The 71,263-nt window shown below is 44.4% G+C and overlaps 2 protein-coding genes across 9 annotated transcripts; both read left to right on the forward strand.

Moving 5' to 3' along the window:
- The first annotated feature begins 15,827 nt into the window (after nt 1–15,827).
- Nucleotides 15,828–40,261, forward strand: USPL1 (ubiquitin specific peptidase like 1). Of its 7 annotated transcripts, XR_014227475.1 has the most exons (11): nt 15,828–15,961; nt 21,565–21,731; nt 22,301–22,429; nt 23,577–24,228; nt 26,445–26,531; nt 26,952–27,081; nt 28,351–28,476; nt 29,149–29,309; nt 30,513–32,363; nt 34,174–34,396; nt 37,823–37,842. XR_014227475.1 is itself a non-coding variant. In XM_082304723.1 (10 exons), the coding sequence occupies exons 2-10, from the start codon at nt 21,633–21,635 to the stop codon at nt 37,977–37,979; spliced, it is 3,438 nt and encodes a 1,145-aa protein (XP_082160849.1). In that variant the 5' UTR covers nt 15,828–15,961; nt 21,565–21,632; the 3' UTR covers nt 37,980–40,260. The 7 variants fall into 7 exon arrangements, 6 of the variants coding, with proteins under 6 accessions (XP_082160849.1, XP_082160851.1, XP_082160854.1 ...); XM_082304723.1 differs by lacking the exon at nt 34,174–34,396 and having other exon boundaries at nt 30,513–32,409; nt 37,823–40,260; XM_082304725.1 differs by lacking the exon at nt 34,174–34,396 and having other exon boundaries at nt 30,513–32,409; nt 37,828–37,977.
- Nucleotides 40,262–40,744: 483 nt separating this feature from the next.
- ALOX5AP (arachidonate 5-lipoxygenase activating protein) lies at nt 40,745–53,775 on the forward strand. 2 transcript variants are annotated; one of them, XM_082304730.1, is made up of 6 exons: nt 40,745–40,819; nt 44,520–44,641; nt 49,838–49,937; nt 51,147–51,217; nt 52,177–52,258; nt 52,902–53,775. In XM_082304730.1, exons 2-6 carry the CDS (start codon nt 44,572–44,574, stop codon nt 53,062–53,064), a joined length of 486 nt encoding a protein of 161 aa, XP_082160856.1. In that variant the 5' UTR covers nt 40,745–40,819; nt 44,520–44,571; the 3' UTR covers nt 53,065–53,775. The 2 variants fall into 2 exon arrangements, with proteins under 2 accessions (XP_082160856.1, XP_082160855.1); XM_082304729.1 differs by having other exon boundaries at nt 40,796–40,833.
- Nucleotides 53,776–71,263: the final 17,488 nt, after the last annotated feature.

Raw genomic sequence — 71,263 nt, forward strand, 5'->3', positions numbered from 1 at the left:
CCTAAGTATCTCATTGATGTTAATGGTTCATTGAAGTTAAATATTTTTAAAAGGCAATACATGTATTTTTTGATTTCTTGTCATCTTTTTTCTTAAAATAGTCTCCGTTTTTATTCTTGATCTCAAAATACTGATCTTCTACAGTATCTTTCTGTTTTTGAAGAAGGCAAGGAAGTAAGTCTATAATTGAAATCGTGTAAGTCTGAAAAAAAAAAAAATCCCCAAAGCTTTAATGTTTTCTCTTTGAAACACTATCATGCAGAAGAAAAACTTCTTGCTTTTTAAATAGGAAAATTTCTTGCTCTTTTCCTACCGATTACAGAACTATTTTCCACCTTCCCCCCAAAAGAAAGAGAGTGAAAGAGGACCCTGGGTGATAGACTAGGACAGATTACTGGAGATGGCCATAACAGTTCCCGTTCCCATTGCATACTCTGTTCCTCTCCAAGTTTTCTGCCTCCACTACTGAGGCAGCAGTACCTGCTGCACCACTGTACATTCCAAGAGCAGAAATAAAAGTAAAGCAGCACTAGTTCCGGGTGACTTTAAGTCTCCAGGTTACAAACTGCATTGGGCTGTTGCACACAAAGAACTGAGTTACCCTTTCCCTGGAGAAAGTGGGGACCAGCTGGAGCAGGAAACAAACCAAGTTAATCCCATGATCTGAACAGAGCCCCTAACACTTACTCCAATATAGAAGCTGTTACTTCTAAATTATGCATGCATTACACCAAAAGACATCTCTGTCTTTGCAAAATGGAAATTGCAGTAGCTGAACTAGCTAAACACTCATAGCAACATGGCGGAAAATAAGATAGAAGTGTGGCTGGGAATAGAACTAGACATTCATGTTACGTGCTGGTAAGGAAGTCCTCTTTAGAAGCAGTACTGCTGAAATGTTAGATAACTATATAATGCTCAAACTGTAACTAACAAATCCTCTCACAAATATAGACATATCTATTTTAAATGCAAATGTTAAGTGGAAAATATTTATAGTTTAAGTTGAACCCTTTGCTACTTAATTATCATAATTAAAAAAAAAAAAGAAACCTTTAAGTTCCTCCTCCAAAGAAGTTATTTACCTGAACTGTAGCTTGGGAGTCCCCAGTAGTCAGTCTGTTCTGAGATTCTCATCCCACTGAATGTCAAAGACCTAGTATTTCAAGGATGGGATTTCAAAATCACTTAGTGATGACTTAACTTTGTCTCACTAAAGATAAACCAACCTTTATTCCCACTCAGGTCAGCTCATTGATTTCAGGGAAAACACATTTAGAAAGCAGAGCTGAATACTTTCAGAAATTCCACCCATGAGATAAAAAGGAAAAACAACAAACAGAAACTGACACAAACCATTTGAGACTTCTTGATGCATGATAAATCAAGTATTTTTATATATTTGTGTGTATTACAAGTCATTGAAATTACTTGTGACTGCTCACTGAAATAATATAATCTCAAATACCTTACCTTCTTACTCTTCAGATACAGGACTCCATTTATTCTTTGAGGAAGACCCAATTTTGTCCATGTACAGGAGGTTGTGCTAGGAACAATATTAGTTCTGCTGAAAGATTCAGAAGAAAAATACACTCACAGCTCTCAATATCCGTATTATAGACATCATAAGCATTATTATTGAATAATACTGAACTTGCTTTATGTTTTACTCTTGTCCCATGTTGGCTTCTGTGGAACTGTGTTCAATAACAGTTTATCTTCATGTACTGCCAGAACCCATTCTAACCAACAGGAAAACCTATTAAACTTAAGAATATTGTTCTTTAAATATAATAAAAATAAAGTCAGATGCATCAACCCCTCAGTTTTTATAATTCTGTAGCATTTATAAAAAAGCATTTTGAAATTGGTCTCTGGTGGACATTATTCATTGCATTCGTAGTGCAAAATAAAACCAGAAAAATTAAGAAGTATCACCAGAATGAATTCTCTTTTGTGATTTCATTTAAATGCATTTCAACTTTTAGAACTTCACTGAAGCAACAGCCTCATTTTCACTGGTGCTGTCCCTGTTTGGAGTACCCTACTAACAGTTTAAAAGCTTTTCTTAACTAGTTTATAATTTTTAATTATCCATTAAGTTTATAAAGCATTTATTTTAAACAGTATCTTCACATTTTCACCAAGTATAAGGAGAGCAAAGCAAAGGCTTACACTAAAAAAAGTACTGTTCTTTCTACATCACTGAACTTCATAAGCATCAGTACTGTACCAGGATGACATTGATATAAAGTTAGGCATGTGCACAAAAACATGCAGAACGCGAGCCTCTGTTTCTGGACCCAAAAGATACAATAGTATTAAATTTTAAAAATCTAGTACTTTTCATTCTCTAGTATTTTTAGCATGACAAATGGTATTGTTAAGGCTTCTCAGATCATATATGCATTTATAAAGATACACTTTTATATATGGAAGTGATCCAGTAATTTAACAACAAAGCAGACAGGTATCACAAAAAGGTTATAGATTTGTGTGCACCATTGAAAAGGCTGACAAACTGTACTCTGCCTTCCTGGTAAGAAGCAGTTTGGTTGGTTGTTTTTTCAAATTATCACTTGTTTGACTGCTGGTTGGAACACCAAACCCACAGCCAGTGACAGAACCCCCACAGTTTGCAATGAGAACACAGGAAAATAAATTCAAGTACCTGTTTAAATATTTGTAATTGTTTTATTATTCTACTGCTAACACTTCTTATTGAATGTACATTGCATACAGTTCCCATGCAGAATACAACTATAAACCAACTTCTGCTGTGAAGTCATTATTATGTTATAAAAATAACTGGATGTCTAGAAAAAATAAACACAAGATACAGTAACCATTCGTCTAAAATTAAATCCTGAGCCAGTATTACCATGCCAAGATTTTAGAAAGAAATTCTGACTGGCTGAAAATTCAAAAGCTGATTTTTTTCCAATAGAAAATTTGAAGATATTCCAAGTTGTGAAAACCTGACCATGACTTCCTTCTTTCCCCTGAATGACTTGAGACTTAATAATTAACACTTACATCCAAAACAACAACTCTGGCTGAGCAAAATATTGAACTCAGAAAATAAAGAAACACATAAGAAAACTTTGAAAAAGAATTTGTGGCAAGAGGGAATTGCGTCATTACGATCATCATAACCTCCATCCTCAACAGCTACTCCAGAGATAATAAATTATGCTAAAATAATTTTCCAGACAACAATTCGCCTTCACGCATCTCGTGTGTATGTGTGCTACTGCATGTGCCTTTTTATTTCAAGATACTTTACGTGTCAAATGACAACACAAAGGCTGACAGGCTCTGACATGACACTGCATGTATGCTAATTTAAATTAAATGCCAGCCTACCCAAAACCAAATGAGTAAAATTCAAACGATAACAAAGAAAAAGCGCTTACCTGAACTTCACAAAGCACCTCTTAGCTGCATTGGTACTATTTCCCAAATGAAGACTCTTCCTTGCAAATAAGTGAGCTTTCTTCAGATCATTATTCTGTGGCACAGGCTCCTCCAAATGGCAGAATGAATGTATTGCCATTATTGAAAATTTACAGATAATCTGAAGAAATTGTACTGAAAGCAAGAAATACAGAGACTTTATTTTGTGTAAACTTACTGAAAAGACTTTACTTAGTTTTCAAGAACTTGTTATTTATCAATAGCATTTAAAAACACACAGAGGACTTGTGTACACACTGATTGATAAAGTAATGTGGACAGTTGGACAGTTCGTTTGAGCAGAAATGCCCAGGTAAAGAACTTCCATTTAATGCTACTGTGGAGCACCATTTCAATAAATTTTAGGGCTGTTTCTTTTACAGTGGGCACACTGCAAAGAAGTTTTCACCAGGGCATCTATAATGATACATATATTTTTGAAGAACATTTACTTGGAATTTAGAATTATCTTCAAGTAGTTCAAGTTATTCCTTCCACTGTGAATTATTTTGTAACTGCAAATACCAAATGACCTCTACCATTATCATGCTGATACATCCAGCCTTAGAAGATGGCCCTCAAGTTCCTCATAACTTTCTCTGATTTTACAGAATGTATATAGTATTTTACTTTGGGTGCTTATTTGAGGACAAGATTAATCACTTCTAAGACAGATTCTAGAGGCATAATTTCATGAACATGTATTTTGGTAAGAGTGCCAATTCAAACGGAGATGACCCTCCTGCTGCTTATCCTCATCCTTGCGCCACAGCCTCATTTGTGCAGATGTATCTGCTGGTGGAGCCACTCACTGTATCATACTGAGGAACTAGCTTGGGCTAAACGTTGCTGCTTGTCATAGACTCCTCTTGAAGTCAGGATCAATTTTCTGATCCAAGTCACTGCATGATAACAGAAATGACTGTGCTAATACAACAGGAGGGAAAATGAAGAAACAAGGGCACATAGCTAATTGCAGCTACAAATGCCAGCACTTCAGAAACTACTGTTGTCACCTAAGTGTAAATTACAAGGTAGATCACAGCTTTGCCACTGAAAACAGTATAGGGCATTCCTGGACTGCTTTACTTTTCATTTCCATCTCTGCATCACAGCTCACCATCCCCACAATTGCAGCAAGAATCAGCACTTGTAGGGCCACACCAAAATTGTTCTGGTTACAGTTTCCTGCCAGAGGCCATACATTGTAAATTTAAGAAGGTGGGATGAACTACACGTGGCACACGAGTATACGAATATATATGTGGGTGCGTCTCTCTCTTTTCCACTAACAACAGAACCAACTTAGATCATTGTTTAGACAACAAAAGATGGAAGAGATTAATGCTGTTTAATGTGTCTACCTAGGTTATGCCTGACCCTTTCTAACTTTTGGATCTGCTACCTGATTTCAAACAGTTTTGTCAAAGAGGAAGATTCAAAAGTCATTTACAGTTTAATAAGAATTCAGAGATTTCAGACTTCGAAGTACTGGGCAGGTGGATAGAGAAGACCGACCCACAAACTGCCCAAACTGAAGGAGAGGCTGCAGCATATGCCCACGTTATTAGAAAACACACACATATGTAAGAGACACACCTTATCAATACCCCAGCTGCAGCTGGTACTTTTCATTATCTCGAAGATAAAACTGCATAGGAAACTAGGTGCTGTTAGATCTTGTGCTCACAGAACTACTTGACTATCCATTTAGGATTCAAATCTACTTATGTGGCATTAAAATATGAGTCCTTGGTCTGCAAATTCCAGATCTGCTCCTTGTGTTCAGTTTAAAAGTACAGTACATTCAACACTTGATAGCTTCCGGTCTTCTGGCACAGCATCTCTAACGAGACGCGTTCTTCTTAGCAGATCAGCCACTTCATCCTTTAGAACCACCGAATGAATGAATCACATCGAGTCCTGACTTAGGAGTCTTTAGCACTTTATTCTAGCATTCAGTCTTTTGATTCTCTAATCCGATAATCAGATAATGTCTCATCAACATCATTTGAAAAGAATAAAATGTCCACAACATCTTTGTGGTGAAGAGTAGCATAAAGAAATCACTCTGCTCCTTCCTAGCGCCTCTTATTCCTTTTAATTGCTTTCTATACTCCCTAAAAGTCTGGGAGACTTGTCAAGTCCTTAACATGTTACTTGCTATGCTAACAGCCTTTTTTTTTTTTTTTTTTTTTTAATAAAAGCATACAAATAACCAAGTACTTCCCTGAAATATGCTGCTACCAATAAGTCACAACTATATTCTGTTCCTGTGGGTAATTCACATATTTGGAAGGGTTAAAATGTCACATAAAACCATTTCTGGTCACATGCATGTGACAGTGATTGGCCTTTTACAGCTGGCGATTTTGAGATTTCCTCCCTCATCACCACCTTTTTTCTTAAAAGTAAGTAATTAACAATACTAAATGAGAACATTTAAAGAGGTATCAATAGGTACAAATTTCGTCCAAACACAGGAAGGAAATCCATATGAATTCCCCATACATCTTAATGAGAAGGATCATACTACTATTAATCAAAATACTATTTCTTAAATAATGGTAAAGACTGTTCATCTTAATATTCATTTAACACATGTTTATTAAACTCAACCAGTTGTGTCTCAACACCTACATATATTCAGAATCTACATAGTATATTCTAACAGTGGGGGTTTTGTTGTTGTTTTTTTTTTAGGGTGGTGGTGTGTTTTGTTTTTTGTTTTTTAAATATAAGAATGCCCTCTCACATTCTGAGTCCTTGCTTTGTAAAGTTTTTAGGGCCTCAAGCCTTTGTTAGACTGCTAACCTGCACTGATGGCTTTGTTACCGTAGTCTCACTGCTAGTGGTACCTGAAATAGGCAGAGTAAGCTTAAGGCCATTCACACAGCTCAACTGCACATAAAGCATCAAATATTCAGGCACTCTACTCTGGACTAGTCCCAGAACTGGAACCGAGTCAACTGTATGCTAGGAAGGAATTCCTATACAAGGAATTCAATCTGATATAAAACTGTATACAAGGAATTCAATGCAATGGACAAAAAGGCGTGGGTATATTTCTCCTACTGTTTTAAATCTTAAACTTGGGTCAAATTTGCAACTCCATGCTACAATATGATGCGATAGGTAAAATAATTGCAATGATTTGCTAGGGCTTAGCTTATTCAATTAATATGTTTTTTATGAATGAAATATCTATTTGCATAATACAAGGGTGATAATCATAAAATCACTCTAGTTGGAACAGACCTCAGAGGTCATCTAGTTCAACCTCCTGCTCAAAGCAGCATTAATATGTGAATACTCATTAATGATACAGGTCACACTCTTAACCTTGCAGACCAGTAATCGCATGTAATCCTTAATCAAATGCACTCAACTGCCTTTGATAGGATTACTTATCTGCAGAAGGGTTTGTGGGACTAGATACTTGCCATACGTTATTCCTAAGCATGGCACATTACAGTACTTCCCAGCTACCCCTGTAACCACTATCACACTTTCATTTCACTTTAAACATCTTTTAAGCAGGTAGTGTTTTGAGAGCAGTTTTGGAAGTGGGCCTGTTGTACATGAGTAGATTTTGGTATACGAGAATAGAATGGAGTGAAGTGGAGGGTGATAAACCAGTAAGCGAGGCAGGAAGCACAGAGTTGGGTCCTGGTTTCAGGTGTTTCACAGGTTGATGAACGTAAGATAGAGGTCCTGCTCTGAGAGATACCTATAAAACCAGGGAAATTAACACCATTGATACCAACAGTCTTTTAATCATCAATGCCAGTGACCGAACTTCAGCAAAGTTTGGGAACCTCTGCTTTAGTAGTGTGGTTTTATTTTGTTCCTCCAGTTTTGCTCTGATAAGGATCTCCATTTTGGCATTGTATTCAAGTTTACACCTTTTCTTTCATGCATCAAGAAGTGATTTAATATGGTACAGCACTGCTAAGAAAAAAAAAAAATCATTGAAACAATCCAAACGTAAAAAGAAAAAAAAATTGAAAAGTTTTACAAAACCATGATTACCCAACAACACAAGGTGAATTACAAAAGAGATTTGCCTTATATTAATTCAGTAATGTCCCTCTGTTCTGAAGCATGAAATACAGTAACAGTTTATCTATGCTGTGTGGCGATACATGAACTCTGCCACACTAACTAAATGGAAAAGAAAAACTCATCTTCTAATTAATGATTTTATTTAAACATTTATTACCTGCTATTGTAAATAACTTCAGATATTAATAGAACTTAATTAAAATTATTTATTTAATACAACTGAAAGAGAACATAATATTTTTATTTACTTTGTTCATTTATTAGGATTTCATGGCCATTTTTGTTTACTGTGGACACTTCACTGTAAACGATAAAAATGGTTTAATTGGTAACAACAGCAACACGAAATAAACAGCAGCAGGATATATAGAAAGAAAGAAATTGACTTGAGCAGCTTTGATAACCTTGCTTTTAGGCCTATCTGAAAGGCATTTTTAAACACCAGTATTTTAAAAAAATACACTGAAAACCTTTTAAATTCAAGATGTTATTTACATTCCTTCCCCAAGCATTCATTAATCGCCACAGGCATACACTAGGTTGCATAGAGGGCAACCTATCCCTATTGGACCTGATATACTGCCTCTTAAAGTACAGGGTACTCCAAGAATTTCACTCTTAATTATCCACAAAAAGAGTGAAATTTAGACCTCTCAACAAACTTTCCTGCCAGTATATAAGTGGCAGAAGTTAGGTCACATGATGGTGCACATGCATCAACCACACAATCATGAAAAGGACATGGTTGAAAGGTGCAGGTAGGAAGCAGCAAGAGACAGGAATCAAGGAGGCAATTCTAAAGCCAAAAATGAGAGATCAGACAGATCCCCAAACAGACAGAATATCTTCACCAGCAAAGTTTCCACCTCAGATATCTTTATTTTATAGTTTTGTTAAGAAACATTTAATATTTTTCTGATTAACAAAGCTGAATAATTGATTCTACTAAATATTTAAGTTCTCTTTTAGTACCAAACTATATTGCTTTTGCGTTTTAGAAAGTAAAATTTTACCAAAGAATACTTGTTTGCAACAAAACTAACTGCATTTCCATGTCTGTGGAATCTTGTATAGTATTTGGCACTCTAGTTGAGACAGGAAGCTCAATACCTGACTACCAAGTAACAAGTCACTGTCCTGGCACCTGGCATCAAGGAGATGCTCTCATGGTATCTTACAGATACGCCCAAACCTTGCTAGGTGCTGCTGCCACATAAAAAGCAGATGGTTGGGTCTGAGTTTTGGCCAAGGTGCAAAACTGCTTTCCTGATGAGAAAAAGACATGTCAGTTATACTGTACTGTATACAGAGAACGACATCTGTATACAGATGACATGACATGAGCACATCTCAAAAATTTCTGCATTAACACACCACAGGTATACGAAAATTACCAGTGTGGCTAGTTAACAACATTTCTGATATAACAAAAAAGCACTATCAGACTGAAAAGGACAATTATAGCCATTTCTTTCTGTTCTAAAGGCAAAGGTAGAAATGATGCTTTATGTAGAACATTACTGAACATTATCACAGCTTTGGAACATATTACTTCTAATTTTAAAGTATAAAGAAAGGTTGAGAGATTGACAGGGAAGAGGATATACAATTAGATGCATTTAACAGGCCAGTAGGTTGCAACACATGAGAATGAGAGGGATGATAAATTTACATCAGCAAACAAGAAGGTAGTAATATTTTGTTTCAGCTAGAAGTTGAACTATTGATATTGTAGGCTCCAGGGGAAAAAAAAGTAATAGTTTTTTTGCCACTACCATCATCCCCCCTGTCCACTCCCCACATCCCCACCAACAAAGGACCTAAGAATTATAGAAAAATGCTCTACAAACAGTTTGGGGATTTTTTTTTAACATTTATTTATTTATTTGGAGAAGGATAATGGTTTCCAGGCCCAAAATGTTCACTTTTTAAGGGTGAAGAACCACATGTATTCTTACAGCAACCAGCATAACAAACTCAATCATGATGTGGCCTTTCAGCACCACCACAAAATAAAACCTGATGTATAAAAATATTGATGTCCTACACTTCATAAAGACAAATTGTTTTCTTTGATTAACCCTACCTAAGGAATGAATTCATACCATCAGCTTTACTAGCTGTTTCACAAATACACATTAACAGCAAGCCTGATACTATGTTTTCAGACATTAAAAAAAACACCAAAGGGTAATTCAAAAACAGGAAAGATTTTGCAAAGGCTTTAGGTTCACACAGAATTAGTCCCACCAAGTTTAACAAACTAGATGCATGCAATTCTATGAAAAATCAGGGAAGCACGCACTATGTCGGCAATGGAAGAAAGATGAGACGGGACAGGTATTTTTAAACTCTTCAGAATACGCATTAGTCTTTCTTTGCATTTATACAGCACTTGTTAGAGATGCCAGCAACTGGAGCCTCTGCTCATGCACAGCGTCAGTGGCTATAACAGCACTAGCATCCTTACACAGGATATTTTCCTAAATGGGATTGTAGAAAGCAGAAAAATCCAAGACTAAATAAGAAAAGGACCACAAGATAATGGCAATAAAATTTAGCTTAAGTATCTCTAAGTACTGGAGGGAAAAGTCTCTAATGGATAGGTAACAACATGTCAGTATAAGTTTGACTAGGTACGTGAGAATGGATAATCTGTCACTTTTAAACTTTTCACAAAATATATCATTGCTCCTTCTTCTGTCTCAGTATGGCTCACCATCTTACAAACACAGAATCAGTTTTCTTGAGACTCCTTCCTTTTGAAAGCACCAGAAACTGGAATACATGAAAAATGTCTTGAGGCATGTGTAACAAGAACTGGTTAATTTCTTGGACAGAGAGTGTGTTACTTAATATTCTTTGTTCTGCTAACATCTGAAGACTGTTCTGCAGGCAAGATATTTAGAAACTTTTTCCAAGAGTCACAAGGGTTCAACTTTAATATGTTTGATTACCACTTATTTTCAAGAAAAAAAAAAACAGCCAGCCTTCAAAGTTACTTCGAAAACAGAATGAAACAATTAGATCCTTTTTTAACGAGTCATGTGTTACATCAAATATTGAATACTTGCACAGATATAATTTGGAGTTGATTTCGCTTTTATAAATACACATAAAAGAGAAACAGCACATTTTACATCATCCCAATTTTCGTAAGTCCTGTATAACACTGCTGAAAATAAAAACCTAAGGAATCACCTTACCGATAAAATGTCTTTGAATTCTGCCATAAGTCAATCACTTAAAACTATAATCACAACTAAGAAAAAAAAAAAAACTCCTTAGAAATCTCAGACTTTCATACAGAAGAACAGAAAGTCAGTATAAAGGCCAAAGAAAAAGGGGAGTCAAATATAACCTGCCTTTGAAGAACAACATCAATTAAAAGAAAAACAAACCAACAGTATGAGACCAGAAACAAACATATCATGTTTGGGCATCAAATATTATCCATGATTCATTCACTTAATTTCAAAAACACTTTGTTTGCTCTAATCCTTTTTATTTTGTATGTCATTTAACCAATACATCTCCAAACTTCCACATCAGTTTTCAAAGTCCTTACCATCATAATCAAGCTAGCCAAGATCTTTGCCGTTACAGAGACATGAATTTTGTTTGACTGTTGTTATATTATCTCATGCTGGGTCCCATCCAATTTCTTCCATCAACATTAAAATGTATTTTCCATTTACACTGATTTGCACTATGGGTAGCAATGCAATACCATGATGCCACAGGAATGTAACCTAACTATTGGAAGAATCCTAAGGACAGAAGCGCACAATGCAGCAACCGTGATCATACCAAACATCACCCATCTTTACACAGGTTTCTGAAGCTACATTTCATCACTGATAATGTCCCACTAGAAATATTCCTGAAAACAATTCATTTCTGAAAATCCAAAAGCTACTAAGTTTTGGCTATTGTTCCCTACTAGAATGGAGTCAGAAGTCTACAGGCTGTAGGACAGTGAGGTAAAATAACTCAAAAGAATAGAATGAGAATTAAGAAAAAGTATTTTGAAGGCCAGCTGCAATTCCCAAATGGAAATCTTTGCAATGATTTCCGAGAACACTGCATCAGGCCTAAAGTGTTCAGTTTCTCTCTTTGCTACAGAGCAAAGATGATGCCCCTGTTAAGGATGACAAAATAAGAGCCACTCTTAAGACCCAAGGGGGAAAAAAAAAAAGTCTACCTTTAACTCAGAGCAATGAATAGATTTCTCCTGCTTCGGCAAGGCTGCAGACACCATAGTAGGGAAACAATGTAGCATTTATTTTCAAAAGTATAGGAGGGGAAGGAAAAAAGTCATAAAAAAAATCTTGTAAGAGGTTTTACTCCAGAAAAAAAGGATTTAAACAAGTAGTGGTTGACAAAAAAGAACCTGGCCTCATGTTTTAGCTACTGATTTTATAACCTCTATCTCAAAAAAGATCTCCCTCTGTCTAGTTAAAACACTATGCTGCAATAGCCAAAGGATATTACATGTACACATTAAAACCAGTAATGTTAGTATTTTGTGGACTTAAAAGTAATGATGAAATGCAAGAAAGTTTACAGTCACAGTAATCTTGACTGTATATACACAAAAATTATCAAAATTGAGATTATTTTGACTGTAAGCTTCCTTGTGGTATATAATTAACAACAGAACATTAATAACGCATTTAAGCATTAAACAGAAAAAGAGGTATACATCTAATTAATTACTGTCATCTTACATTTCCAAAAAGGCACTTTGCAAGTTTAAATTTTAATATTCTTTTATCAGGTTTTGGAAAAAAGAAGGAGGAAAGCCAAGCAAACATAAAATCTGGGAAACAAAACCTTCAGAGCAAAACTTTTCAGTTGGTACCTCCCACTCCATATTCAGTTTCTCAGGGACCATCATGCAGTGACAATCTGGTTCAAAGCAAGCAGCCAACGGGTGTGTAATTTGCATGTGAAAATATTTTTAGAAGACACACATGAATAGCATATGTTCTCGCCCTGAGTACAATCTTCTAAATATATGCCCTGAATATTATTTCCCCAACATTCGTAATTATTTTTCAGATAATGATTCCTGGTACAGATATGTTAGTCTCTGAAAACAACATATATATCAAGCCTTAAACAACGCTCATTTTAGAGTTCACCTTGGGGGCTGGGGGGCTCTATACTATTAGTTTTTCTCCTCTGTATCTGAACACACTAACAGAAAAAGAAAAGGGGTTTTTTCCTGTTAAACTACATGCTCACTGTACACACCAAGAGGCTTCAGTCATGGAAAGCACCCATTCCAGATATGCCTTTTAGAAATATTATAGTAAATTAAAATTAATTAATACTTAAACTGTTTTAAAGTCTTTACTGCCAACGTAATCACAAAGTTGGCAAATTATGCTTGAAAACAGAGTGCAGCAAGGGGATACTCTGATTCAGAAAGTTAAATCAGATATGTATGTTCACTTGCCTGAACCAAAGCAGCTTCAAAAATTGTATCAGAAAACCCTTCTACTCTTCCTATCTTAAGAAAAAACAGTTTAAAAAGGTAAAGACGGAAGTCAATAAAACCAGAAATAAGCCATGTGCTCATACATTGTTGGTTAAATCTAAACCAAATCTAGTCGAACGGACAGAACATGCCGGAGAAAACAATGTTTGAGCAGATAGCAGTCTAAGTAGATCCCAAAGTCATTACCAGTCCACATCTGGGACACCCAAACCAATTCCTGGTGACTCTGGAGTTTGCATCATGTAGTAATTATTACTTTAGGACTCTCTTGTTCAGGCCAAACGAAGTTCTATTGTGAGATGGAAAACCTCCGTTTCTTTTCTTTGCCAACATACAAACTCTGTTCATCAAGCACATGGAAAAACTCAGGTCTGGATTCCTTCTTCAGACCAAGCTTTCTTTTATTCAACTTGAATGTCAGGCAGAAAAAAAGGAGGGATACCAGTAAATTATACTGTGGTACTTCACAGTGTACAGAAAATACTTGAAATCATAGAATGGTTTGGGTTGGAAGGGACCTTTAAAGGCCATCTAGTCCAAACGCCCTACAATGAGCAGGGACATCTTCAACCAGATCACATTGCCCAGAGCCCCGTCCAACCTGACCTTGAATGTTTCCAAGGATGGGGCATCTGCCACCTCTCTCGGCAACCCGTTCCAGTGTTTCACTACCCTCATTGTAAAAAATTTCTTCCTTACATCTTGTCTGAATCTACCCTCTTTTAGTGTAAAACCATTACCCCTTGTCTTATTGCTACTGGCCCTGCTAAAAAGTTTGTCCCCAAATATAAGTTAACTTACAGAAAAAGCTGGGGGAGGGGAGGAAGGGGGGAGACAAAACAGAAAATGGAGGTATTAGGTAGTTTTAGAAGTCTTAGCAGCAACAAGTCATGAAACTGGAACGAACTGGAATCTGTACTGGAGCTTTTTCAAAGTCAGTCCATGCTAACAAGCAGCAAAAACATCTACTTAATAATTCCAGAGCACAAACACACACACACACAAGCAAACACTTTTTACCACATCAGCTGTTAGGCGGTATACACATGAAACAAAAGCTTAGGCTTGGTGGAAGCCCAAAACAAAACAACGAACCCTAGTCACCCCTGGGAAAAGTAAAAACTTGAACTACAATGAAAACAAGCTACAAATTTATTATTGAAATTAATAAACAGAGCATATATTAATTTTCATACATGCAAACACTGTATTTTAACCATAAATATTACTAGGGGTAAAAACAGAATAGTCAGAGAGTCCTAAAATGCCACGAGGGACATCATTGCATACATACAACTACCTAATGAAACTACTTAACAACATTATTCAGTGGATTGCGTTATTTGACAGTCAAATAGAGCAACTGAAAAAGGGATGAAATACACAAACTGCTTTGGATGCCTATGCAGAAACACCAGTCTTGATGGCTGTAGAGCCAGTCAGTTCTTTCTCCTACTCAACATACCCAAAAGTGCTTTACACTCCTGATGAAAGTACACAGAAAAAAAACATTCTCCACAATGAAAGCACTAATGAATCAAAACACCAGATCAATCTAAAAAAAGTACTCCTCACAAAATTATTACCAAATTTCATTACAATCTTTCTCTAGTCAGGCAAACAACTTCCTCCAATAGAACAAAATACCCTCAAACATTAATTCAAACTTCAAAATATTGCTGTACAAATGAAAGGAATAACCACAGCAAAAAGCTAGATTACGGATGTTACAAGAGATTATTTCACGATGTAAATCATATGATTTATGCTAAACGCTTTTTAAAAACTCAACCAAGAGTAAGGTGCCAGCAAAGCAGCGGCAGGCAATAAGAGAGAAGGCATTTTTCATGCTATCACTAGAACAATTTCCTGACTCATTCCATCCTCCAGCCCCAGGGACCAGGCTGGCTTGGTCCACGCTGACAGCCTTCCTGATGTAACCGAAGCAGAGCATTGACCTAAATGCCGTTGCTATTGAGCTCCTTACAGCTCGCGCTCGAGGAAAAGGGGCCAATATGGTTTGAAAAGCTAGCACCAAATACTCGAGTTATTTCAGCCTGAGACTGCTAGTGCAGAAATGCTCGTTGAGACTGAGAGCCACACATCACCTCAACCTCTTGAGACCAAAACCTTCAAAAACGACGGCAAGGCAAACTCTAGGCTGTTTAAGAGAAGAGATTTTCAACCGGGAGCTCGCACATCACCGCAGCACGTCGGTAGAAGCAGAACTGGCAGAACCAGCGTCTCGGTACTAGGAAAGAAAGCCAAGACCCGAGGTACCGGACCTCGGACGAGGTTCACACCCTGGGCGTGATTTTAAGCAGGTGCTCAGTGAATTGTAGATTAATCCTCAACTCCCTGCCCCAAGCAACGTGCAAAGGCATCGCCAGCAGCGACGCGGCGTTACCGGGGCGGGCACTGCGGGGCAGGGGGGCCGCAGGCCTACGGCAGGCAGGGCTGCCGCCTCCCGTCAGTCAGCTGCAACGGGCCCGGCTGCCGCGCTTCGCCCCTCCGGCTGGCGGGGGAGCAGGTGCGGGCCCCCCCTCCTTGCTCGGGCGCCGGGGGACGCGGCGGAGGGGAGCGGTGCTCCGCTTGCTCCTCGTAGGCCCGGCCCCCACGGAGGCGAGCGGGCCACGGCCCGGATCGTTCCCTCCCACCGCTCCGCCTGAGGGAGCGAGGAGGAAGGGCAGAGGGGAGGGGAGAATACCTCAGGCGCTGCTCACACTGCCGCCGCGCAGCCCCGCTCCCGCCCGCCGGCGGCTCCGCCTCCGCTGCCTGCCGGGAGCGGGGCGGGGCGGGCTGGCATGGCGGCGGGGAGGCGCCGGAAACTGCGCAGCAGCCGGGCAGGGGGCGGCGGGGGTTGCGCTTGACGCCGCCGGCCGCTCCGAGGCAACGGCGGGCGAGTAACGGCCGGTGGACGAGTAACGGCCGGTGAGTGCGTGAGTAACGGCCGGCGCCCAGCGGCCGCGCGGCGGGGGCCGCGCCTGCGCCCGCTAAGCGCACGTGCGGCGGGGGCGGGCCGCGCGGGAAGGCCGCTGAGGGGAGGCGGCCGGTGGGCGAGCGGGCGAGCTGGGGTCTGGGGCTGCCTGTGCTTGGCAGGGCGCCGGGGAGCGCCGCGCCGGGGGCCGGGAGCGGCGGCAGCCAGCAGGTGAGAGCGGGGCCCGGCCGTGCCGCGTGTCCCCGCCGCGGGGACGGGCGGGCCCGGCGCGCTGCGGGCGATGCCGAGCCCTGCGGCAGGCTCCGGGGGGGTGGCTGTGGTGGGCTGTGGCGGAGCGGCTGCCTTGCGGGTTTCTAAATGCCGACTGAGTATTTCATGTCAGTAGCCGTGTGGTGAAGGCGTGCGTTCTCTCTGCTCGGGTAACGCTGGGTGAAAGCACTCTTTAATGAAAGATGCACTTGGTGAGGTGCTAGTGCATGTGTGTATATACGTATATTCCCCTTGCGCAGTTTTCTTATGTTCTAACAATTAGCTCTATAAACACTTTTTGCTTCCACAGTCTTTCCGTAGCCTCTGGATCACTCTGGATGTAGATTAAAAATCAAGGAGGCTGTTCAACCATGGGTTTATCTGAAACAGTTGAGCACTTTTTGGTGTTGAAGGAAGGGCAGCAACCAGCACGCTGGGCCAGCACAGCCCTGGCAGCTGGTTAGCTGGCATCCCACCCCTGTGCCCCCACTCCCACTGCCTTGGGTCAGAGGCTGAGGACCTGCCTACACTAAGTCCCTTCCTGAAATCTTGCATCTCTTGGCTGCAGCTATAATAAACTGCGCTAGTTCAGGCTGTATTTTTCCCCACACTAACTCACATTTTTTTCAGAAGGACTGAATGATTTTTCAACAAAACTCAGTCCCTGTCCCTTGTCATACACCCATCAGAGTATTTAATATGAGGAGGTTAAAATGGAGTCTGATTGTAGAAGAAACTTTTAGAACAGTGGAGTAACAATCTTGCATACTAGTTTATTTGGCAACTTCATCAGTTTTATCATTATTTGCTTTAGTCTGTGTTAGGCTTCTTGCAGGAAAGAAATATGTGTTTGCTTCCACGTAAGGGAGATTTGCAGTTCTGCCCAGCACTTTACAGGCTGCGCTGTAGGGAGAGTTACTTTGTGACAGCAACAATGTCTTGGTACCCTTGCACTACATTTTGTGGCCAAAATTATAATTTTTTTTTTAATAAAAATAGTTTTGAATATTTATAGTTATGACCTCAGATAAAGAAGAAACTTAATACTCTGGTTTCTTCTTGTATAAAGAATGGATAGGTAACAAATAACACAATGGAGATTTTTCTGAGGTTTTTTTTCTTAGACTTTTGTTTGTTTCTTTTCATCTTTTCAATATCCCCTTGATGAAGGAAAGAAGACTTGTAAGGTGATTTACAGGAAGGTCATTTTCAAGTGTTCCTTTAGCATTTAAACAAAGAGGAGATGTTCTTTTCACTGTAAGGTAATCAGTGTTTTGTCACCTGCTTACTACAGTTTGTAACTGGTTTTTATGTGTAAGGTAGTGTTTCACAAGGTACCACTCACTGTTACGAAAAAGTCCAGGTCCCTTTTACCGTAGAATTATGCAGCGGTTTAGGTTGGAAGGGATGCTTAAAGATCACCTAGTCCAATCCCCCTGCATTGGGCAGGGACATCCTCAACTCAATGAGGTTGCTCAGAACCCCGTCCAACCTGACCTTGAACGTTTGCAGTGATAAGGCGTCTATCACCTCTCTGGGCAACCTGTCCCAGTGTCTCGCCACCCACATTGTAAAGAATTTCTTCCTTACATCCAATCTAAATCTATCCTCTTTAAATTTAAAACCGTTGCACCTTGTCCTGTCACTACAGGCCCTGCTAAAAAGTTTGTCCCCATCTTTCTTATAAGACCCCTTTAAGTACTGAAAGGCTGCAATAAGGTCTCCCCAGAGCCTTCTCTTCTCCAGGCTGAACAACCGCAGCTCTTTCAGCCTTTCTTCACAGGAGAGGTGCTCCATCCCTCTGATCACTTCTGTGGCCCTCCTCTGGACCCGCTCCAACAGGTCCATGTCTTTCCTGTGCTGAGGACCCCAGAACTGGATGCAGCACTCCAGGTGGGGTCTCACCAGAGCAGAGTAGAGGGGCAGAATCACCTCCCTCGACCTGCTGGCCACGCTGCTTTTGATGCAGCCCAGGATACGGTTGGCTTTCTGGGCTGCGAGCGCATGTTGCTGGCTCATGTCCAGCTTTTCATCTGTCAGTACCCCCAAGTCCTTCTTGGCAGGGCTGCTCTCAATCCCTTCATCCCCCAGCCTGTATTGACAGTGGGGGTCGCCCCAACCCAGGTGCAGGACCTTCTACTTGGTCTTATTGAACCTCATGAGGTTCGTACGGGCCCATCTTTAGCCTGTCACGGTCCCTCTGGATGGCATCCTGTCCCTCAGGTGTGTCAACCGCACCACACAGCTTGGTGTCATCTGCAAACTCACTGAGGGTGCACTCAATCCCACTGTCTGTGTCATTGGTGAAGATATTAAACAGTACTGGTCCCAATATAGGCCCTGAGGGGCACCAGTCATTACTGGTTTCTACTTGGGACATTGAGCTGTTGACTGCAACTCTTTGGATGCGACCATCCAGCCAATTCCTTAGCCATCTAACAGTCCATCCATCAAACCCATATTTCATTTTTTTCTGTCTTCTGCCCTGTCAGCTCTGTAGCTTATTGGACCTTTTCGTAGGCCAATTTAACTCACCAGCGTACCAGAAAAACTTGTGCTTTACTGAGTTTTCCTCTGTTTTGTGAGTTCGGTTAGCTTGTGAAAAGTCTGGCAAGGATGTGAGCTGTCGGGGAAGGTGGGGGGGAGAAAGAAGAGGAGAGAGACCTCCCTATTCTGCAGCAGCAAGCCGTTAGATCAACTCATCTACTCAAGGAAGCATAACCATAGCCTTAATAATTATAGCAGGTCCATAGCATAGTCTGCATTACATTTTTCAAGTATCTAGGATAAAAGAAGGAAAGTAGCATAAATGGTTTAAAACATGACCCAGTAAGCTTGAAAGCTCCTTCCTGTGTACTTTCCCATCTATAATACAGATATTACACATTGCTACAATGGGTTTTTTCAGTACTTGATACAGCAGTCAGTCTTTTAACTGGCTGTTTTTCTTGGCAGCTGTTGATCTGATGCCAAATTTTTGTACATTATGCAAAGATCACTAATAACTTGCTGTAACGTTACAAATACTGAAATGTACAGGCAGGCTGCTTGGTACCACTGCGTATCTAGTAGTGGCAGATCCATTTTATTTGCTTGTTGTGTTTATGTCTTTGAAATCAAAGGACAATTAATAGTTTTCTTTTAATGTTTATGTATTTGTAAGTGCATTAAAAGTCTTGGACTCCAGTACTATAGTACTATTGCTGGGTGATTATAGTCGGGGGAGGTATTGTACATCTCAGAACAGTATTTAAGCTTTAAAAAGAAGAGCAGAAGTAACAGAGAACATAATTGAAAAAAATACTCGCTTTCATTTTGAGAGGCATGACAGGGAAAACAGAGACTTGCAAAGAAATAAATATGTTTTATAAAACCAAGGCATGCTTAAAAAGGAATAACCTGCAGGTTGTTAGTGTTAGTAACCTTTTTGAGTGTGTTGTATTTATGTGGTGAGAAATTGCCTAGAGTTCCAGTCACGTGAGCTATGTATTTTATTTACTCTGGAGAGCTGAGACTGCGTCAGGCCAAGGAATTGCCTAGAAGTCCCCTGAACTAGAGACATTTTCTTATTAGCTGTAGCGTGGAGAGTGAAGTTGTTATGTGTTTTAGTGTGGTTGATATCTGCACACCTTGTAATAGTATAAAAAAAAAATCAAGTTCCTGGCTAGACTTAATACATGATAATAGAGTTGAGTCACAGTGTGATAGTGCTGTTGCCACTGTGGGAAAAATTGGAGAGCTTGCCTTTCCTTTATAGCCCAGCAAACTGGTATACTTTGAGATAATTCATTAATTTTTACCTTGAGTGAGCCCGGGACCATGCTGTTTCTTGTACACGTTCCAACTCTACTTTGAAAACTAAACATGCTCTCTAAGGCGCGTGGTTTGATATTTTTATGTTCTTACCTTCCGTTAGAACCATTAGTTTTATAAGTCAGGGTATACTGTCTTACCATGCTGCAGCCTGGGAATTCTGAAAAGTGCTGCTGACCACATTGGAAGTGTCAATAGGACACACCGTCATCTCATTTTGACCCTCTCTTAAGTTGCCACTGGGGACTGATTTGAAATGAGTTGTTACATTTTCCTACTGCGCTTTTCCCTCCCCCCCCCCCCCCGCTTTGTTGGTTTTTAGCATTCTGTCCGGTTCTGTAGGGTATCTCCTTGCCCAGTTATTATAAATGGTTTTGGGTTGAACTGGTATTTACACAGGTCTCCAAGAATGTCTTGGGAAATTTCTTTTTTTGAAAGGAACTGTAATCTGAGTTAGTGCTGTAGCGTAAGAAAGGGTTGAAAGGACATCATGGTGTGGGAGAGGATGTTATTCAGTGGAGGTAATGAAAAGGGAACAGTCATGGCTGAAGGAAAGATACTACATTGATGACTCTGCAATTCAACTTACCTTAATTTCTTCCTGCACCTTAAAGAGAGATGTATTTATTCTGGTTAGTTCCATTTGAAGTCAGCAGGAGCAGAATTGGGTTCCTGTAGTTCTAAACATCTGTGTTTTTCTGGCTGATTCAGGGTGTAGCTAGCCTCAGTGCCAGTGAAGGAATGGACTAAAGGAGCTGCCTTCTGATATGTACTTGGTTCACACTGAAGTTGTCCTCCACCAACGTGTGTGTGTGATATGAGAGAAAGGCAAAATTTGGCCCTGAATTTGAGAAATCATTTGAAATAGAATATTCTATGTCACTTGTAAAATATACAATAGAGTTACGTAGCAGTGATACTGTGGAAGAGCTTTAGTTTGCTAGGAAGTCTATAACATTGTTAAAATAACATTAGGAGAAGTTTCCAAAAAGTGGCAGTAGCAGCAGGATGCCCTTCTGTAGTTAAAAATTGTTATGTTTGCAGGGTAAGCTTTTAATGGTTTATTATGCACTAAATTCACTGTTTTGAAAGATGCAACAGTGGGGTTTTTTTTGGTTGGTTGGGTTTTTTCATGTTCCTCAGCAGGCATCTATAACTGTATGGGATCTTATTGTAGTCGTTTTTAAAGAAGTTCGTTCTTTCTGAGGGTTAGATGCAGTAAGCTGAGATGCCCAGGCAAGACATCTACATTTCTGCAAAGTATAGTACACTTGGAAAATATGTGAGACCTTGTAGAGTGCAGAGAACAAAAAAGCTTGCAAATTCAGGGCCTAAAGCTGTTACGTCTATTATGTGACTTAATTTAAAGTTTTGAGTTCATAACCTGCACTAGAAAAAAAGTATTTTCGGTTAAGAAAATACTCTTCTGAATTCATTCTCACAGAAAATACAGGCTGCATTATTGTTGGTATATTTTTTCCCAAAAAATAATCTAATTTTTCTTTAATTGTTTTATTCACTTCTTATTTTTCAGGAGTCTTTGAAAAACCCTTAGTGGTCATGACATTGTTACAAGTGACATAAATTAGCCAGTGGCTCAGAATGATGGATACCCAGAAGACTACAAATGGTTTGCAAGTGATTGGAGAAGGGACTGGTATAGGGAAATCGACACTCCACATGGTGGGGTATTTGGGAAAAGTCAGTTGAAACTTGTTTTACATGTGTGCAAAGTTCATATTTTTCTCTGCTTTGAGAGATTTTTAATTGGTCTTAATTTTACAAAAAAAAAATTCTCAAAATTATTTTCCACGGAAATCTATAACAATGGCGAAAGATTATTCTAAGTAAATCTGTGCCTATGATTTTTTTATTGGCACTATTTTTTCAACTGTTTGCATTCTTATGAAAATTGATTTGTCTTTCAAAGATCTGAGCTTGTGTTCCCTGGCAATAAGTGTCCTTTGGTTTAGTTCAAGTGGAATGAAATGTTGCATAATTGTGTTGTTAAAGATATCTTATTAAGTATTTGAATATTTAAATCAAAAGATTAATTTATTTAGAACACTCTACCATACAAATATATATCTTACAAATATTTTAAAAACCCAATGTAGTTTACTTTTTTATATTGTATTGGGTATTATATTTAGAAGTTGCACATTGGTTTTCTATCTTGGAATGTATGTATGTCTTACCTTGGGATAATATATGAAATACATAAGTTTAAGCTGCTTTTTCTTTTTTTTTTTTTTTTTTTTTGTTTTTAGAACTGTAATCCTGTGGAAACAACTGCACATGAGTATTGTCCAGTCTGCAAAGAGAAGGGCCAGATCCAGGTTTTACGGACTTACCGCATTAATTTTCAAGAGTCCATTTTTCTTTGTGAAAATCCTCAGGTATTACACTAATTAACAGTTTTGTTTCGTTGCATAGAGGCCTTTGCCTTCAGCAGTTACACCTCTTTAAGTTCAAGATTTTGTTGGTGGTAAGCAGACTGTTGAAATAGGACCTCTTTGAGTCCATATGCAGGATGATGTTTGCCTGTATATAGACAGAAACCTGCGTGCATGCAGTGTTTAGGCACAGCTAGCTACCCTACGGAATTAAAAAGAGTAGATTAAAATGAATAAAGGAGAGTTTTGCATACGTAACAAGGGAACACAAGTGGCACTAAATAAATCTTCATACGAATCGGAATACAAGGCGAAAATTTGATGATCCATGTAACTAACACACGACTCTTGCAGATGTGAGTCTCCCATTTTCCCTTCTCTAAGTCTAGGTAATGCAAATAGGTTTGTAATTATAATTACAATGTTTTTCTATTTTTTTTTTTTCCCCTTTTAAGTTTAACCTTAGCTGGATTTCTGTGCTGCTTAATATTTGAGTCGTGATTTTGCTGCCTCTCCCTTCTCCACTGCTTGTGTATGTGGGGAGGGTATAGCAATCCCATATGGACCAGTGCTCTTAAATTAGTAGAGACTAGACTAGATATGGGTCTCTGAGTTGCTTTTCCCATCCCTTCTCACTTTTAAATAATCATAGTATTGTTCTGGAGATTGGTAATAGCGGATTTGACTATATTCTGATTGCAGAATAGCTGTATATGTAAGACGCTACCAATACCCGGTGTAATGCATCGGGCTAGCCTGAAATATACCCTGCCAGTTTTGGCACCAGTAGTCTCTCAGGCACGAGATGATAATGCCAAATCTGTACTCTAAAGGAATGGATTTAGCAGAATAAGAGGACTCTCCTTAGCAAAATTAGATTGTTTTCAGGGGTTGGAAGCATTTACTGGAAAAGTAGTGTTGATTATCACTACTGATATATTTACTTCACAATTGCTTTTAAGACAGTGGCTGGATAAAACACCTTTCCTGTCATACATATGTTGAATTTATGTATTGATTTCATTAAAATATCACTTTACCCAAGTCCTACATTCCATTTTAAGAGTATGGTTTGTACTTTTGTTAGCTCTTGTTCACCTGAAATTGCTTTGCAGATTTCACTGTAACTTTCTTTCTTTCTTTCCTTTAGTGTATCTACCCACTTGGTTATAAACCATTGGACAGCATAATTACTTCTGCTGATTCAGAAAATCATCAAGTTCCATCTGCTCATAAAAAAAGGAAATTGTGTGATATCAGTGACTTTTCGCCTGTTGAATCACATCCAAAAAAAGCAAGAACTAATAATGTGGTAAATGTTGAGCACACTATTAATAGAGACCCTGTTGTGAAATGCCAGCAGAATAGCTTATGTATTCCCAAGTCAAGCCTACACGATGTGTTACAAAATGACCAGCAAAAAACTAATAACAATGAGGAGTCCTGCATCCAGAAGGTGGATTTTGAACCAACCACCAACAGCTCTCAAGAAAGTCCTCCTAAGACTTCTAGTCCCAGAACACAACTCGTGCCAAATTCTGAACTTTGCTCAACAACATCTGAAATTTTGCTCGAAGATGATAAAGGTTCCAGCAATAACACAGATTTATGTCTTCAGTGGAGAAACATGCATAATCTTTGTTGGTTAGACTGTATTTTGTCAGCACTGGTACACTTAGAAACATTAAAATTTGCTCTAGCAAAAGAATATAATGATGGAAAATGCTTACTCCAGAAACTCTTAACAAAATATAATCAAGCAACTGTGCTTCTGAATACCTGTAAAAGGAGTAAAGTAAAAGGTGAGTAAATTTAGCTGCTGTTTCTTCATATTCAGACTGATCTGATCCGCTACAAATATGCGGAATTTGGTACAGTGCATTTAAATATGCCTCCGTTCTATGTCAAGATCACAAAAGCATGAGTTACAAGTCATTACCATGAATTTGCAGAGTGGTGTGCTTTATCTAGTAGAATCCCAGTAACCTCTGAAATTGTTTTTCTTGAGGCAAACGTGCACACTTTGAAAGCATCAAACACTAAACATCTCTCGAATTTTTTTGTCATATCCCACATAGAGAATTTGTGAATTGTTTATGTAATTGAGACTTATTTTGTTTCCTTCCCCTCTGTTGGTTAACATATTAGGATGGTGTTCTAATCTTAATCTTCAAAATAATTTCTGTTGTGGTTTATATCGTTGTATAAATGGGCAGTTGCCTTGTCACACCAAAAATAGTAAAACCGGGAATGTACATTCTCTTCTGGCTCCAGCTGCGCTCATTGAAGGAATGCTTCCCCTGAGGTCTGCAAACTGTGTTGTGGATGATAGCGTTTCCTAACCTGTTTCAGTCAAAATTAGTCAAACACGTTACCCTGGCTCACGTTGTCTGGAAAGGGTTAGTGAGTACTCACGTGTGCAGTTAACAGGTTTGAGGACTGTAACCTCCAAGCACAGGGGCAGTGATGGGCAGCTGGGGGCAGCGCAGCAGGAGTCAGAGGATGATGTGTTACTGTCATCTACTAGTACGGCCTTTGGTCATTTTCTGTACTGTGGATTCAGTTTAAGACTCTTAAACTAAGATCTGGTTGTTTTAGTCCTCTTGAACCAACTCATTGGTGTCATACATCTGAACTTCTAAGAGATCATCTGTTAGAGAATTAATACAGATCTCTGGTTAGCCAGTACCTTTCATGATTTTTTTTTTTTTTTTTCCGTAGACATTGCAGGAAAAGTGTGTGTTTGAATATATAGACTGTAGTCCCAGAACAGCATTAGATAACTTGAAGAATATCATATCTTTCATGGGAAAAATAATAGGTGCATCAAAAATGGTTTCGTCTACCTTGTGGCAGAGAAAACATACTATTTTATGGGGGGGAGGTGGGGGGAGGGTGGAATCAAAAAAGATTCTGAAGTAGTTCATATACTCTGCTTGCCAGAAAGTCAGGCTGCTTGATTTCAGGTTTTCAGCTATTAGCTGGAAGCCCTCTACCATCACAGAACCTGTCTGAGATGTGTTTTGTTCCCTTCTGTGGTGCTGTGTTTGCAAAGCAGCTCTGGTGTGCAAGAGCCCTTAAATGGGCATGTTAGGTGTTGGAATATAGTGTCGTTTGAGATAACTTAAACCTTTTCATTTCCAGGAATTGCTGCAAAACAAATTAGTTTATTTGGACAACAGCGGAAAGGGAATTGGTTGAAGAGTGTTGTTGTGGAGAATAGATGTAGTATTTATTCTGCCCTTTGGTGTAGTTTTTCAGCGTCTTTTATATACAGTTGTTTTTAAAAAACAATCAAAAGCAATAGAGCTGCAAGAAACATCTTTTTACCTTTTTTATATACATAGATTTTATAAGTAATAAATAGTTTCAACAGCTGTTCTAAATCCTTCCTTTAATTTGTGGAGGTTATGATCATGATTGTGTAGTAGAAGTTATGTTCTTGGTTGTGCTTAAAGAATGTGTTTGTGAATAAACCATGTAACTTGTAAATTTAGAATACATACTAAGATATATAAAGCACACTTTTAAAAAAATATTTTTACTGTTTTAAGGGCTGACTTAGGAAATTAGTATTTAATTGGGAACAAGACATTTAAATGTTTTATTACCAATTCTATAACATCATTAGAAAGCATGTAAGCAAATTTTTGCGCTTTTGGTCTTAAAAATCTACTATTAATCTCTGAATTGCTAGAGTTTGTAATGTCTGGTTACGTTATCCTTAAATGTCGTGACTAGCTATTGGTACACACTCTTAGCCATAGTTTAAGTCAGGTCAAGTAATTTCTAGTTAGCAGACTGCAGTAAAATGTGTATAACTTCTGCAAATTCTTCTCTAATTTTCAAATCAGTTAATACCAAGCATTGGCTATTTTACCAACAGTTTTAGGCAAGTATGGGTCAATATGAAAGGCATCAGTTTGCAGAGAATGAGTGCATGTTAAGGGTACGTATGCATGTGAAAGGGTGAGGGTGTTACACAAATACATGAAGGAATATGTATTTTTTTCTTTAGATGTTCTTCCAAAAGCAGAATCTCATCTCAATGAAATCAGAAACAGAATGTTTACACAGCTTCAGCCTCAGCTTAAGTGTGAATTGGGTAAGTAATTAGTGCAACATCTCAGTATTTACTTTCAGGAAACTCTAAGTGTAAAGCTTTGTGTGTTAGTACATAAAAATACATATGTATGTATGCATACAAGACAGCTTGCAAATACATTTGTGTTTATGGGTGACATACACATACTTTACAGTGTGATCAGCTGTTTTGTCCGTTGACTGGTTTTGAAGTTTTAGAGAGCATATTCTCATCTTTGTAACTGTGCTGTGGTCATGAAATTGTCATTGATAACAATGTAATAACATGGAGCAATCCCTTTGCTGTGAGGATTAGAAATACAGCCTTTAAGGGATAACTGGAATTAAAATCATAGCAGTAAGCGTATCATCTTCCTTTTTGAAGTACTGAAAACTGATTTCAAATATTCAGTGACTCTCTTTTTCTGCCCCATCTTTGAAGGTAAGAAGGAGAGTCCAGTGTTTGCACTCCCTCTACTCTTACAACAGGATCAACAAGCTGAGAAACTATTCTTGCATTCATTTTCATGGAAGTTTGAATGTGTATGTTGTGGCTACAAATACCAGGATCGGTGAGATTTTTGTTTAAGTAGCTTCTATATAATTGTTCTATCTTACCTTTTTAAATCTGCATGTAAGAGTTGATTTTTCTTTGTATCTCCAGGTTTTGTACAGCTTAAGCTTCTTGGTGAAGTTTTACATGATCCACTTTTTTAGGCTACTGTTTGAAAATAGTTTACTGCTGTTTAATGTCTTAGGAAACAACGTTATCACTTTAATTAAGAAAGAAATAATAAATAACTATGTGAGTCCCTGGCCATGCTCACTCTGATATTTTGCTGAGACTATACAGATTCTTGTACTTCTAAAGAATATATGCCTGGTACACTTTTGCTATTGAAGAATATCTGTAATATTCATTTAGATTACAAAGAATGGGAGATTCACTCACATAATTTATCTGTTTTAAAACAGTATTACAGGGAAGTAATGTCTTGAGAATTGATTTAGTTCTGTGTAGCTGCAGGTACCAGCTAGTCATTCAGGCTCCTTTTAGAGTCAGCAGAAAAAGAGACACCTTCAGAAGACAGCTCGTTTTACTTGAAAAATACCTGTTTCTCTCCACTCTGTTAAGTTTAGACAATAAAATTCTCGATCCCCAAGAGAGATGAGATGAATGCTGTCTTACACTGCCAGCTAATGTGTAGTCCTGGTTAATACAATGTGTTCAAGAGTTGTTGTTATATACTGTGGTTTTTTTTTTTTTTAAAGTTGAAAAATCTAGGTTAAGTTGAATATAAAGGAAGTCCTTTCTGTGGCTAATGAATGAATAAACTATGTTATTTCACTTTAATATCCCATACATTGTATTTTTATACAATATAACCTCAGTGTAATCTCAGCTCTGAATGTACTGTTTTTTGAAAACAAAACCTTGTATAACATGGATTCTGAGGTAATTTGTTACCGCTTCCTTCTCTCCTTGAGATTCTGTATTAGCTAGTAAATTGTGCGGGTCCTGGTACAAGCTCTGTCTTGTTGGAAAGGAAACAGAGATAACATGCTAAGGGAGAAAGAGCAAATAATGTGAAACTGAAGGCCACAGAGCTGCTGAGAACAAATGGTGACTGATACTGTTTGGCAGAAATGAATTCAGTGCTGACTTGGATGTGATGCAGTCACAGTGAAATTCACACAAATGGCATGAATATGAATAGAATTTGGCTTTGTCATGACATTTTTGTAACTTTTTACTCCTGGTAAAGTGTGTATATTTATTGTTTTCTGATCAGCAACTCAACTTACTCCTTTTTTTTTTTTGTGTGTGTGTGTGTGTCCAGATTTAGGAAAACACTAACAACATTCACAAATATAATCCCTGATTGGCATCCACTTAACGCTATTCATGTTGGACCATGTAATAACTGTAGTGATAGATCTCAAAGAAGACAGATGATTTTGGAAAAGTAAGTTTGAATATGTGAACTTGAAAATAAAATACATAAAATCCTGACACTTCATTTATTGAACGTATCACTTGCAAAACCAAACTATTATCTTGGGTTTACAGAGATTCTACTCTTCAAAATCTGATAAATGCTCGCTTTTTAAGATTTTCAGATCATTCTTAAATGCCGAAATAGCAAATAGTGTTTAATAAACATGAAACATAGAGCAGTGTTTAGCATGCTGACCAGCACCTGTGTTTGAGCCAGGTCATAAATACTTACTACCAAGTAGTAAATATAGACAACTGATAGCCAGTGTCAGCCTTTCCACTACTCCTGCTGTTGGTAAATAAAACTGTTGTCTGATCATGTTTACTAGTTTGGCTTGGGAATTGTGTCCTTTCCTACTGTGGTTATGGCACAGTTGTCTCTTGTTTTTCTCACCTTTTCCCCACTCCCAAAATCCCTTATGTGGTGGTGTTTTTTTCCCCTCATATATAACAAAATGAAATATCCAGTTGAGATATCCTTATCCCTTGACTACCGTGCACTCTGAAGAGTCCTGTGTGGAAGTAGAATAGCAAGGGGAGGACTACATACTGTTTGAGATGCCTTACTTGTGATTTTTCATGAGGAACTTTTGCCACTATTTTGTTGTAATAAACTGGTTCTTTATTGTTTCTTTATTAGAGTACCCTCAATATTAATGTTACATTTCGTAGAAGGCTTGCCACATAACAACCTGAAGAACTATTCATTTCGGTTTGAAGAAGACACCTACCAAATAACCTCTATTGTTCAGTATCAAACAGATAAGAAGCACTTCATAACCTGGTCTTTGAATCCTGACGGTAAGAACCATTATAATACTTCATGAGTCTACATGAAATACTGTTTGTTGGGTTACTGCAATAGTCTCGACAGTCCACATATAATAACAAGGATTTCTTTTGTCCATATTCTAAACTGCATATTAAAATTCTGTGAATAATTGTGGGAACTTTGTTGTTCAGAGTGAAGGTTTCAGTTTGGTTTAGCTGATTTGTTCAGTAGTGTTATGTTCTACACAGCACTCACTGACAAAAGTTATTTGGGTAGAGTTGTTTCCTTTCGTAACTTTCTATGAAGTTAAAAAATAGAGTCTCAGCATGGCTGTGGGACAAATGGTATTGGTTATTTGAAGCCAGTTATTAATCCATTCTTGGCTGGAAGTGAGGGAACCTATGCAACTATCGGCATTAGTGAAGTTTCTTTTCATTTCTGAACTTTACTACACCTGAGGGGTGGAAGGCACAAATCCATGTTAGAAGCATTACTAATGGTATGGTTGTACCATTGGCGGGAGCTCCGTATTTAGAGAAGGTGAGAAGTAGGTATTTTGATTCTCATGCTTCTGTAGGGAGAATGGAGTGCACTCTTATCAAGTGTTCTGACAACATGAAAGTTGTCTAAATCATACTGCCAGAGTTTAAGAAGAAATAGGAAGAGGAAGCAGCTGGGAAATACCTAATTAGGAACATCCTATACATCATATATATCTATTTTTAAATTCTTGAAGCTGTAAAATATTTGCAAATGATCTATGAACAATTTGCAGATGATGAGGCGGTTTATTAAAATGAGCAGTTTCTCTTAAACCCCATGCATCCCACCCAGGCAATGAAAAGGCAGAGAAACTTAATTTGAGAGGTGGTTCTTCCCTCAGACCTGTGCGGGTATTTTCAGACAAGATGTCAGCATTATTAGCTCAGACAAAAACAAAACAAAACAACAACCCCCCCCCCAAAAAAAAAAACCAACTTAGCTTTGTTTTCTGGCTGACCTACTCTGACCTGTAATAATACTGCTGCAGATTCTGCTTGTGCGTGATCTTTTTACAGTGGAAACCTCCCAGTTTTCTCAGATGTAATAAACAATGGAGGAAAACAAAAAAGCCTTTATTTTCTGCCTGTCAGGGGAATGGGTTAATAAAAATATTTGACAAGTGTCTGAAGATAGTGACTTCAATTTTAAAAGTCTCTGAGTTTCTACACTGGTTGCTATTTGTTTTTCAGGAACTTGGCTTGAATGTGATGATTTAAAGGGTCCATACTGCAAGAGACATAAAAGATTTGAAGTTCCTCCTTCAGAGATTCATATTGTTATCTGGGAAAAGAAAACATCCCATGTGCCAGAAGAACCAAATTCACAGTTCCAGAGTAAAAATATTGAAGATTTTCTTCTTGATAATGTACAGTCAAATTCCACAGTGTTGCATTGTGGTTTTGATAGCACTGTAGACAAAATACCTGCAGAACATCACAAAGAGGATTCTGTGAGAACTCCAGATAAGAAACAGCAGCAGGTAGCTGAGGATGAAAGTAGTGTTCATCATGGTTTAGAAAATCTGGCACAAGATGATCTTGTAACACTGATGCTTGAAGAAATTCAAACTCACTCAGAAGGTAAATCGCTGTCGAATGGACAGATGGTGGGAAATAACCTTGTTGTTGGAATGGGCACACAACAGAGGGAATTAGCTTTTTCACCTAACGCTCCACATACAGGAGAGTTTGCTGGAACTAGCCTAGCTATGAACAAATGCATGTTATATGAAAATTCCAGCATTTGCTTGCCTCTGGAAGAGTTGAACCCAGCAAATATTACTCCTTCTGTGCCCAAAAAACACAACCCTGACCCATCTGACTCATCTCTTGCTCAAAGAACAGATGACAGAACTAATTTACCTAACGGAGAACATGGATTAAATTCAGAACTACAGCTAAACAAGAAGTTGTCACCAGTGGAGAATATTATGCAAAAATCACCTGACTTGAAAGATGCCAACAAAATCGTAGTTAATTCTCAGGTTGCCAATTCTGCTGCTGCCAATAATTCCTTTCAGCCGTCACGCAAAGACCAAAAAAGAGGATTTGTAGGAAGCTGGGTAAAGAAATTATTAAGCAAGAATACTTCTTTTATGCCTTCAAGTGCCTCAGCTCTCAAAAATGAGAGAAGTTGCAAAACTCCTTCAATGCAAAAAATAAGTGAAGTGCGGTTGCCAGTTAAGGGAGCAAGTAACTTTGGTGGATTTCAAAGCAGAGGTACAAACAAAACAACTGAGACCCCGAAGTCAGTGGTTCCTCAGAGTAATAATACTCATCCTTTATCAAATTTCAAAGGATTTTCTCAAAGCACTCGTCTTCCAACAGCAAGTCATACCACTATTGAAGGTCTAACTTGGAGTAAGTCAGGAAGTACGTTGGGTACCTCAGGTAAAGCGACTCAGTTCCGTTCACCTAGCTGTAACTCTGGGAAGGCAGAAGAGTCAGATAGTGACAAAACAAGAAAACTTCGCCTAAAACTGTTAAAAAAACTTAATGCTAAAAAGAAAAAGTTGGCTTCGCTAGATAGGCTAGCAGTGGAACAGATGAAACGTGAAAAACCTGTGAGTGGAGATGTACGCACCCCATCACAGATTGAATCTCACAATGACAGCGAATTATTGCAGAGCTTTTTAAAGGAACTGCAGTATCAGATTGATGTCGCAGATAATGAATCTGAATTCAATGCGAACTCTGTATCAGGGTGCACTAGCCATAATAACAGTGATGAAATACTGGCAGAATTACTGTCCCCTACTTCAACTGTTGCTTCCTTAGAGACTCCAAAAAGTGAAGATGAATGTATGTATATGGAAATGGTGGATAGCAGTGTTGCAACAACAGCGTCTGATGAGAAGACCAGTGAGCCCCATGCAGCAGTGACAAGCGAGGACCACAGTTATTACAGTCCTGTAAAGGACAGTAATTCAGAACATCATACGATAAGTAAGCCCAGTGTGAAGAAACTTGCTTTTGAAAGTCCTACAAGGGAAGATATCCTTGAAGACCTTTTCTCCATCTCAGCACCAAGCTCAATGGCAGGTGACATAGATTTACCTCATTTTGATGAAACTCTGTTTGGAACTTGGTAAATATTCGGTTTCTTGGTTTTAAGTATTTTTCAATATTATGTATATTTTGAAACAAAGCACTATTAAATTATGTTTTCTAACTAATTTAATTGCACACTGGCTGTACTTGAACAATTTACATTTGCAGTATTTTTTTTCTTAAAATTTTATTGTAGCAGACAAATAAGGTTTTAATGCATTTTATTTTTCTGAGAAGCAGTTATTTTAGCTGTCAGATATGATGATGATTTTTAATTAAAAGCTCCTGTGAATCTTAATTTTTGCTGCTTTTAATATGGAAAACTTATCCATATTCTACGGAGTTTGAGAAATAATAAACTTCAGTAGTCTTGATGATGTACTGGTGTAAGAAATATTATTTAGGTAGTAGTGGTTTATTTTACAGGATCACCCAACTCCTTAAGTCTTTTTGTCTGAAATTTAAAAAAAAAAAAAAGTACCTTCTGTAATCAGGGATGTTTGCATCCTTTGATACAAAGATCATTTGCAACACTAAACTCAAGGCTGGTATTCTGTTAGGAACTCTACTCTTTTCAGAATTACTGTTCAATGAGTATACCGTTCAGTATTACGGTTCAACTGATGTATATGCCCCTTGGATCTAAGGAAGGATGGATACATGGTAGAAATTTTCCTATTTAAAGTTATGGCACGTACTGAGTTTTCATCCTGGGTAACTGAAAATATAATCTGGCAGAATATTCTTCTGAGCCAGGTTATTTTTTAAGTAAAATTAATAAGATTTGGGCCAGAGTTTGCAGCACTGAGAAAGAATATCAGATGTAACTTTTAGTTATTCATAACTGCAAATTCACTAATAAAAGAATTAAAGTTAACTGTAAGTTAGCACCCATCTCTCTTGTCACTAGGAGTTTTTCATGGCTCGAGCAGTGTACCTCAGTCCGTATGTGAGAGTGCCAAGGAGAGGCAAGGTCAATAGGAAGAAAGTAATGAAAAGGTGGCAGGACAGCAGCGAGTAAGCAGAGGGATTCACATCTTGGTGTTTCTGGATTTGTATAGCTTTCGTTTTGCTAGATGGGAATCTTTTTTAAATTCATAGACACAGAGCTGAGGGTATTATATGCTAAATTAGATTAGCTGTACAATTTTCTTGTACTCTGAAATAACAAGGATTTTATCAGCAAGTCTTTGTTTCAGCTGTTTTTAGAGGTACTCTGCATTTTTTCATTGTTTTAGATCCCAAGTTCAAAACGCAAGTCCTCCGTCTTACTCTTCCAATAGGTGCAGTTGAACATAATTGTTATTACAAGGCATAGCTACAGATTTAAGTGGTCTTGAATTGCTTGAACCAGGTTCAAAAACTGTTTGTAAAACTGTCAGTGGCACTGAACTCACCTTGCCAAGCTATTTCTGTTGCAATTATGTGTGTGTTTATCAAACTGGCACTTCAGTCAATGAATGGTTTCATTCTTGAAATATAAGTCTTTGTAAAGATCTTGAGCTCCTTCTTTGTTTTAAATGTTGTAATTGGTAACGTTACAATAGAAAACAAGTCAATGGATTCTGAATGTAAAGTGCCAGTGTACTGCTGGTGAAATGTTGGCCTGTTTGTGAATTCCCTTATTAAAAAAAAAAAAAAATGCTGACCAAAATTAGAGTTTATCGGTGAATAAAATAGGTGCTTCTACAAGACTTGAGGGGGGTGATAGGACTTTCCTGTGGAGTTTTCCAACCGGTGGTTTCTATATACGCAAACCACTAAAAAGCAGTGTCTTGCTACCCCTGACTGCTCATTGCAGCGGTTTCCCCGAGCTGTGGGGAGCTGCCTGCCAGCGTCGATACCACCTGTGGCCGACTGGATTGCAGCTGCCCGCAGCTGTGAAGCGGGAACTCCTTCACCACGGGCTCGGGACGTGACGCAGACCCAGGGGTGAGTGAAGCAGCGAGCCTGGGGTTGGCGTGATGCAAGAATGCGTAGGGCAACATGAGGAACAGACTCCAGCGGATGAGAAAGTCCTGGTGGTAAGGATTATAATAAAGTTAATAGTAGAGAAGGGTATGGGGGCGCGCCTGCTGCGCATGTATGCCTAGACAGAAGCAAGAATCTCTGGCTGCCACTGGCAGCATTTCTGCAAACCAATGTTCGGAGTCCTCGGTCTGCAGCTGCGTGAGATACAGTATGGGTACACAAATGTATAGAAGCTCCAAGAGCAAGTAAATAGCGCTTGAGATTGAAGTAAGCATGCAACTAAATCTGTTAGTGCTGCAAGTTCTTTGCTGCCTTTTTTCTGAAATAGTTAACTAAAAGATTTGTCTGTTTCCATAAACGTTTTACTGCCTCTGATCCCGTGCAAGTGAGAATTCAGCTGAGATTGAATGAAAACCCTGTGACCAAAGAAACCGTTTGGAATTTGGTGGTTACTGGACTTTTTGTTTTGAGACTAATTTTAAAATGCAGGCTGGGTGATCAGCTTTATACTTGCCATGAAGAGAATGCGAAGTATTAGTTTTCTGTCCATTAGAAATACTCTAGGTGGGCATAGAGCAAATAGGGTTAGTGAGCAGAAGTCAGTCACTGTATTTTGGAGGTTTGTCAGTGTTATAGGGTAAACTTCCAAAAGTCTAATGGCTTTGTGCACTTTGATGGGGGTTGTATCTCATGTTTCTTCACCTCTTGCATCAGACGATCTCGTCAGTCTGTGTCCTGTGGTTTGGGAAAGGCGCCATTGTGGCACTTGCAGATTTACAGCTCTGGAGTTGAGAGCCAGCTCTGTGGTGGCAGTAGCACTCTGGTTCAGGTCTTGCTCCTTCATGACGTGTTCAAACACTTGTTATTTAAAAAGAAAGGGCCGCCGTCTCTCATCCTGCCTACAATAAACCAGCCCGTCTGCAAAGGAGCTGCCTGGATGGATTTTCAGCCATATACCTGCTAGAGCACTGTTGTAGAAATTCGTTGTGGTGCTGATTACAAATCCGATTTTGATCTTGATGTTTTTCATGGCTGGCTATTGCCATTTATTCTTCTTCCAGCATTGGTTTTCCCTTGAAATAATTATTCCCTTCCTGACAATGTATCAATGAGAGCGATTATGTCTTGCCTGTGTTCCTTTTGCAAAGCTAAACAGCTGCTGTTCTCCATCTGAGCTGCTTCGTGCTCACAGCAAAGCACGTTACCTTCTGAGCAGATTACGCAGCTCTAAGCGTGCGCTGTGCTTTAAAGTCCACCAGGATTCGGTCTCGGAGTGGAAGAGCTTACAGTCTAAGTATAGATCTAAGAGAGCAAGCGGACAGAGCGAGAGAGAGAACAAGGTTAACAGGATTATAAGGCTGGTGAAGTTTGCGGCGTGCTTCGTTTTGCACCGCTGAGCACAGACACAGCCTGGTTGTTTGCGAGGGAGCTGCTGAAGCTGCGCGGCGCAGCAGAACGTGGTGGAGCCGTGGGCCGCTCTTTTATGCAAATGGCTATCTAACGGGGCTTGTATAATGCCCAAGACAGGGTTTGGGCTAGCTGTAATCCTGTCCCCAAATTTCCAGTTTAGAAATAGGGCAGGTAGGCTGCATGTTAAAATAAGCCGCGAGCTGTAGGGGTTGGCAATGCTCTGGGAAACCCGCCCCAGAAGTACCTGGCGAGGAGGCCTCTCCCCGTCCCTCTGCAGGAAAACGAGCTGTGGTCCTGGCGACGGGTCCTGTCGCAGAACCTCTCGGTGCGAACGCCAGAGATGGGGAGCCCAAGAGTGGGAGAGCCCCAACTTATTTTACATCCCTCTGTTAGTGGACTGTGTTTTCAGCCTCTTCAGCTTAGAGAGAGGGTGGCCCATAAATTTTATGTATGAAATATGTATTTGAGCCTTTAAGCAGTGTTTTACAGTTCTTCCGTACTGTAACTCTACCTTCTGTGTAAATTGTTTTATTTTTCTGTGTCTATTTTCACTGTCTTGCTCTTTCCGTTGCTGTAGCAGAGGAAGAGATGTAAGTAACGGGGGAAGCTGTGGGAAAGAAGTTGTGCATTTGAATTTTCTAAGATAGCATTTCAAACTATTTCAGTGAGTATCCATCTCTTTTTTTTTTTTTTTTTTTTTTTTTCCCCCCTCTCCTTCCCTCCATCTTCAAGCCTCGCTTTGCCATGGGAAGATGAGCTTTTTAAATGCTTTGTGCCACAGCACCGTGAAAGTTGCCACTAACTGGCATTATCTCCAGCCAAAACTTCAGCGGTTCTTGGGCTCACTGACCAAACGTCTTCTACAGCTGCCGCCGTTCGGGGGCGAGCAGCGGCAAACGCTGTCATTTGGGGGTGGAATCATACGATTTTTGAAGTCTTTGTCCAAAGTTTTTTTTTCCAAAGTTTTCTGATGATGTTCAGACCGTTTCAGCCGAGACGTGGTTCTCCTCCTTTGGGTCATCCTTTCAGGCAGGCGAGGGAAAAGTCCGCTTGCCAAACGGGAAGCGTGTGCAGGGGAACGAACCAAGTCTTCAACATAAAGCACCCAGCCCTGCCCTTGCGCTTCCCCTCCCGGCCTCGCTGCCGTGCAAAACCCGGGCGCAGGGGCGGGTCGCCGCCTCCCGCTCCCCAGCCAGGCCGCGGGGGATGTCCCCCACGCCGCGCGTGGGCGGGTTTTAAAGGAGGAATCGGGAAAAGTGACGTCCGCGGTGACACAGGGAAGGGAAAGGGAAAAAAAAGAGAAAAACTCGTGTTTCCGCCCGGTTTCGAACCGGGGACCTTTCGCGTGTTAGGCGAACGTGATAACCACTACACTACGGAAACTGCCGCTGACGAGAGCTCCTCCTGCCGCCCCTCTTGAGCAGGCAGACGGAGCGCGGCGGCGCGGCGCCGCACGGCACTCCCGATCGGAGGCACCACGGGGTCGGGGGGGTGCTCCCGGCGGCGGGAGAGGCCCGGGAGCCCAAAGCGGGTCTCGGGCTGCTCCCAGCGGCAAAAGGCGGCGCAGGCTGGGCCCAGCCGCCGCGAAACCGGCCCCGCGGGGGAGGAAAAGAACCGTAGCACCGCAAAAGGCCGCGCTCCGTCCCTGGGTGGGCTCGAACCACCAACCTTTCGGTTAACAGCCGAACGCGCTAACCGATTGCGCCACAGAGACGCGCTGTCAATGAGCGCTGCCGAGCCGCCCCTGATCCCCGCGGCGGCCGGGGGAGGCGCGGGCTCCGCCCGCACCCGGGGCGCCCCGGTCGCCCCCGCCGCCGAGCGGGGAGCAGCTCCCGGGGGGGGGGAGCTTCCCTCCGCGCTGCTGCCGCGTCCCTGCAGCGCCTGCGGCTGGCGGTGGTGGCTTGGCCTTTGTAATTACCGGCTCTGGTGCGGGTTCGCTTTTTTAATCTGAAGAATAGGCCTTCCCCTTTTTTCCCTGTTGTTTCTGCGGCCTTTCCCATAGGTGCAAGGGAGAGGGAAACAGCAGACAAGCAGAAAAAAACAGGGTTTAAAGTTATGTCTGTTTGCAGGACAGCTGTGAGTGGGAGCCTGACAGCTTCTTTCAGAGACAAACCGGTCGGCAAGCAAAAGCTCTGTGAGAATATGCCAAGGACGAGGAAGCCAAAAACGATCATCGGCCTATTATTAATACATGGCCAAAGTATCCAACGTCTTTTCTTCCTGTAATTTCAGTAGTAAAAGGATTAGTTGTGGCCAGAGACTTGAGGAACAGAAGACAAAATTCATCCCACACCATTTAAAGACCTGTGATAATTATTTGCAAGAGTTAATGGAAAGTGGAAGCACTGACAGAAATGAGTGAGGGCAAAAGAAACATCTCAAAGGGGAGCAGAGGGGAAACTGCTGCCCAGGCAGCCTCACTTCAGCTCTAAAAAAAATCTATAAAATGAATTATTAAACAATCAATTTGCAGCCACCTAAAAGGTAATAAGGTGATAACGACGGCTAACGTGAGTCCTGAAAACCAAATCATGCTAAAGTAGTGTAATTTGCCTTCAGGAAGCCCAGGTCCCAGAGACTGAGGGGAAAAGCTGGAGCAAGACGTACCCTTGGTGGATGAGGATCGGGTCAGGCAATACTTCAGCAACCTGCACACGCACCAGTCTTGCGCCTGGATGGGATGCACCCACAAGTGCCGAGGGAGCTGGCAGATGTCACTGCAAGGCCACTCTCAATCAACTTTGGTTGATCATGGCAACTGGGAGAGGTGCCCAAGGACTGGAGGAAAGCATATGTCACCCCCACCTTCAAGAAGGGCAAGAAGGAGGACCTAGGGAACTATAGCCTCACCTCAGTCCCGGGGAAGGTGGTGGAGCAGCTGATGCTGGAAACCGTCTCCATGCACATCAAGGACAAAGAAATATTCAGGAGTAGTCAGCATGGTTTCACCAAGGGGAAGTCACGCTTGACCAACTCAATAAACTTCCATGATGAAGTGATTGGCCTGGTAGATGAGGGGAGAGCAGTGGATATTGTCTACCTGGACTTCAGTAAGGCCTTTGACGCTGTCTCCCACAAGATCCTCACAGAGAAGCTGTTCATGTACAGGCTGGATGTGCAGACAGGTGGATTGAAAACTGGCTGAATGGCCAGGACCAGAGGGTGGTGATCAGTGGCACGAAGTCTAGTTTGAGGCCAGTAACTATGGTGTACCCCAGGGATCAATACAAGGTCCAGTCCTGTTCAACATCTTCATTAATGATCTGGATGATGGGCCAGAGTGTACCCTCAGCAAGTTTGCAGATGACACCAAACTCGGAGGAGCAGCTCATACGCCAGAGGGTTGTGCTGTCATCCAGAGGGACCTCAACAGGCTGAAGAAATGGGCTGACAGGAACCTAATGAACTTCAACAAGAAGTGCAAAGTCCTGCACTTGGGGTGGAACAGCCCCATGCACTGATACATGCTGGGAGCCACCTAGCTGGAAAGCAGCCTGGCTGAAAAGGACCTGAGGGTCCTGATGGACACCATGTTGAACCTGACCCAGCAATGTGCCTTTGCAGCAAAGAAGGTGGATGGTATCCCGGGCTGCATTAGAAGTGTTGCCAGCAGGTCTACTCAGCACTTGTGAGGCCACACCTGGAGTGCTGGTCCAGTTCTGGGGTCCCCAGCACAAGAGAGACATGGGCATACTGGAGAGAGTCCAATGAAGGGCCACAAAGATGACAAAGGGACTGGAGCATCTCTCCTATGAGGAAAGGCTGAGAGAGCTGGGACTGTTCAGCCTGGAGAAGAGAAGGCTCAGGAGGATCTCATCAATGCACATAAATACCTGGAGGGAGGGTGCAAAGAAGACGGACGCAGGCTCTCTCCAGTGGTGCCCAGGACCAGAGGCAATGGGCACAAACTGAAACTCAGGAGGTTCACCCGGAACATCAGGAAACCCTTTTTCACTGTGAGGGTGACCGAGCACTGGCACCGGTTGCCCAGGGAGGTTGTGAAGTCTCCATCCTTGGGAAAGTTCAAAAGCCATCTGGACATGGTCCGAAGCAACCAGTTCTAGGTGGCCCTGCTTGAGCAGGGGGGTTGGACCAGATGACCTCCAGAGGTCCCTTCCAACCTCAACTTTTCTGTGATTCTGTGAATTTCCTCCTGTGACAGGGTGGCTGTTGCCGGGGCTGTCTGGAGGCCACCACGGGGACACCACATGGTGTCACAGTGGCTGCTGAGAAGCTGCTTCTTGGGAGCAAGGGAGGGAGAGATGACAGAGGAAACCCCCACGAGCTGGCTCTGCCACTCACTGGGCACCGCTCAAACCCTACTAATCAATAGTTTCCTGGGAAATCGGGGGCTTTTCCAAAAAGGCCTCAGAAGGGGCTGTCCTAGGCCCTGCTCAATTCTCCGGTCTCCCGATGGCAGAGAAAATACCACATCTGCAGATGTGCCCAGGTCGGAGGCAGGTTTCCAGCATCCCGGTGGAGAGGCTTGGATTCAAACTGGTCTCAGTACATTGCAGCAACGCTCCAGGCTCAACCTGCTGAAATTTAATAAGCCCAAACAACTGCTCTGGGGAAGGCGAGCCCCGGCGCGCAAACTTGGTTACCTTGGGCTCGCCGGAGAGGGAAACGGACCCGAGGGTGAAGCGCAGCCGCGGGGACATCAGCGGCACGGCGCTCGTACAAAAAGGCAAATGTTATTCGGGAGAGCGGTGGGTGAGACACGGGGGGTGAGGAGGAGGCTGCGCCCGAGGCCCAGAGGGTCTGTGGGCTCTGTCTTCAAGCGGTGTGTTTTGAGCTGGATCTGGACAAATGGAGTACGGAGACAGTAACGAAAAGGATGAAGCCTGGGAAATGTGGAGAAGGAGGGGTTTTCGAGGTGGCACTCTGCTCCCACGGTGTCATTCTCTTGGCCGTGCAAAATGAAGACAGCATTTAAAAAACCACAGCGTTGCCCTTTTCTTCATGTTGCACTTCATGTTTCCAGCTTCGTTCATACTCTCCTTTGGGGTTTTGTCAGGCTTTGGAAAGGAAAGGCTGTGATGCTGAACAGACTTACGTGACGGCAGGTAGTCACACACACGTATGTATATGAATGATATATTTGGTGGTTCTGTGGCGCTTCAAGTTTTCAAAGCACTGTGCTAATATTAACCAACTAGTCCAAGGGGCTTGTGTCCCATTGCATTTATGATAAAGCATGACAGCTGTGTGTTACCTGACATTTATATATAGGAACTTCACAGGAGCAGCTTTTATTTTATTAGGACACACACTTTCATTGGGGTCCTTGCAGCCGAGCACTGAGCAGAGTGCGTGAGAAGAGATGAACATCCTAAAAGATATTTATAGATCTGTGTTCCCAGTCCTTCCCTCTTCAGCATGAAAGCAATTGCACGGAAGGATTATTTTGACTGGCTGTTCAAGATCTCCAGAGGAGGAGATTAATGTGCGGGAAGCCTTGCCGCGCAACTGGAAAAGCTCGCTGGCTTTGCACATTTTCATGGGCTTCATGGCTCACTGTGTCAAGGTTATCGTCCTCAGACAGGAAGATGTGGATTTCCAATAGCAACGCAGCAAGCAGAAGGGCTGGGGTCTGACAGCAGCTGCTGAAGTGCAGAATTATCTGTGCCTGGAGAGCACGACTGCAACTGGGGGTTACAGCGGAGGCAGGCACCTTTCCACCTTTTTTTTTTCCCTACCTGAGAAAAATCCCCTATTTCAAATGGCCAGGTGGGATATGATGGAGGTGTTTTGTACCAATCTTTCTCCCAGGTGGACTGTGTTCTCAGGTGGTGCCAACTTTGCCTGACTCAGGCAGTGATTCTGTGGGTACCCCACAAAAACGGAGGCAAGAGCCACCCAGATGTTTAGGTCTCAGGGAGAGGGAACAGTTTAATATGTAGGTATGGCAGAAGCTGTTTGCAGAGTCATTTTGGCTCCACCTTAGCCCTCCCTTGCCAAGGCCATTCCCCAAATTGCAAAAAAATTGCTAGAACCTCCTTCCATCCTGCAGCTACTCCAGTGCCAAGGGGTACGAAAAGATAATACTCCCTCCCCAGGGGGTTTCTGCTCTGTCCAACCATATTTACAACAGTGTTGCTCTGCCTTGGTAAAGGGACGGGTCTTCTTCGGTGTCTCTCATACCCTCTTGATTTCTTCTGCTTTTCCTTAAGCAGAGCCCTCGGAGTGATGTTGCACTTAGAAAATCCCCCCAAAACTTGCAGTTCTTTATTTTAAGGCAGCCGTACCAAACAAATTCTTGCTGGCAAAGCTTTTTTTCTCCCTGCACACCCAGAAATCAGCTCAGCAAGCCCTGGAGTTGATGTTGTGGGGGTTTTTTTTGCAAGGAGGAGGGTGAAGCCCTGTTTTCCTCCACACAAATGCGACAGATGACTTTGGAGCAAGTCTCAGCAAGAGGAAGTAATGGGCTTGGTTTCCAGTGAAGCGCTGGTGCTGCCGGTGGGTGCGGCGGCACCGAGCGGTGCCAAGGGACAGACGGGAATTGGAAGGGGCAGAGCAGAAGACAAAGCAGGGACGAGGATGTGCTGAGAGGCACTGGGCGGCAGGAAAGCAAAGAGGTGGAAAACAAAGAGCAGGACAAGGAGAAAGCGAAGGCATCAGCAGCCCAGCCCTTGCAACCTGGCCTGCACATGGAGGGTTTTTTGTGTTTTCTTGGCATTACAGCAACTTCAGACCTTAGCAGCCTGATTCCTACCCCCTTTAATACGAGACTCCTGCCAAACTGAAGCCACCTTTGGGAAGTCTTTGAAAGCAAGGAAGCGTGTGCATTTTCATGGCAAGTTGGAGGAGATCTCGGAGCAGGCTCATCTGCTTTTGCTACCCCTTGTACAAGCAAGCCTCAAGCTGCCTGGTAGGTTTACACCGGTGTAAAACAGGGAGAAGAAAGAGAAGGATCAGTGCCTACTGTGGGAGGACGGCTGGGATTTGTCCTGCTGCGGATGCCCTGAGGACCTGTGCTGTCTCCTTCGCCCTCTCCCATCAGCAGCTCCCTCCTGTCTGCCTGTGTCCATGCACAGGTCCTTTCTTTACAGCCATGGCACCGGTCTCCACTTCGACAATATTCCTCTTTTGACTTAATTCCGTAACTGCTTTTAGGTGATAGGTTTTCCTCTTCAGGAGATTAGTAGAAGCTTAGCATTAAATACCATCCTTAAATACCAGCTATGATCCTATGCTCAGTAGACCACAGAACATAAACTTTGATGCTCAGGTAAGAAAAGGCCATTTTGTGGGGAAAAAGAAAACTTCAGTCCTAATAAAAGCATTTGGCCTAATAAAAGGCCAAATCTCAACCTAGATACTATTTATGGCCTTACTGCTCACACAGTTGTGTCTGCATGGACTATAGGGAAAGTATCTTAGAGAGACAGCCGCCTTCTCTTAAGTTAGCAGAAGGTCACAACTCAAAATGTTAATCACTTACCTCTAAGCCAGCATGTTTCTATATATTTGCTTGTACCCAAAGTACCTGAGAATTTTCCATACCTAAGAGTACAGAGTATAATAATTTGCATGATAGAGAGACTGGATAAAAACACAGCTGTAGGTAAATGTGTCGCCATTGAACAAGATGGATTTTGCAGCTTGGCACCTGCTGGGAAGTCCTACCAGGCAGAGTCCCATCCAGAGAGAGGTAACTAGTTATCCGGCTGTGGTTTGGATGCTGGGCGGCACTCAGACTTTCTGGATAGCATCTGGTGGAATACAGACAGACAGACAGACAGACAGATGGGGCAAAAGTTGTCCAGGGCTCAGTTCAGTGAAAATGTTACTTGTATTAGTGTTAAATCCCTACTAAAGGTAAGGATTTTTCTTAAGGCTTTTCCCCATCAGAACATCGGCAAATGAGAGCAGAATGATTATGGCTGGTGAGTGATGTGCAGTTTGGATGAGGATGCTTTTGCAGCGATCTGACAGAAGCTGTGGCACTTTCTGCAGCCATCCAACACCGCAGTCTGTGCTTCCCTGCCATCTCTGTCGCGGGGTTGAAGCCAAGGCGTGAACATGCTGCAGCAATTATGTTCAGCTGTATTGGGCTCAGATTGCTAAAATTGGGGTACAATTGCAAAGTCTGAGCCTGTAAAATGTTGAATGCTGGCAGCTGTCACTGTCTTGCAGGGAGTTCTTTGTCAGGGAAAAGATGCAGGATCCGTCCCTGGTAATGAAAGACATTTTTGTGCCCACCCGCGATGCTCAGAGCATTTGCATACTGCCCATTCAAATATGCCAGATGGATCAGGAGCTTTTGCTTGTGACCTGGAGACATGGAGTCTCCTCACTGGTGAGGCTGATGGAGATGTGACCAGGGAGGGCACGCGTCTGAGAGCAGCAGCGTTACTGAGACTCACCAACATTATTTCTCCTCCCAGCTATTTGTGGGGTGGTCGGACACTTGCAGGCAATGACGTGATAGCCTGACTGGTCTCTTCCAGTCTTTCCGCTGTTCCACACAGCTAGCCAAATGCTCAGACATACTTTAGATATCAAGGTTGTTATTTTGCTCCTGTGCAGGAAGGGCAATAGATACCTGCCCACGTTGTATATCCTCTTAGATCACAGACATATAATCTCTTGTTTCTCTGGGCTTCATCTGTATACGATGAGTGAGCGAGCGAGGGAGTCTGTGGCTGTGTTGCTCTGACAGGCGCCCGAGCGCAGGGTGCTGCCACTCTCCTGTGAGACCATAGGAAGTGTTTCACGATTCAAGATAAGAAAGACCTTCACTTCCTCCTTCTGCGCTTGCAGGGCTGAGCTGCCGCCGAGGCTACACCATCCACCCCGACAGCCCACTCGCAGAATGGACCAGGAAACCCTGGGAAGCGTTGTCCTGCTCGCCATCGTCACCTTGATAAGTGTTGTCCAGAACGGTAAGACAAAGATAAGCCTTTATTTAAGGGCTAAAAGGGAGCTGAGAAAAGTTCAGGATAATGTATGCTGATCTGATCTTTGGATAGATAATCTCTGGTTATATGTGCATGTAGTCTTAGGCATGACTTTGGCTTTAGAGATTATCTTCTAAGTGTATAATTTTGCATGCCGTTGTTGCAGTATCTTGGCAGTCACATGGTCCTACTCTGTGATATTCTAGAGTGAGTTTGTTGTACACATGTCAGCTAATGAAAGGACTAATATGCTGGGGTACCCTGTGACAATATGCATTTCCATTTGATGACTGAGACCTCCTTTCCTGGCTAAAGTCCCTAATGTGGGCAGCCAGGGGGTTGCTGTCCAGCCGGAGCCCTGCCGCCATGGGCAGGGGCCAGGGCTCTGGGGGGCTGCGATGGGTCAGACCTTTGCATGGAGCTGAGCGAAAGGGGCAAAACTGCACCGACTCATCGGAGGAGTCTGTTGGGGTTATTTGTAGGCAGGCAGCTCTTCTGCTTTCCTGCGTCTCCAGGTCCTACAGTCCAACTAATCTCAATTAACTGCAGTCCCAAGAACACTGCGCATTTCCTGCGAGGGAGAACTTTCCTTTTTTAGCTCTTGTTCAGACCTCTATAGTCCCTACTATTCTTCAGAATTTTTAAAATAAAACAACAAGTTTCTCTCTTGTGCAAATCTGGTTTTAACTTGATCGTTGTCTCTTACAAATACTTAATCATGCTGAAAAGCAGGAAATTCTCCCCAGAATGCAGAGAAGGGAGTGAGTTTTGCCACAGCTGCACTGAGATCGCCCAGGTTCAAGGACAGTCAGCAGTGGGATGGGGGGCTGGTGCAAATGCTCGAAATCTTCTGTGAAGGCTTCTTGGTATGAATGGGAGATTCCCACTGAGCGCAAGCCCCACGTTCGGTCTTAGGAAATGGGCTATTGTTGGGCTGCAGCAGAGAGGGGAAGTGGTGGGAGCCTCAATATAAGCCTGGCTGCCAGAGAGTGAAAAAAAAGAGATACAGGCTAGTTTAGTTTTGACATAGGCACTAAACGCCACATCATTTAACCCAATGCTGTTTTTTGGTGAATGCACAGTGTGAGACGTCACCAGAATACAGCACGTTGAGATCAGAGAACATAGCTCAATTAAAAAAATGTGTCAAATATACATTTCTTGCTATTTAACCAGATGACTTTATATACAGTTTTTTCCTCTCACTCTCAAACTCGGGCACTTGCCTTCTAGCCTGACACACACTTTCACCTCACAGAAATCTGTCTCTGAGATTATTGACCCAACTGCTGCAAACGGGCAGCGCAGCACTTGGCAGAGGACTTAGCATGCCAGCACGCGTGGCACACAGCCCTAAACCATGATTTCAGACCTTGCGTCATCTGATTTCCTCCTCCCAAGCTTTCTGTCTAGAAAGACCCAACTGATATGCAGTCCCTGCAACAAATGCAATACTTAAGGCAGCAGAAATGCTTGTCAAGGGATATCAGTTGTACTGAACTCTTGCTATGGCTCTGGTTCAGCAAAGCACTTGGGCATCTGCTTGGCTGTCTTTAAGTACCTGAAGTCAATACCATGTCAATTCAGGTTTATATGCTTTTCTGCATCTGGTGCAGAATTAGAAAACAGCTTGGGTGAATTCCCGAAGCCGGAGGTGGTCTGTGGTGCTGCCCCAGTCTGACGTCCGTTTATTGTCACCTTGTTTGTGTCAGGAATCTCCATATCTTACAAAATGACTTGCATGGCTGGATGCCACTGAGTCACACATGTAGCTTTAGGTTTTGTTCTTGCATCAGAGAGATGTTGCAATTTAGCAGCTTTCAGGGCAAATCAGTGGTCATTGCTGAGCAGATCGGGACAGAGGAAGCAAAGCGAAGTCAACGGAAAGACGGGGCAACCTGCATGTTTGCCAGCACTCGCTAGGTTGGCGCTTCAGTGCACGATGTCTGTTGGCATGAACTTCTGAAACAACCAGGCTTGGATTGAACTCTTGTACATTAACTTAATCAGAGTGGGACTGCAGTGGTTCAGGCTCAGGGAAGCCTGTGCAGCCCTGGAGCCTCAGGGCATCATCTCCTGGTGCAGCTAAGCTGAATTAAACCCCTCAGCTCCAGCCCTGCTTCAATCACTCATCTTATGCCAGATGATTGTGAAATCACCCTCTTGCCTTGAGGTTCAGAGTAAAGAGCAGGAAATATAACCACGGTGTTGCAAGCTGCTTCACGCTGTAGTCTCCTGTTTCCCCCAAGCGAGGTTAACAGGAGCCCAATGTTGCTGAGATGTGAGCACAGACCCGTGGCGAGGTCCACCCCTGGATGTGATCTGTCAGCTCTGCTCTGGTCCTTTGCAGAGCTTCAGCCTGGCTGAGCCTCAGGCAGCCAGGACCCACCTCTTGGGTTGCCTTCTGGGGAGATTTTGGGAGCCTGCAGGGTACGTGAGGTTGACAGGGCTAAGAAGCCACAGAACTGGGGAGTCACATTCAGGGTGAAAAGCTCACTTGAAGCAGGAGGCTCTACCTCTCCATATGATGGTGAGATGCTGGGTTCCCTTCCGATTCACTGCCCTCACCTTGGGGGTCCACGTGGCCCTCAGGAAATACAGCTGCTGCAGTGGGTTGGAGGTGATCAACCCAAGCATTTTCTCTTGCGAGGAGGTGGACATCTCATGTGAGGTGGTCGTCTAAGCTGTTTCTTGAGTCAATGGAGAAAGATCAGCGCTTCAGTGGGGTGGTTTCTCTCATGCCAGTAGCTCTCTGAGGGATGGATTGACCTCTGGAGGTGCCTTTCCTCTGTTTCTCTCTGTTACCCACTGTTTATGGAAGGAAAACATCCATCTTCCCAACACTTCTCAATGTCTCACAAGTGAGGCGAGACAAAGCCTGCTCCTCATCCATGGTGCAGGTGTACTTGATAACCTACCTCTGTCCTTTGCCCTAATGCCCAGTCCGTTGACCAAAAAGATCCATACACCATGTCAGAGATGGCAAGAGTTTCCAGGACAGATGCCTGAACCTCCACAGCCAGATCCTTCCCAGGAGACCCAGCACCTCCATGCCTGCCCAGCCCTGATCCCAGAGACTGTGCACCAGGAGTGTCACCACTAGCACCTCCAAGTTCTTGACCTCAGTGACCACCGTCACACTGGGCATGTCTGGGTTCAGCCTGGTGGCTCTCGGCATCGTGGAGCCTCTCTGCAGCACCACACTGGCATTTGGAGAGTGGCGGCACCTGTGGCAGCATGGAGGGAGATATATGTAGCTTACTCTTGGCTTTCTCTGAAGCTGTGGCATCTTCTAGTGATTTCACGTACTTGCTAAAAGGAAAGGAGGAGGTATACTACATATCTCAGTGAGGCCATGCAGTCCCAGACCTGCAGGAAGTGGTTTCCCATCACAGCAGCTTTGCACTGTACAGCAAATTGCCATCCAACCTAGTCCTCTTCAACTAGGTCCTCTTAGAGGCCATCGGCAGTTTAATAACCCCATGCCAAAGGCTGGGGTGGCGTGCAGATGGAGATGCCGGGAGCTCTCGGTGGCTGTGCTGTCTGCTCTGGGTCCCCCAGGGCCAGCTCCTCCAGGAGCCGGCCAGTGCACCGCACTGGTGGCAGTGGGAGGGTCTGCAGCCTGGGTCAGAGGGGGGACGGTGGCTTAAAGCACTGCGGGAATTTCTGAAGAAAGGCTGTATGTGCCCAGGGAATCACTCAATACTGGACGGCAAAAAACTCAGTAGCTTTTAGTGAAGGCAATGGAAGTACAAAAGACCTACTCACAGCACCAGTGAGGGGAAAAGAGAGGTAACTCTTCAGATTCCAGGGATGAAAACCTGCAGCTTATCAAGTTACACTTCTATTGTTATATTAATGTATTTCCTGATGGGTTATCTTTTATACATATCTTTGGCTAATATTCTAAACCATAGAGTGATTGGGGTACACTGAGATAGGATGCACAATAATACAAAGCTTGCAGCTTGTAGCCTGTCTGGGCTCTGACTGGTGTATTTAGACGCATGATTGATGGTCTCTGGTTTAGTGTCATCAGATAAAACGTGTTTGTCAAGTGCATGATACATTATCTTGTGGTGCTGCATTTTTGCAGCAGCTAAGACCCTGACACAGTGCTGTTGCTTAAAAGGAAGATACACACAAGATGGACACATAGAGATCAGCCATCAGGACCAGGTTTTCAATGGGCCTTTCTGGAAAATGAACCAGCCCTGCAGGAGAGTGAGAATTGGGTTTGGCAGCTCTGTCTAGAAAGCTTTTTTCCCACTGGGGGCACAAGGGGCTGAGTCTGGGCTGTACTTCTGCAGCAGACAGAGGTGAGGGCTGCCAGAAGTGCACTGCGGGGATGAAGCAAGGCTCAGAGGTGAGAGCCTGCTGCCAGTCACGTACAAACACATGGGGATGTCTGAGGTCACATTACACCGTGCCCTTGCACAGAGCGGTTGGTTACACCACGGTGGCAGAACAAGCACGCTGGCCACATCCTCTACTCTGCCCTGGTGAGACCCCACCTGGAGCACTGCGTCCAGCTCTGGGGTCCTCAGCACAGGAAGGACATGGACCTGTTGGAGCGGGTCCAGAGGAGGGCCACAGAAATGATCAGAGGGATGGAGCACCTCTGCTATGAGGAAAGGCTGAGAGAGCTGGGGTTGTTCAGCCTGGAGAAGAGAAGGCTGCGGGAAGACCTTATTGCAGCCTTTCAGTACTTTAAGGGGACCTACAAGAAAGATGGGGACAGACTTTTTAACAAGGTCAGCTGCGACAGGACAAGGGGTAATGGTTTAAACTAATAGAGGGTAGATTTAGACTAGACATAAGGAAAAAAATTTTCACGATGAGGGTGGTGAGACACCGGAACAGGTTGCCCAGAGAGGTGGTAGATGCCCCATCCTTGGAAACATTCAAGGTCAGGTTGGACGGGGCTCTGAGCAACCTGATCTAGTTGAACATGTCCCTGCTCATTGCAGGGGGGATGGACTAGATGACCTTTAAAGGTCCCTTCCAACCCAAAGCATTCTATGATTCTATGATTCTATGATCCTGCACCTCCTCACATCTGCGTCCTCTCCTGCCATCCAGCCTGGATGCTCATGAGAACAGAGCTGAGCCCACAAAGCCCAGCTCCTGCAATATCTCCAAATTACATTTCAGATTGAACACTTTGTGGTTTTTTAACAGCTTTTTTTGCTAGCAAAGTGGAGCATGAAAGCAAACACTGCAACGGCAAGGGGTTCCAGCGGCTGGGATCCTCCGCCTTTGACCGTGTCTACACTGCCAAGTGAGTAGGCAAGCCCTGAGGAGACAGTGGGGCAGAGCAGGGTTCATCTCTCTTTTCATTAGGGTTTAATCCAAAGCCTTTTGGGGTCCAGACTTTGCTCTGCAGTCCCACTGCTGGGTGCATTGCAGCAGCGTTTAAACCCATGGTTCTCCAGTATGTTTGCTGGTGAACCCAGCTCCTTTCTGGACACCAGGTGCTGTATTTATATTGAACTTGCAGCCCTTATGTCTATTATGTCCCTTCATTTGGGAGCCCATTCACCCAGCAGTAGCTAATGCTGGAAGTGTGATACAAGCACAGGCAGTGTCCCAAGGGCACTGCGGCTCAAAAGGAAAGAGCAAGTGGAGACATGCTGACTTGCCGAGGAGCAGGTTGGTGGCAGAGCTTGTACAAACCCCTCGGTCCCCGGGCAGCTCCCTCGGCACATGGCTCTCCGCTTCTCCGCCACATCAGTACCTCTTCTCTTTGACATCCCTTCAGGGAGAACAGAGGGAAAATTAATTCCAACCCAGAAGAGAAAAGAACATAAAATATTTTTTATTACCCATGAAGTACTGATGATGTGCTTGAAACTGGATGGGATGTCCAAGTGCTGCCCTTCACAGGTGTGCAACCTCTGCCAAGGGCAGAATGCTTCCCCCTTGGAAAGCACTCCCAGCCGAAAGAGGCAGCTGGAAATCACTCCTGCTCCCCTGCAAAGACACATGTTAACTCTGTGAGACACTCTTATTTGCAGTACGATTCTCCTTTTGTTGGTTTCATGCATCTTTCAATACAACTAAGTTGATTAATATGACTTAATTACAAGGATTTTCCAAACCAATAAAGCACACAGCATCTATTGTACACGTGCCATGATCAAACAGGTTAGAGGAGGAAAGTGGCTTTCACAAGTGCCAGGCATGTGCGCCGGATGGTTTGTTTTCCTCATCAGGCAGAACAAAGCCATCCATTATCCGGGTGAGGACACAGGGAAGCAGACCTGCGGGCGAGGCAGCCGCTGTGTTCGGGCACGGACACGGCAGCCAGCCCCAGCAGCTGCCTGCCGCATGCAGGTCGGGGGTCTCCCACCACTCTGGGGTAAAAGCCCACTCGCAGCAGCGTTAGCGCAGCCCAAATTCACACCCTACCATCCCTTGCTGGTGAAACATGTTGATTTTGTTTCTATTTCCCTGTGTTCTGATTTCTCTCTGATAAATTCCTTTCTAGCCAGAACTGCGGACACGCGTACCCTACATTTCTGGCTGTGCTTTGGTGCGCTGGCCTTCTCTGCAGCCAAGGTAACACACAGGTTTTTTCCCTCTTCAACCTTCCACCACTTTCAGCAAGGGATGGCAAGCGCTTCGGAGGTTACACTTCCCAGGACCAAATTCTCCCGCAGCCAGGGGACCAGTCTTACCCGGCTGTCCTGCAGCTACCCATGCTGTTTAATTAGCAGCACACTCCCTGGCATGGTTTATGCCAAAAAACGTGTTCCCAGACACCATTCAGGACAGTCTGGGCCAGGGACATTTCCCATAAAGGCATTATGGATGAGATCCCGCTGGTTTGGGTGGAGGGTTTAGTACTTGGATGCTGGATACCACGTTATTCACCCTCGGGACTGGAAATGGACTCATTTGATTAAACTGCCAGAGCTGCCAGCCCTTCCCAGTGCTGAGGACAGCCCAGGAGTATTTACCTGCATTTCTAAATATGATCTCCTTCAATGCAATTTGAGTTGTCCTAAAGTTGAGTACTTTCCTGGGGTTCACGGCAATTCTTTCTGCAAGAGATGAGTTTCTTGACCAGAAGAGGGGCTTTTGCCTGCAGGCATGGGGAACACTGGAATTAGGGGGAAAAAAGGAAAAGCCCCTTTTTATGTGCTCAGAAATTAGTGTTGGACCATAATATAGTCCTCCACCTGCTCCTAGAGAGGTGCATCTATCTACTGCCTTTCATTTCTGGTGAAAGCAGTGCCTGAGATGGCTCCCTCCTTCCTGAGCCCAGCATGACCCACACCGGGCTTCTGCAGCTGCAGGCAGGATTACATCCACAAAGTCTTCAGAAAAGCTGGTGTGAGGGCAAGGAAAGTGCTCTTTTTCCCATGCAAAGGCCTCTGTTCTGCTTCCAATGCTCAACCCATAGCCCAAGGCTGCAGGTTCCCATTTCCCGGTCCAGCTCAGGCAGTAGATGGGGACAGTACGTACAGTGAGACCCGGGCTGGTGTTTGTAACACTTTGTTTTACCCTTTACCCAGCTCCTGCCGCCTTTGCCGGCCTGATGTACTTGTTTGTGAGGCAGAAGTACTTTGTGGGCTACCTCGGGGAAAGGACTCAGAGGTAAGGACTTGCAGAGCCTCTTTACAAAACCCGGGATGCGACAGCAGCGCAGCTGGATGCTGCCACTTCCATGGGCACAGCCGCCGGCTCATGGTGCTGGCTGCGGCGGCTGCTTGCACGGGGTAGTGCAGGAAAGCCCCCTTCTTCTGGGTGTACGGGAGAAGCTGTGGGAGATGCAGGAGGTGCAGCGGCACCGGGGTCGGGGGAGTGGCAGGAACAGAGCAGCTGCTTCAGCAGCTCCTGCTCACAGCCTCTGCAAACTCACATGTTTGCGTGTTTGTGCCACCATTTGCACAAGATCGTCCTTTTATATTAAGAAAGCTCATTAAACACACGTGAAACAAGGATGTCCCACAGCCTGTGATGGCTGAGAAGACATACAAGTCCCTCTGAATAGCCATTTTTGTAAGCAGCAGCCTATGCTGAGCACAGGAGGCCAAATCCAGACCCAAATGGATCCTGAAAATGGCATTTAAGAGCTCGCAGCTGCCTTGCAATTCAAGACAGAGCAGAAATTTGCCCTCTCCATCTCAGCCCCTGAGGTCTTTCAGCTGGTCTCAGTGGCAGAGTCCGAAGTCTGAGGATTTTTCACGTGAGGTGATACACGTTAACAAATTGCTTCCCCCACTTTCTGTCTCCTCAGCACTCCCGGTTACTTGTTTGGAAAGCGCATCATTTTGTTCCTGTTCCTCATGTCCGTGGCTGGAATACTCAACTACTATCTCGTCTTCTTTTTTGGAAGTGACTTTGAAATGTACATAAAAACAATGACCAGCGCGATCTCTCCATTGCTGCTCATCCCCTAGCTCCCTGCAGCACTGCAGGGGTCAGCGTGCTTAATATATTGATACCCAGAAGCAGCCATAATTCAACTGTTTAAGAAATGAACCTGTAACCCTTTTAGATTGCTGTAAATCTCATGCTCGATGGGCTTTGTAGTTTGATTTAACCTTGCTTTTGCTTCAGGAAAAAGATTTATTGCGAGCACTCGACACGCCCACGGAATGGTAACAACTTCCAGTTAATTCTTTAGAGTTTTTACCCTAAACTGCAGCTTGCAAGCTGATTGAGTGACTAGAAGGGACATTGTATGCTTGCTTCAGAACTGCGTTGTACTTAGCGCTTGCCCCAAAACCCAGGAGCCTCTCAGCGTTGTTCCTGACCGATGGCTCCCACAGTTATCCTCATGCACAAGCACAGCCTTTCGCTAACATCCCGCACACCCCTGCCCATGCAAGGGCATGGACCAGCCCCTTCACCTACCCTTTCCCTCCCACTTGTTGATGACCAAGCTCCCGCTGCTTCAGGAGGGGGGAAAATTGGCCCCTGTCTGGTCTTCCTTGATAAATATTCATGTGTGTAAGGCTCCCGACACTGATCTCATTTACACTTCAGCCTTTTTGTTCTCCCGGAGCTGTGGAAAGGGTTCTTGTGTAAAGGAGGAGCTGGTGTATTGACAGTGGGGTCGGTTTTGTTTTGCTTGGCTTTGTTTAATAAAGCAGTCTAAAAGGATGAAATCTGTTGGCTCCCATCTCCTTCGCCTGGTGCATGATCCCGATGCTCCGTGGCTCGACACGGTGAGCGGAGCAAGGGGAGCAGCACCGGGCTCTTTGTGCGAGCCGCTAATCACCCTGGGCATGGCCAAGCAAGGACGCGCCTTTAACAACTCCCTCTCTATTAGCAAGTTCAATTTTCTGCCTCCATGACTAACGATGTGCCCCTACACGTCCGTACCGAGGAGCGGTTTGATTAGAGAAGTGGATCAAGGTAGGCAAACAGGCTGGTGCAATCTTTCTTAAACATTGCTTCCCTAGCAGCGCTTAAGCTCTTAAGCCTGTCTGATTACTGCATGCAGGATGGATAAAGCTGTATTTTATGACTCCTTTGGGAGGGACAGAGACTCCTCGCTACATGAGAAAAGGGTTTACAGAGCTGTTCGCAAAAGGAGGCGCAGAAAGGTGCCTACCTTTGTGCTACACCGAGGCTCGTGGGTTTTGGTCCTGCCCGATGCGTGGCAGAGGCACTTGTGCACAGCTGCTCTCCTGAACACCTGCCTCCACCATCTCTACACCTGACCATTCCCAGTGCCAAAATAACACACACCTTTTTTTCTCTTATCTTCTACAGGAATTTTAGGCATGAAAGATTAGTAATAAGCATATTTATTGCATGATTATTAGCTAATAAATGTTCTCACATGTTAGAATAGGTAGTTAAAAAAAAACCATCTAACTTCCTAACCTATAGCTGATGAGACACCTTATTCCCAGGCACAGCGTTTATGTTCCTTCCCTCCCCTCCTTTCTCAAACCACCCTGACACACTCGAAACCCTGCTTCACACCGTGCTTCTCTGCCACCCTCCTCTCTCTGTAGCTCATCAGCGGCGGTTCATTTGTGGTGGTGACCCACCACCCCTCTGCCCTGTGGGGTCAGCCCACCAAGGGATGGCAGCACCTCAGGAGAGGGGTAACGCCTGCGGTCTGGAGCTGCAGAGCTCTTCTGCATTGCTGGTATCAGCACAGGCTCACGCTGCCACCGGAGTTACCCAGTTCAGAGGAGGAGATGCTCCACCAGCACCACAGTCCCTGCTCTCCAGCCAGTCTGGTTTCCCTGAGGTCTCAGACTTCTTTATGGAGACCATCACTCGTGGGAGGTGGCTCTCCCAACGCTATGTGTCCACCTTGCAGGTCTCCCCAGCTGAACGAGTCTCCCCTGGTGCACTTTTGTCCTCTATAGCAAGAAGAAGCTCACTTGACCTCCTTCTAATGTCTCCTGCTAGCACGAGAAGAGGTGCTCCACCAGCCAACTATAAAGACCAAAAGATTCAAATGTCTATTTTGGGTCAGATAATCCATCCCAGCATGCTCGGGCCTCTTGGGCCTCTCTGTTAACTTGATGGTTTGTTTCTACACAGCTGTATTCAGGTGAGATCAGGTCATCTTCTGAGGGAACTAAGGCCCACCTTTTGCTGTAATAATTTATTTTGCAAGAATATCTCCTACTTACTTCCTCAAAGCCTTTCTGATAACAAAAGAGATGAAAATGTAGGCAAAATCTATTTTCCATCTAGCTATAAATGGTGACAGTATCAGACAAACAGGTGGCACATAAACTGATCACTATGTAAATTCTCTGTGAACGTCACACTGTGTTTTCCATGTTACAGGCAAGCCTTGCGGGTACATTTGCCTTCCCACTCTTTCTGCCAAAGGAAGGCAACATCAGTGCTATTTGGGCTTTCCCCACTGTGTTAGACAACTCCAGTTTTTGTTTTTGGCAGTGAACCCACCCTGATCTGGGCGATACAGTTGCCAGCACCTTGCATACCAGCTACTCAGAAAGCCACAAACATCGGTTCGTTGTGGGAGGGGGGGTTGGACTAGCTGACCTTTAAAGGTCCCTTCCAACTCAAGCCTTCTGTGATTCTGTGATTTATAGATCCACATGCAAAAATACATACACTACTGTAAAAGATGTATGGGCGCACACTGGGGTCACACATGCATGAACTCACTAGGACCTGCTGAGCTGCATTGGATGTGGGGCCATGACTGGTGGCAGAAGTGGCAGTCCCCTCTGACGGCTCCTGTTCAAGGCTGGCTTGCAAACTCCGGGGGTCAGCACCTGTGTTTGGTGCAGCGCACGGCATGGCAGCTCCTGGCCTGGTGGCTGGGGCTATATGTGAACAGCTATCGCTTTCCCATCCTGGTGATTGCACTGATGCCGCTAATTGTCCTGTTTGCCGTGCTGCCAGGCTGCGGGCTTTGCTCCACCAGCGGTGCCCTGGCCCCTTGCGGTGGCGTGCCACCACCACGCCGCGTGGCTCTTTGTGCATCGAAATCCTGGGTACACAAATAAACATATTGTCTGTGTGTGTATACACATAGACACAGTATGTTTGCTTACTATATCCGTACATATATATATAGTAAGTGCTGAGTCATGTGAATGCTAGAGGCTTTTTCAGGGAAGGCAGGGAAGCGGGTTGCTCAGGCACCAGCCCTCTCGCAGCTTGCAGGCTGTGTACATCAGAGACTGCAGAGACTGCTGGAAGCCGGGTTATCGCAGGATGCTTTTGATCTGCTGACAAAGGCCTGGAGTACATACAATATTCCTGCCACAGTAACTGCATCGCCTTCTGCACAGCACTACAACCCTCTAGTGGAAACTCGGCCCTATCGGCACGCCCGTAATTCTGGCCACGGGATGAGCCGTTCCTTTGAGGTTTGAAGCCTGATGGTGATGCAACGGCATCCACATTGCTGAACAGATGCGTTGTTGCTATTGAATGCTATTTTTTATTATTCTGGTATATAGGAGCCCTGCTCCTGAAGCAGAACCCTCATCCTATGCATCACAAAGCGAGCAGCCCGGCTTAGCACAGCATCCAGGCAATCAGATAACATCCAAGTGGGATAAGAAATCAGCGTGCATCACCCACAAGGGTTTCCTGCAGTATTTCACAGATTCCCAGAACTTGCAAAATCGTCCTGTGCAGTATCAGCTCAGTCTGAGTCATGTCTATGCCAAGTCAAGTTTCGGAATGAGTCTCTGAGGATCGGAAGAGCAGTTCTGCTGGTGTGGAGCAAAGACTGGCCCTGGGCAGCTTCCTCAGCTCTCACCTGCTCTGACATTACTTTCTTCTAGCAGAGCAGCTGGTTTAACGTACACAGAAACCTTTCAAATGCCCTGTCAGGGTGGGATGCTAAAAAGCACTGAGCACTGGCCCAAGTCAGTGCTGTGCCTTTTGCAGATCACAGTAGGAGCAGGATTAGGCCGTGCGGGGAATGCTTGGAATTAATCCACCCTTGATAAGTGAAAGGGCAGTACAGAATGAGAATAGTGGTAAAGCCATTCTCTTGGTGATTTTAAATTGGTCTCGTGTCCCAGCCGGAGTGAGCAGGGTGAGCATTCCCATGAAAAAGCCCCTTGCAGAGCCCAGCAGTGCCTGCCCAGCGTCCTTGCAGAGGGCATGCTGACATCTGGGAGGGGAAAGGACCTTGGAGGCTGTGATGTCCCTTTGAGACACCCAGGGGACATGTATGAGCTTCACCATCCCTTTGGGTCATGAAGACTGCTGTCCCCGGGGCTGTCGGGGAGGGTACAGGACACCTCAGCTGTGGCTCCTCTCAAGGCCATTCAGTTCCTCAAGGGATTAGGATGGAGAAGCATCCTCTGCACTACTAACTGGCTGCAGCAGAGAAAGAGCTGCTTTTAGCAGCACTGCCATGAATGCCAGGAAAACACCTCCCATGGAGAGGAACAGCTTGAGCCGGTGCCCAACCTCTGCCCCTCCGTGTACCTGCCCAGGCAGAAGGAGGCTGCGGATGGGAGGGCACCAGCACTGCTCCATCCATCCTGCCTGCCAGAGCATCTCACTGCTCCCAGCCAGCGCGCAGAGACACAAAAGCTGGCAAAAGTGAGATTCTTGCCCCAAAGGACAAAGAGCCTCCACAGCGAGCTGTTTTTCCCCTTTGGAGGAGAAATAAATAACTTTTCAATTTCAGCTGCAAGGATCTTCACACTGCGAGATGATTTCATCAGACAGACGAGCTCCCGGGGCTTCGTGCTGGCTGCCTACTGAGCTGCTTGGATGCTGTCCGCTGGGTGCTTCCCACTCGTCCCCGGGGGAAGGGGACCAAACACCAATGGGCCAGCCATGATGTGGGGCATGGAGAGGGAATGGGGTGTGGTTTTCACTTAAAAAAATAAAGGCATGATGGCATTGCTGTGGAGTTAAACTCACGGTTACAGCAGTGCCGTTTCTGCCACGTGGGAACCAGCAGGGACTGCTTGCACGCCGTGACCTTTCGCAAGGCCAGGGGATGCTTCGGGAGGCTTAGGAGAGGGGCTGCCGCCTGCTGCGCTGCTATTTGCCACCACTCATACAAGCAGATGGTTGATTTATTGTTCTTGTGTTTTCCCAAGAGAGTGCCACCACTGCCTTCATCCCCAAACAACGTTTTCTGTGCTTTTGGCACAGCACTTGAGAGGGGGATAGTCTGACCCAGCAAGAGCCCCCTCAGTCCTCTGGGATTAAGCAGAGCAGCACGATGTCTCCTGGCCAGCTGCCTCATGTTTTGCATTTGTGCTGCAGCAAAGGAATTTCTTTTCAAAAGGCAGCACCAGCCTGCCCATTGCCCTCAGCGGATGGGAGGGGACAGTGCATGTCCCCAACAGCAGCCGTGGGGCTGCGGTCCTCCCGGGTGCTGCATCCCTGTGCTCTCTCATCTCGGCAGGGACCGCGTACCCTTGCTGATGGACAGATGCTGATGGACAGATTTACTTCCCTCTCTCAGACTAGACAGCTTCAGCCGTAAACCAAAGCAGGCAGTCATTTATCAGAGTTTAAGTTACAGCTCAGTCCTGAGTTATGTTTAACAATACTGTGGTTTCTTGGAGCGTATCTTCCGCCACGTGCCTTCAGCAGAGGCAGTGCTGAAGAGCAGAAAATAACAGTTTTCATGGCATAACCCCACTGCACAGCCCAGCTCTGACCTCATTCCCCAAATCCCATGTGCCCCCTCGCCCTGCTTCCATCAGGCTTCCCAAGCATCCCCTTCAGTGCCAGCCCCACTTGTTCATCCCTCTCCATGCTTGTTGTCCCCTCCATATCCCTCTGTCCAGTCAAGACTTGTGGTGGCAGAGCCACCTGGTGAGCCAGTGCAGGGAGCTGATCTGGCTGAAAACAATCTTTTTTTTTCCCCTTTATTGACTTGGTTTTAGCCCACCTCAGGTCTCTGATCCCCATTGCTGCAGGTAGGCACCCCAATAGAAACACTTGTGGAGCTCGCAGGGTTCCCCTCTGCATGGTGTAAATGCTGTGCTGATGTATTTAGTCCTGAGACACTCCTATGTGGGTGAGGTTTCCTTCCCTTAATTCACACCGAGTTATCACAGAGTCACGCAGAGGCCAAACCCCCGCTTCTCTCACCTCATACTCTCCATAAGATTGACATAGCATCCCATGCAGCGTGGAAAACATGACTGTACCTGGATTCTGCCAAGCTTGCAACCTCTGCAGATCTCTGATAGTGCAGACCCTACCCATGACATGCTAGTGACTCAGCTCGCAAATGGAAAATAGCAGCAGGAAACTCTGTCCAGGCATGTCATGGGAACCGAAAACCCTGCCAGTCATTGCTTGTCCCACCCACTGTTGGTTTAATGGCTCCTGGGCTGCTGTATTTCAGAAAAGTACTTTCATTTCCCAAACAGGGGCTTAAGTTGGTAATTTTTTTTTTTAATTTTTTTTTTTTTACTGAAGTAGGAGGATGTAATCCTTCTGACAGAGCTTCACTGGCGGCAGCGTGTCTCAGCTCAAATTTAAAGAGGTTGCTAATAAAACATCAGCTCCAGCTCTCCGGCAAAAGTCAGCTGAACTTTTCCTGTTCACACACACAAGCCACACTGCCCTGGAAACAGTCTTTTACGAAAAGGGAGAAACGAAAAGCAGAAAGTTAGATAAACAGTGATACACTGCTTTCACAGCCCAGTCTCCCTGGTGAGGTGCCCTGGGCCAGTGGGCTGTTTGCTCCCATGAGGTGCCAGCAAGTCCCCATCCCACCGGAGCCACTGCTTCCCTGCCGGACTGCATGCACCTCCCTGAGCCTGGCAGTTCTCGGATGCTGCAAGCCCAGAGCTCAAGGCTTACCACGTTTGCACCTCAGCAGTACCTAGCTCCAGTATTTCACTGTAAAACATGTTTGTAAAAGGCTGCCCTGCCCTCCAGGTGTTGAGTGTCCTCCATCACCTCTCACTCCGCGGTGGGCTGCTCTGGTGGGCTGGATCACCCCTCGCCTCCCTTCCCTCTGCACCCCCAGATCCCCTGGGACACATTCTGGTTTTCCCCCTGTGCTGTGTAGTTTGAGGAGCTGCCAGCCAGCAGCACGTTCAACACCCTGATTTGAAACAGCTGGACACCACCATGGCCGTTTTCCTGGCGCTCGTTAGGCACAGGGTGCGACGTGCTGGGTGTTTGTGTGCTGTGGGACATGGAGACACTCATCCGCGTGGCCGTGGGCAGTCTGGACCCGCTGACAGCTGCGTGACGCCTAGGGCTACCCCGGGTTAACCTTTTGCACCGCTGAGCGGGTACGAGGGGATATGGTCTGGTCTCCCACATGCTGCCACCATGCAAATAACGAGTGGTGAGTGAAGGTCGAGAGGTGAGGTTGCACATCACAGGGCAAGGCTGCAGTTTCACACACCACTGAGCACATTTGATAGCTTGATGGCACTGGAAGGAGATGATGGTTCACAACTCCCTGTGCTTTTCCCAACCCTTGCTTTCCCAGTCCTGATCCTGGTGTCTCATCCCCACCTTTGCTTCAGCTACAACACCCAGCAGACCTTTCCCTGAGCCACTTCACCCCCTCAAATGGCAGAAGACCACCCATTTCCATGGGTTACAGTGGTCTGCAGAAAGAGTCTGAGAGGCCAGAGCTGCTGTTAAGATTAATTGCAGGGTGGGAAGCGAAGGGTGCAGCCTCTGCCTGTGACTGTGAGTTTTGTTTGACTCGGTGCAGCTAAGGTTGCACTTGGGTGATGCCTGGGTAGTTACGGTGTTGGACTTGAAGATGCCTGGGTAGTTACGATGTTGGACTCGAGATCAGTGGTGTCATCCTGTGCAGGTTCAAATGCTGCTTTTAAATGTAGCCAGAAATCATAGGAGGCTTGGGGAATACCGCTGAGTTTGCCCTGTGCTTACACCCGTTCACAGGGATCTGCTCTCAGCCACCATCAGAGGCAGGATCATGTCGACAAGAATTTTTGATTTGACTCAGTACAGCTGATCTTATGTTTTGATGAATTTCTGCTCCCAGCTGATTTTGCAAAACACACCACAGCTCTCCACCAAGGTGAGGGGAACAGAGCAGTGATGCAGGCTGCAAATCAATTAAGAGACGCCCTGCCAAATCTGCTCCTTTGTCAAATGATTCAGCAAATGACTACAGGATGGTACAAGTGGGTTTTATTAGTATAGTATGAAAAATTCAGCACTGTAAATGAAAGATTAGTCCACAGGCCTTCAAGACCGTAGCTGGGCAGGACTTGTCCTCTCCCTCCACCAGCAGTCACACACAAACCTCAAGCCTGGATGGCACCAACCTGCTCCAGGGCTTGCAGTGGAGAAGTAGCCTCCTCCTAACATTTCCCAGGGGAGGAGACCTCTCTGCTGGCCCGGGACACAGTACGGTCCTTGTGCAGGAGCTCTGCACAGCCACACACCCAAGGGCGGTAACGGCATTGAGGTGGGTGTGAACAGTCTCCTCCTGACTTGGGTGAGAAGACAGGTCCTGGGGCCTGTGGTGACACCAAGCAGCACTCCACTGAGGGAGCACCCCAGTGGCATCCCCAATCCACCTGGGGAAGCTCACACAAGCAAAACCTGCCCTGACCTCCTGTACTGCTATCACTTGAAATCAACATGGGACAAAACCTCTGGAATGCAGCTTGCCATGTCCTGAATCACCCTGCTGGCTGTGGGCGAGGTTGCCATCTCCCAGCAACTGTCCTCTCATCACTCCGTCCTCCACGCCATGGAAAGGTGATCCCACACAGGCAAACACCACCACTCCCATCCTGAGGTCCCTCCACTGCTGCTGCATGTCACTGCTGGTGCTCAGCATCCTTTTCCTGGCCCTAGACCCCATGAGACATGGTTCTCCCCCTCTGAATCTTTGTTTTCAATAACAAATTTAGCAATGCAACCTGTGGCAGCAGCTCTGCTCTGAGTCTGTTGTGTTACATGGGGGCTGGACGGAGTAGGAAGGTAAGTTGTGTCTGAACTGCCACTTGCAGGACTGGTGGCACACGCCAGCCCACACTGCTAGATCCACTGCAGCTTGCACAAGATACTCAGCAGTGGTGGGGACAGCAGGCTGGAGCCCTCACTTATGGAAGAATTGGCATCCTGGAACTGATGTCACGCAGGGTTTTTTTCATACAAGTATGGCAGGAGCAGCCCTGGAGGGAGCCATGCAGAAGGCATGAAAGACAGGGTGCATGCACCCTGCACTGCCACCCAAAGCACCTGAAGCCTGCACCGTTGCACCCGCTGCATCCCGTGCTTGGCCTCCTTCAGAAAACATGCCACCAAATTCAGCCTCAGGGCAGACCTGGATCACATGTATGTCTCCAGAAGAGCCAGCACAAATACAGTGCCAGCAGCTGTGAAAGTGTGACTCAGGGCAACATTTGGCAGGATCCTTAATGCTTCCCTCCCTCCCTTCTGGGCTGAGAAAACCCAGAGGGTGATGTAGAAATCCTTTCTTCAGCACAGCCTGTGTTGGAGCTCTTTGTTTTATAGTGGTGGTGTAGCAAGCCTAGGAAGGCTACGCATCCCAGGAAGCATCTATATGTGGACAGCTTCTGAAACCTAGTTCAAACCAGTCTGTGACGGGCCTTGGCAAGTGTCAACTGGACAAGGTTTCATAAAAGCTTCATTCCCAGCATGGCAGTGTTCTTTGCTGTTGCTGTCTGGGGTTTTCTAACCCAGATGGCAAATGCTGATTGGCTTTTTCCTATGCTTGACTACTGTAATATGTTTTACTCTAACAAGGGATCTAAAGTTCATTACTGGTCCAGTTTCTTCATCTTTCACTATAAACCGCAGTAGAAATTTGCGGGAGGTATGCTTAAGATATCCCTATCATAAGTGTACAGTTGTGGTACAGCTCTGTGGAAACTATACAAAGGTACATAACATTCTTTATATTCATCATCTATGATGTGGGTAAAGCTAAAATTATGGCATATATCCAAAGTTCTTGCACTGATACCCTGCTTGTTATGCCAGGAGATGCTACTGATTACATTATGGAGTTTATTACTTTATCATTGGCAAATGTCTATTGACAGTGAGGTTTTGGATACAGCAGCCTTTCAGGATCAGGTGTGCCTTGGATGGAAGGTGCAGAGAGCACTGAAACAGAGTCAGTGCCAGCTTCTAGCAAAGGACCCCTCTGGGCAGTGTCTGGGAGGGAAGCAGAGCTGTGTCTTCTGCTCCTGAGGACCTGTCACCATCCTGTGTCTCAAACACTGTAGCCTTGGGGCTGGGATAGGACAAGCTGAGCCCGGCTAACTCACACGCTCCTCTTCTGCCTCAGCACATATTATATCACTTAGGCTGATGCTCTTCCAACAGGTCTCAGGATTTAGTGCCGTTCATATTTGATCAGGCAGATCCCCAAGGAACCATTTGAATAGCAGAGGATATGAGTACAGAATATGAAGGGACCACCTGGGCCATTAAACCCCATCCCCTGTTGTCCCTGGCAACCATATAATAGACATTTAATCCAGAAAGGCCCAACTACCTCCATTCCTCCTCCCCTGTGTGGCCGGAGCCTGTAACACGATATTAAAGCCGTCACTGAAAGCACATTTCTTGCTGCAGAAAGGCAGAGCTCCCAGAAAATGGAAAGTCTCTGGTGCCGTTGGCCATAATATATCGGTAGGAATAACAGAGTTCCTAGCAATAGCATTTCACACAGAGCCAGACTTGGCATTTCCCCAAACACTTTCTCAGCCATTTTAGAGATTTATAACTAATAATTGCATAGCTGGATAAATAATTAGACTCTGAGGTTTTGTCTTAGCTTTTTTCTTATAAATAAATCCCTTATTCACAAGCTATATTAAAACACCTGTCAGTAGTGTAATGTGCATTTCATATCGGTCACTCGCTTATTTCCTGCCTGGGTACATTGATTTCATTTCCATTATCTATACTCTTTTATTTATGCAATTATCAGACCTGTCTTTCACCAGAAATACATCTATTCTATGTGTATAGGTGTATATGACTATAATGGAGATGAGTCACATACACAAACACACATGCACAAAGGGTTACAGAGAAGCAGGTCAGCACAAGGCAGAAACCCATCACGACATGATGGAGCCATCCTAAACTGCATCTGATCGCCCTGAGTGAATGCTGAGATACGGCAGAGCTATGGCAGAGCTATAACAGACCACATTGTCCCACTGAAGGAGCACTCTGAAGGAAGAGCAGTGACTCTCGACAACAAACTCGAACCCTGCAGAGGAACTGTTGGTTAATGTCTAGAAATACCTTCAGAATGTCCTTCTAGGAAGGGGAAGATTAAGAAGGGAGAGAGAGCTATTGCAGCACTGAGCTCTCATGGGACCTGGTGTTAGCAGGTTAAGCATCTAAGAAAGTGAGGGATAAAGAAAACAGAGCAGCATTACCAATATATTCGCCCCTCAGAAATGTACACCACTCCCATTTCATTCTTGGCGTGCCCAAAAGTTGCACAACTACTTAGAGTCAAGGACAGGAAAATGGATATCGGGTTAGATTTATAAAAGGACAGGCACCCTCCACACTGGGAATAGATGAGCACATCGCCTTTCGTCAGCTGGAGGCAGATTTATGGGAGGGAGGACATGGGAGGCTAACGGGGCTGTTGCTCTCCCCCACCCCGTTGCTGCTGCCTGGTGTGGCACGTGCTGTGCATCATGTCAGCGGGGCTCTGCTGCCCTTCATCACTACTGCAGCCATATCTGGCCCTGTTTTAATTTCCCCCACTGTCAGTCCCTCATGCAGCTTTGTCCCCTCTCCCTGTCTTCACTCTTCTCTCAAGTTAGATGAAATCTCTCTTCCAATTTCGGGAATGCGGTTTGCAGCCCACAGGAATTAGCATCAGCCTGGGGGATGTGTTGGGGGGGGAGCAAGCAAGGCAAAAGCTGTCCAGAAGCAGACTGACTCTTAAGTAAACAGAAATGTAAACTCAGATGACCCAGAAGATCCAAAAGCCTGTGTTTTCTTTGCACTTGATTCTCCTCCCATTTTATGCCAGCTGGGTGCTGTTGTGAGCTAAAGCCGATGGAGCTGCAGCAAGTGGGGTGGGGAAGACCTGTGACCATTACTGAATCCCACAGCAAAGACTGGGTATATCCAGCATGGATCTGAGTCCACCTGACCTTGTTAGTGAAAACTGGGCTCACTTTTGTGTGAATCAACTTGATTTCATGGTTGCGTTGGGACACAAGAGCAAGTAAAGACACTGGCTTCGGGCCCATTGTCTCGTGCCTCAGCTCTGACCCTGGGCAAGGGTGACAGATTATGTGCAAGCGATATTTCTTAGTGATGCTAATTTCTTTTTGACCACCTGAAGACCTTTGGCACAACACCAGCAAGTACCAATAGTAAAGCGGGTACACAAACATCGCTTTTTCTATGTTTATTCTAAGGATGGGTGTATTTTGCATCACAACAGCTGTAAAACCCAAACTCTAATGGGTTGAGTCAAACAAAAACGATCTGTAAGAACTCATTACTATTTCCTCATAACCACATTTTTCTTTTCTCCGTCGGGTCCAAGGCTTGCAGCAAGGGCCATAGGAACACTTCTACAAACACACAGGATGCGGTTCTGCTGGAATTGCACCCAAAGCAGAGGGGCTGTGGAGCCAGCGAGCCGGCCCTGGCCGCACGCCTCCCCCTTCCCAGCGCCCCAGCCACACACTGCGCTTTACCTCCAGACCTCCGGAGACCTCCTCGGCATGGGCTCGCACAGGCACGTTTGCCAGGGTCCAGGCCAGCCGCTTCCTGCACATGTTTCGCTCATGCCCCATGTAAGGGTTGGTCTGAGCGGAGCCCCGAGGACTCTGCAAAATTTAACATTTTGATTTTGCTGGCTGGCAGGAGGTTCACTTGCCTGTGGTTTGCGGTGACGGTAGGTGGCTGGCTGCTGGAAGGGGGCCAGGAGTTTCAGGAAAGACATTAGTCATGCTATTTACCAGAAAAGTCTTCAGTAACCACCAAGTGCTCTCCTGGTCCTAGGAGGTTTTCGTTTGGGTTTTTTCTTTTTTTTTTTTCATTTCTTTGGGCTATTAGATTTTATTTTTACTATTACCCTGCGAAACACCCTGGAGAACCTCTGCCCTTAGCAGCTGAACATGTCCTCTGCGTCACGAACCGGGCAGCCATCCCCACCACCCTGGGGCCTGGGCAGCATCCCTCAAAGAGCACCTGGACACCGCAGCCACTGCCCTGCACTCATCTGTCCTCTTAGAAGGACAGTGGCATTGTAAAAAAGTCAATCTATTCTTTACACCATTAGGTGCCTTGAAGGCCACTTCACTCTGTACATAGAAGGGAATGAGTGGGATCAACTCAGCTATGTTTATCATAAATTTTCACATAATTAGAAGGACTTTCTGTCTAGGGTCCATGCTGGCCCATGGGGACCTGTGCAGTAAGATGTCATCAGGGCAGGGTGGTGAGAACAGCCAGGCTCTTCTCTGATGAGGTGACCTGTGGGACTGAGAGGCTGGAGCACACTCCACATGGGGCTACTGTGTCTGGAGTTAGGGAATTGCACTGCATAACCCACACGGAAGGTGTTCTCACTGATGCGAAGCTTTGTCCTCTCCAGGATGTGATGAAGTTAGAGAAAGGGCAGAGAGGGACAACTAAAACGATCACGGTAATGAAACAACTTGTAAGGAGAGACTAAAAAGGCTTTGGAGAGGAGGCAGCTGGGGGTTATACCGACATTTGAAAAATCATGAAGGCAGTGGATGAGGTGAATGCAGAATGATTATTCACCATATCCCACACACTAGACCTAGGGAGAGCATGATCATACTAATAGGAGATTAGTTTAAGATAGATAAAAGTGCTTCTTTATGTCATGAGTAGTGAACCCTCCACAGAGCCCTACCTGGGCTTCATCTTGGAAAGAGCTAGATGGACCACATGCAAAACTGAATGAAGGAATGAGCCAGAAACTGAGAAGTGGATCAGTCAAGGATGATCAGGGCCCAATATCTCCTCTTTTGTTTACTACTGTCATCATAACCATTGTGCACGTGTCTCTAGCCTATATTCATCGACGATTTTGAGATATGCCTGGTAGGTACTCACCTATTTGGCTTATTACAAGAAAACATCCTCAGCCTGTAATTCTTGCAGAAAAAGCAAAATAAGAATTAAGTATTAAGAGCTGTGATTTACAAGAATGGGTAAGGCGGTGTTTAACCTAGCCAGCTAATTCTCCTTTAAATCTCTGCTGAAAGCCCCAGGCAGGCTTCCAGCATGTGAGTCTTTCTTCAGTATTTCCTACAATTTGAACAAGAGTTCAGCTGGAGTTCTAAATTACTAGGGGAAATTGGCTCTTCTCCATCTAGTTTCCACCAGTTCTGCAAAGATCACACAAAAATTGAAATGAACTTCCTAAAATTTCAAAATATGCTGCAGCCATTGCAAGTTAGTGGAAAACACTAGTGCAATAACCTACCAGCAAGGTCTCACTGCAGAAGAAACTTGACCCTGGCTGCAGTGTAACTGGGGTAGTGTGAGGAGCAACAATTCCTCGTCCACCCAAGCCAGTGGGAGCCACGAGGAGACGTTTGGGGACTTCATTTTCCATTCAACCCACATGGAAAGAAATCTGGAAACTGCCAAACCACCCCCCTGCCCAATCTGTAGGTCAAACCCAAACTTTGGCAACCCTATAGGAGACATGTTTTTTATCTAGAAATTTTGGTGCTTCTGCCCATGCACATTTCCAATAAAAGGGCCTGGAAACATCCCGAAGTATGTATCATGCCTTTTCAAGATGCTCAGTAACTATTTCTGAACCTTGTAAGAAATTTTGTTGGGGGTGAGCTACCAGGCAGGTTGCATGGAGCTGCAAGCAGAGCCTGGCAGAGCGCAGAGAGGAGAAGGAGAGCATGGAGAGAGCCCAGTGGGCACAACAAGGTATTGCTGTACAGATGGGGATATCCAATGCGAGTGTTAACACCTAATACCCAGATCATTTGGAACACAGGAGACTGCAGGTTCAATTTTACTCACTGTGGCAACCGTTCACTCTGGAAATGTTTGATGCGTGTAGGTTTGTTTAGTGGACCTGTAGAGAAAGCTGAAGGGTGAACATTTGTCTTCTCTCAGGGCTGCTCAATCTATAGGATTTACTTTTAACAGTTAGTTTGTAGCTGTGACTCTCAGCCAGGGAAAAGGGCAGAGCTTTGGGCAGTGAATGTGAATTCTGAGCTGCTCTGGGCTTGGGAGGAAGAGAGGCAGAAATCTGGATAGTTACAGCCTTTGGAGAGACCTATGGAACAGCCATTTTATAGGCTGGTCCCAAACTTTTACAAATTTGGGTAGTGGCTACAGATTTCTATTCCGCCCTGATGACACAGGCAGGAATTTCTCACAGCAGTAGGGCAGCTTTCAGCAGTTCCTATGCGTGCCCTGCTCCACCAGCTGTGCTGTGTTTGTGGGAGGACATAGAGATGGGTCCTGGAAACTTATGGAGCTATTTGAATAATCTTGAAAAAAAAGAGGGGAGGGGTTATCAGTTTGCTTGTTTGGTCTATGCTGCTGTCCCAGAAACAGTAGTTAATAGCTGTTCATCTGTGGAGTGGCCATGAGCAATTAGCAGCACAAGCTGCTGAAGCTGGCACTGCTGCAAAGAGAAATGTTTGTAGACCCACAGCTTGAAAAGTTAAAACTTTGGCCAGTACTTCAGCAAAGGACTTAAACTGATATACAGGGCAGCAAGTATGTAATATCATAATGCAGATGAATAATTTTGTCCCCCCCTTCCAATTTCTAAAATGTGATCACATCACACTTGTCATTAAAAACAAAATATCCTTTCTCAGTAGATCTACATCTTAGATGGTATCATAAATTCAAGGATTCTTCCAGCTCTCCATGAGATTTCAACCAACAGATGGCAGCAACCCTATTCCTAATTCCTAAGATTTTTGTTGTCATCAAGGCACATGGTTGCCAGGTTCCCTGGGGTGACTCAGACCTTACTGGTGAGCCTATGGTCAGAAGGGCACCAGAAATGTCCCTGTAACAGAGCGAGCAGCTGTGAAACACAAAGTCTGCACTGGCTGCACTCTCCATTGCGCTCTCGGAGCCAGGATGGCTTAAATGAGGCTACAAATGCCCCAGAAAGCATGGTTGAGTCCTACCAGAGGCATCAAACACTGCAGCCCCACTGGCTGCGTGGCAGCTGACATTCAGCATCACTGTTTTTTCATAGATGAAGTCTGCGTGTTTTATGTAACCCATTTATTCATGCACTGCCTCCACCCTGTTTGTGAAACAGGGCTTGGCACAAAGTGTGCGTAGGTGGTCCTTTTGGTCAAACACCGCAGGCACTTCTCACTTCTCCTGGCTCTTTGCCACTTGTCCTGTAAAGGCATTTGGCCATTCACAGACAGCCACAGGCTTTTCCCTCCGACAAACCACTTGAAACCCAATCTCCTCACATAAAAGTTTTCTTTCTCAGCCAGCACTTACATTTTACATCCGCTCTTTATTTTAAATGTACAGTTAAGTTGGCCATGCGCATCAATGATATAAAATTCATTTTTGTGTGGACATCCAACAGACTCCCCACGTACCTCATACGAATTTTGCTGTATGTGCAATGTATAGCCCCAGGGCTAGACAGGGCTTGCCAAAAAATTTCCTTGGCCTACCACACCATTCTGGAGAAGGGATTTGGTGGATTTGAGAAGCAGGAGGGAGTTGGGTGCTGCAGGGCTGGCCCTGCCTTGCTGAATTCACTTTCTTCTTCCCAATGCCACCGTGATGGTCATCTGCATCTCCTGGGCACTGGTCATTGCTTGGCAGGTGCTGCACATCTCATGGTGCAAGGGGAAGCATGGGGGTGAATAGGAAAAATGTAGCTGGGAGGTACTGAGGAGGAGAAGACAGGAGACATGGGAGAGTGGGGGCAGGAACAGACATCAAGTTAGGCTGGAGTGACCTCCCCACTCATCGGTGTGCTCCTAATTTGAACCAAGGCCTCAAGCAAACAAGCAGTGATTCCAGCAAGCAGAGGAAGGGAAAACCTTGAGAGAGACAGCAGGTTTGCTGGCCACGTCCTAAGCTCTGCATCCATCACCCATACAGTACAGGCCTCCTTAATGTGAAGAGTGCTGCAAGAAAAGCCTGTACAAAATAAGGACAGTGGCTTGCAGGTGGGCACATAACTGGGCAGGGCTGAATCTGGCTCTTACTGGAGTACTGAAAGATGCATCTTCTCTGGGTGTTGCATTTCTTTGCCAAATTTCAGCTGCCTCTCCTTTCTGCTGTGAGACGGCTCAGGGAAAGGTTCAAATAAACTTCTGTGGTGGGGGAGGTGTGTGCTCTCCATTCTCACGCGTGAATAATCCAATTTTACTCAAATTTTCCAAATGTCTTCCTTTCTGGAGAACTTCAGCATTAAAGATGAAAGATCTGGAAAATTGCATTAAATGGCTGAAAGCAAAGCAGAATGGATATAAGTAATTCCTTAATACAACACCATTGCTTAAATAGTTGCTAGTCTACCAAAATAGCAAAAAAAAAAAAAAAAAAGTAATTTCTTCAGGTAACTGGAAGAAGCTGCACACTGACAGGCCCTCATCCTCATGGGAGACTTCAACCACCCCAATTTCTGCTGGACGGGCAACACAGCAGGGCAAAAGCAGGAGGTCTCTGGAGTACACTGACAATAACCTCCTGACACAGGTGAGTGAAGAGGCAACAAGGGGAGATGATCTACTGGACCTCAGAATCACAAACAAGGAAGAAATAGTCAGGGATGTGAAGGCTGGGGCAGCCTTGGCTGCAGCAACCATGAGATGGTGGAGTTCAGGATTCTGAGAGGAGTGAGCAGGGAAAAGAGCAGGACCACAACCCTGGCCTTCAGAAGAGCAGACTTTAACCTTTTCAGGTTGCTGCTTTGAAGGATCCCTTGGGTCATGGTCCTGGAAAGAACAGGGGCCCACAAGAGCTAGTTGATTTTCAGGGATCACCTCCTGCAAGCTCAAGAATGGTCCATCCCCACATGCAGGACATCAAGCAAAGGCGGCAGAAGGCCTGCATGGATGAACAAGGAGGTTCTGACAAAACCCAAATGCAAAAAAGAAGCACACAAGAGGTGGAAGCAGGGGCAGGTCACCCACGAGGAATACAGAGACATTGTTGGAGTGTGCAGGGATGGGGCTAGGAAAG

The sequence above is a fragment of the Platalea leucorodia genome, assembly GCF_965183815.1.
Source record: "Platalea leucorodia genome assembly, chromosome: 2".
Taxonomy (NCBI): domain Eukaryota; kingdom Metazoa; phylum Chordata; class Aves; order Pelecaniformes; family Threskiornithidae; genus Platalea; species Platalea leucorodia.

Bases quoted from the DNA above. Each gene is read 5' to 3' on its own strand.
- USPL1 (XM_082304723.1), top strand. From the start codon at position 21,633: ATGATGGATACCCAGAAGACTACAAATGGTTTGCAAGTGATTGGAGAA. The intron at 22,430-23,576 runs GTATTACACTAA...TCTTTCCTTTAG, and splicing joins TTCTTTGTGAAAATCCTCAG to TGTATCTACCCACTTGGTTA. The intron at 24,229-26,444 runs GTGAGTAAATTT...TTTTTTCTTTAG, and splicing joins TAAAAGGAGTAAAGTAAAAG to ATGTTCTTCCAAAAGCAGAA.
- ALOX5AP (XM_082304730.1), top strand. From the start codon at position 44,572: ATGGACCAGGAAACCCTGGGAAGCGTTGTCCTGCTCGCCATCGTCACC. The intron at 44,642-49,837 runs GTAAGACAAAGA...GTTTTTTAACAG, and splicing joins GATAAGTGTTGTCCAGAACG to CTTTTTTTGCTAGCAAAGTG. The intron at 49,938-51,146 runs GTGAGTAGGCAA...ATTCCTTTCTAG, and splicing joins GACCGTGTCTACACTGCCAA to CCAGAACTGCGGACACGCGT.